The sequence below is a fragment of the Gymnodraco acuticeps genome, unplaced genomic scaffold, assembly GCF_902827175.1.
Source record: "Gymnodraco acuticeps unplaced genomic scaffold, fGymAcu1.1, whole genome shotgun sequence".
In the NCBI taxonomy this organism is placed as follows: Eukaryota; Metazoa; Chordata; class Actinopteri; order Perciformes; family Bathydraconidae; genus Gymnodraco; species Gymnodraco acuticeps.
Window position 1 is genome coordinate 533,411 of NW_022991436.1, and position 60,948 is coordinate 594,358.

Below are 60,948 nucleotides of genomic sequence, written 5' to 3' on the forward strand. Positions count from 1 at the left end.
TTGTTGTTTGCGCTCCTCTGGCAGGTGGAGGGCAGTGATCCCTTCCCTTCTTCCCTCAATCTTTGAGACTAATGTAAGTAGAAGACATGGCACTGTAAATGTTCGAACATTTAAAAATATTATACCACTTAAAAATAAGAAATATTACTTTTGTTACTAAGAGTTCATACTTATTATACCTGTGTCACCTTTCACACTATCGCTGTGATCATGAGCTATGGGCTTTGTAGATACAGGTCCCGGGGTGAATCGTGGTGCAGGGGCCCTTCTCTTTTTGACCACAGGGCGATGCACGAAGATATAGGGTATAGCCTCTGCTCTCAGCCTAGTCTTGCCCTTTTTTGTCTTGACAAACTGGTCTGCATCAAAATGTGCCTGCGGAGTGACTTGAGGTTACACAGAACAACTCAGTTTTGTCTGCCCACATACATATTCCATAGTGGTTGAATACACAGTATTAGGAAACACTTTATACTTACTGGACATGTTATACTCATTACATACTGTATATACAATATGACCAAGAATGTGAGACAACTTTATAGAAATTCATATCACATATGTTACTGATGCCATTTGTTATACTTTGTTAAACTCACAAATAATAAAGTTCCATAACTTCAGTTGGGAACAAAGACCACACCTTATCTCCCCAAGGCAATTTCCCATCCAATAGGTGTGCTATATAGGTGTGTATAACCCTTTCTCCTGTCTGTTTATCCCTCTTTCAGCACAAGAACCAGAGGGGGATTTAATGGAGCCTGAATACCTGCACTGAGACCCTCACCCTGCACCCTGAGTCTCAACTCTCAGTGTTTTTCAAGCCTTTCCCTGTTTTTTGTATTAAACAAAACATTCCCGGTGTAAAATTCTCCGTTATCCAATAGGAATGGACGCTCACATTGCCTTTAACTGCCGCCGACATGGACCGATGCGGTGCTTCCCTGAGCGTCAAATACCGCCGCCGATGGGAATACATTGCAATCAGTTGAAAGCTCTTTGCGACCGCTTATGAAGCTGAAGGAGACTCGGTGCGTCACAACTGCATGCCAAAGGACCCTGACCAAGCGTCGCTATTGGACTATGTTGCCTTCAACATGGCACGCTGAAATGGGGACCGAGGATTCGAGGAGGGGAACATTAGAGAAATAAGAAAGGCCCATTGTGACATCCATCACTATGGGCCTTTCTCATTTCTCTAATTCCCCTCCTCGACTCCCCTCCTCGACTCCTAGTCCCGCCCACAGGAGATGCGAGTGGAGGAATCGAGGAGGGGAAGCAGCAGGCGGTTAGAGAAATGAGATATCCTCTCATCTGAGCGGTCATTTTAACGAGACGTCCATTAATGATGACAGGATGCACAGCAGCCCTCTGTCTGATGGACAGAACTGTGTTCATGATGACTTATTTACTTTTAATTCATTGTTAGTATTAAAAGTAAGCATGGGACACCAAACCAACTGAGACCTGTCTGTCTGCCGCATCTACTCTCTCACACACACACACACACACACACACACACACACACACACACACACACACACACACCTACAGCTCCTAAAGCATATCATATATGATATATCGACTCTTTATTTGTAGATATCTAGGCTATTAAACTAAAGCATACAAATAAAGAGAGTAATGTAGGTCTGTTATACTGAGTGATATACACAGCTGTGCTTTCTGCACAGACCTCACAGCTGTTCTCACTGTAAACATCGGGTGGCGATTCAAGCAGTTAATAAAATAATATCCAGGGGATGCATGCAGAGCTGTCATTGGCTGAGATAAGTCCAGCCTTGCGGCACGACTCTTTAAACATCACTGTTGAATCTGAGGAGGACCCATCAGTGTATCCTCGATTATAGCTCCTCCAGAGAGCCTCCTCGATGTCCTCGAAGTGCATTTAGAGAAATGAGACGTCCTTCAACATGGCGCGCTGAAATCCATTTCCGGGTCACTACTGGAGGACCGAGGATTCGAGGAGTCGAGGAGGGGAATCTGGGCTGCGTCTCAGGTCGACTATTTTCATTTCCTCGGTCGTCCGTCCTTGGTATCACCGGAAGTTGATTTGTCTGCGCCATCTTGAGTAGCGTCCCATGGCTCTTATCTCTGCCGGAGGATCGAGGAGCGATACTGGAGGAGCGATAACCGAGCGAGGAACCACCAGACCACAAGTGAGGGACGCAAGGATTCCATTTAATCGACCGGGGGCCCTTCTCACTTCGGTTAAATGGATTCCTTGCGTCCCTCACTTGCGTCGTTTCCCTGCGTTTAGTCCCTCCCACCAGGGAAGCATGGAGAGACGCAAGGAAACCACGAGAAGCAGGGAAATGAGTTTTAAGAGCAATGGGACGTCCTTTCCTCCGGAGCGTCACGTGAAGCGACGTCCGTTTGTGATGACGCTGCACAGCTGATCGTCTGACAGCAGGGTTGCGTTCCGATAATCCAAAAATCAGCTCCTAAATTCTAACCCTATCTCCTATTCTTTGACCTCTGAGTGAAACGTCACGGGCTTAAGGGATAGTGGATAGGAGAATTAAAAAGGACTTAGGAGAAGAGACTGCGGTACTTTAGAGAATCCAAATGCACTTTCACTATCCGACATGTTTATGATGCGCCAGAGGACGTCATGAATGTGCGTCTGCTGCTGTGGGGGAACTATGGAAACTACAGTTTTCTATACAGCGGACTACAACATGGATGTATAATAAGAACGAGGGACTACTGTCTGAGGATTTCATCGAAGGATGGTCTGGTGGTTCCTCAGTTATAGCTCCTCCATTATCGCTCCTCGCTCCTCCAGCAAAAATAAGGCCATCGGGACGCTACTCAAGATGGCGCAGACAAATCAACTTCCGGTGAGACCGAGGAGCGAGGAAATGAAAAATAAGAGAAGTGAAAAGGGCCCCTGAGATGGGCCCTGAGAGAAATAAGAAAGGTCCAATGTGTGTGATAGGCTAAGGGGCGGGACATCTCTAAGCGGTTGACCAATCACCAAAGAGCCTGCCAATTAACCAATCAGAGCGGACAGGACTCTGGTTTCAGAAAGAGGGTGAAAAGAGATCCTGCAGCACAGGCAGTATGAGAAAATATAGCACGTTTTGAACCTTAAAGCATGTAAATATACACAGTGGAGGCACACAATACAATACCTTTTAACATGGTAGCATTTTAATTATGAGAATAAGCATGTAATTCAAAACGCTGCTGTTGTAAGTACAGCCGCGCAGGGCTGCTAGCATGCGTTTATATTTTTTTAAAACCATTCCCCGGCCTAGCCACATACAGTATGTACCTGAAGACCCCTGTTCTCCTGTGCATTTGATGTATTGGTTTATCTAATTCTGGTCTTTTTTATTCAATGTTATGTAGGCTTTGGATAAAAGCGTCAGCTAAATGCAATGTAATGTTATAATTATTTCAATCTTGTCATATGTCATTCAGTTTTATTTATTTTTTTACTGTTTTCTGTTGCTTATTCTCTTAATGCTGTTATTTTCTTCACCGATCCCTATGTTTCTTCCATGACTTGCTTTGCTTATATAGTACTGAATTTGTGTGTTAGAACCAGAGAGAAGGTGCAACCAAACTAAAAACCATGTTCTCCTCTCTGTTCAGATAATGTCACAACATTGTTTTGATTTGTATCTGTTGCAGAATTTAAAACTGACAGAGAAATCATGAATGTTGCTAATATTCGATCTTATCAACAAGATAGGATTACAGAATTTGAGTTTATTATTTCACAAGTTATACATTAATATAATTATCAACTGTCAAATTGATAAAATTAGCACAATGAATACCCATCAAAACATTTCAGTAAGGCATTTTTTCTCAACATGTAAACAAGCTATATATCATCAAAGTCTGGGTGTCTCAAATACATTCAGCCTGAATCTAAATGGCTACTGTCCCCTGAATTCCTCTCTTGTGGGTATTCCTGGGAGTAACATGACCCCAAGTTATGAGTTCACACAAACAATCCTTTAATAACTACAGTAGGAAAGAGCATGTGTGATACATATAGAGAAAAACAAATACATTTTTGAAAGCCCACTTCATCTGTTTGTCCCAAGCTCCAACAGGACTTTGTGTCTTACTTTTAAGAGAAGGAAACAAACACAAATGTCAAGGTTGTCTCCAAACAACCACCTAGAGCTCCTGATTAATTCCATTGCGTCAGTGGTAAAACCTGTATGTTATTTTTTCTTGAATTAATTGCACTGATTATGGTTCAGTTTGTCCTCTGCTGCAGCTTCGTTGGTCTTGGTGTTGAGAAGTCCCTGTCCAGGCCTCCCGGGGCAGTACCAGCTGGGCCCCAGGCGATACCAGCACTGGTACAGTCCCCTCCAGCTCAGACACCCCAGAGCGCCCCCTAGCAGCTGCGTGGGGAACTGAGGGAAGTAAGCTAAGAGACAGAGCAGCAGAAAGATCCAGAGCCAGAGCAGGAGAACACAGAACAGGAAGAGGATCCTCAGAGGGCCACCTGAGAAGCCACCCAGTTTCAGGTAAGGGCCAAACACGGCGATTTCCTCTGCCAACAGCAGGCAGCAGAGACAGAGGAGGAAGACATCTTCTGAAACTTCATAACCCCTCCACAGCATCCCAGCTCTGAGGCACTCTGACTTACTCGCCCCCTCTCGCAGCACCAACAGAGGCTGCCCATTGGTGACCTCCGGGCTGTTGAGTAAACGTTCGTAGCAGCTTCCGGTGGTGTTCTCCAGAAGGTCCAGGAGTTTGCAGAAACCGACCCACAATCCGCCTGCCACCCCGAGCCGAGAGAGGTGACGGATGGACAGAGAGATGGAGCGACGGATGGAGAAGGAGAGGAGGAAGACGAAGGAGCCAACAAAGATGCAGGTCCAGCCCCAACCAGAGCGCAAGAATATCCTGGAAGAAGAAGAGGGGAGATTTGATGAGGGTTGGAAGGTTAGTGAGAGACTATGGAAGTAGAAGCAGGGGCGGATCTATGGGGGGGGGGGCAAGGGGGGCAGCTGCCCCCCCACTGTAGAGCCTTGCCCCCCCAGCTGCCCCCCTAACTTTTGTTTCCCTAAAACTGTACTAAAACAAACCTACACTATTTCCACAAGCTTCTCAAGCAACAAAACAAGCATTACATTAGTTAAAAGTGAATCATTTAAAATATAATTTTAGGCCCGTTAAAAATGCAGCTACGGCCCTGCATTAAACTGCGGAGCGGCGTTCACACAGGGAGCGAGCTCTCACAGCACCTATGGATCAGCTTCCCCTGGGAACATTTCCCTTTCCACTAGTTTTGTTTTTACTAAGGACGAGAGCTTGAAACTAAATATTAATAAAATGCTGCCGTTTGAATCGATAGCGTTTAACAGATGGGCGCTGTTTGGGGCGTTACGTTACAAAATACTACGCAGACAGCGTTAGCTGGGAGATCGATCACTTTGCTAAACTACGCGGTAGCCTACTATTACATCCACGTAAACTACACATCACAGCCATGAGGCCAGATCAATGAAACCAGGATACATCCTTTACTGTAAAAACTGGATCCAAACACAGCTGCCTGTGTGCGCTTGATCAATACTTTCTGATGTTATATGATATGCTACATATTAGCTAGGCGACATGGCTACGTGTAAAGTTATACAAGCATTTGTACCAGTGCTTTTCACAAGTAGACTCTTGCAGGCCAGAGTATAGGAGTGATTCAACAACAACACAAAGACATATGAGAAGTGATCAGGACGAACAGAAAGAGGAAAAGGAAAAGAGAGTTCACTGAAGAGACCAGGAGGGTCAGAGCAGGAGGAAGAGGAGGAGATGAAGAGACCAGGAGGGTCAGAGCAGAAGGAGGAGATGAAGACATTAGTGAAGAAGAAGAAATGTATGTGAGGAATAAAGATTAAGTGTCAGAAAGAGGGACAGAGGCAGGGATCAGGAGGCAGATGAAACTCCAGCTGTACCACATGGTATGTTCTTATTCTCCTTACATATTCCATCACAGCAGCTCAATCTAGCAGCTCTTAGTATTGAAAAATATTGATTGAAATGTGTTGCTGCACAGGCCACCTTCAGCTCTCTGAAGAGATGGGTGATGTCATTTGTGTACTTAATTATAAGTTGAAATGTTGAGTTTGTCAATCTTAATCTGAAAATACAAAAACTGAAATATAGGTAAGAGAAGAAACTGACACTTTTGTGATGTAATTCCCTCAATGCAGATCACACATGGACTGATCCATTATTTTAATAGGAGGGTAAATGGTATGGCGTGACGGGGTTGAAACAAACTGAGGGACAATATTGCAATTTCATAGATAATTCAAGTATTTATTCAGAATTTATTTTTGATCAGTTAAAGTTGACAAGCATATGATTATATTAGCAGCAACATTTTGGGATAATTGGCCATTTTGATTTGTTTGATATTAAATTAATATGTAATAATGCTTAGTGAGGACATGCAAATATGTCTGTCTAATACTAAGAAAACCAATTTTTTAAAAACTAAATATATATTTAGTTTGACATTGTAATGCAAAAAAACCTGTTCCATTAATTCATTGCTTTAAAATACATTTTGTAGTTTCCTTTCATTTAAAATTGTTGAAGTAAGCTTGGGGGACTCAAAGGGCACCCGATTGTTTGTCTGAATACCTTGTTTCTCTTGTGCATTAAGAACACTTGTGTTAGGGCATGAATTAACAATAAATAGGTTATATACAGTATAAAATACCACGTACGGTCCGCTCTCCCATGCCACCCTGGCATGACCTCTTGCCCCCCCCATCTAAAATGTTCTAGAACCGCCACTGAGTAGAAGTAATGGGAGGAAATTAGATTTTGTCATTTTAAAAATTAAGTATTTATTACACTAAACATCAGGGCATTTATTCCACATTTAGAGTTATATGAACGCAGCCACTGGTAGTCATATCCGTTAATGGTTCCTATTCAGCAAAAGTTCACACATTGCAAGGTTAAGCAGTTGATCTAATGGTACATGGTACACAGAAGTGCTATCTATCAATTTACCTATTTTCTTTTCATTCTGATTGTCCGTTCTTTATTTTTATGTCGCTCTTTCTGATGTCTCTTCCTTTTTTAGACGATTCAACATATCAGAAATAATCTGTTGTCCCTTTATCTACAGTGGTTAATTTGAAATATAATCAAAAATCACTGTTAGTTACTTTTGTTGGTCATTGTATACATTTTTCCTCATCATTACTTTTTTATGTTATCAAAAAGCCAACAGGGTTTAATCTGAAAGGGGTCTTCAGACTCTTCGTCATCATTTAGATATATATTGTACATCAGCTTTAAAATAATCAAAACAGTAAAACGTCTTAAAAATAGCAAAAGGCTTTTCTTTATACAATAACGCTCAGAAAATATTGGCATTGCAGGTACCTCATTTGTCACAACAAACGGAATGGTTCAAAGAAGACAAGTGTACAGGAAGTAAACAGGAAGCAGCCTCACCTGTAGAGGAAGTGGGTTTTCTTGGCAAAGACGCTGTGCTGGGAGACCCAGAAGCTTAGTGCAGGGCCGAACATCACCAGTACCGACAGCACCAGATGGAAGTGCTTCCGGAAAATAGCGCTACCCAGGAACCGGGCCGCCAGGTCCGTCAGGACCACGAGCACCGTGTTGAAGAACATCTGGACCCAGAACTGACTAGATGTAAAGCTAACTCAATATTTCTATATGAGAATGACACTTCTGATGGCTTTTAATGCAGCAGCCTGTTGGTGTAGATTATACACTTTGGACTAAATAGCATGCACTGTGTAATGTGATAATCCTCTCTAGAATGCACTTAACACACAGGTTGATGCTGTGGATCACTTCTGGTGCATAACACAACAATCCAGTTTACCAAGTAGTCTAAATGTACTACACAAACTGCATTTTTTCAGTTTGACAGTGGATCCATCAGTCTATTGATCGAACACTAATCCAGTTTGAGAAATCCAAAGATGCTGCTGTGTAGTAAAAATAGTCGAAGTCCATTTGTGTTAGCTGCTAGTGTTCGGAATCCATGCGTAGAGCTTACTGCATACAAGGAATGAAGGGACAGCTGGACCCTAGCATTCCACCAACTGAAAATATGTGCTCACTGTAAAACCCAACCCCGAAATTCTTTAATCCAGTAGGAGCTCCTTCTCCAGACTCAGTGCTGTTTAATATATCTGCAAGTTTCAGCGCAGAGTAAGCTACAGCTGAACAATGCAACCAAACCACATTACAGTTGCTTTGCAGGTTTTTCCTGGGAAGAGTTTCAGTCTTATCTGATCTTTAAAACAGGGTTCCCTGGTTTGTCATTCCTTTTCTTCTCTTCTCCCATTAGATTACTTCTGCAGAAATGCAATGTCCTCCGCCGTGTTTCACTCAGCAATGGCCACCACTGTGTTACCGTAAGGCTTCCATTGGTTTGATTTGAGAATACTTTCCCTGTACGAACTATCTCAGTGACTGTGGTGTCTCTGCTCTTCTCCGTCACTCACACCCACCTTGTTCTCGCCCCGTACATATGTCTGCAGGGCCTTGAAGGTGTCACATTGCTCCTGCTGGGTTGCCTGAAGGGGACAGAGAGGTTGAGCCAATGACATGGGTTCCTTAGGTTGTAGTATCGATTGCCAGCTGAATCTGAGTCTCATGGCACTGCTTAGTTTGAGCAGTATCATGCGAGCCATTGTAACGGAAAAGTCCGGAGTTGACTAAAATGATGTGAAACTAGATGTAATGAGTCAAATTGTGAGTGTATTTTTATGTTTGTGAGTGTGTGTGTGTGTGTGTGTGTGTGTGTATTAATAGCAATAACCTTTGTACTGTATCTGCACTGAGACTCAGCTGTTGCAGCAGTCTGTCTCTGTCAATCAGAAAATGGTAACACACACACACACAGTCCACATTTGTAATCCTTATTCTCCTTTCTCTCAGGTATTACCCACTTTAATCAAATGTCTTGATATTACCCAATTTTTATCAACAACCACATAGTAATATTTTATCCACCGAGCTCCTTCAGAAAACAAGTTGACTTATAGGCCCATCCTGGTTCCACCAAAATCAGCAAGTATATGCTAGTTTTTCAAAGACGGGAAAATGGTGTTCAACGTCGTGGACACACAGGGTTAGTAAAAAGAAGAAAGCACTTTACTTTCTTTTATGTAACTATTTATGTCTTTCTATCAAACTCCTACAAACAATAAAATACTAACTAATACATATAAATGAGTTTCATTATGTTTTATGTCATGTATAATTTGAAATCAGGTTGGTTTTGTGAATGTTAAGCATTTAAATACATTTGAATTGTCCAAATCCCTGCAGAAATTAATAGCATTATACAGCGGGTGAAAATTAGCATTTCCAATGGGTGTTATATTTCCATCTCTGCCAATCGCAGCTGGAGCCGATGAACACCATGAACTGCAGAGTAATTTGTCCTGGGAATTTTAACATTTCACAAAGCCAGATGTTAGGTGGTGTTATTGGATGTTTTACGTTTAAAAACAGTGTTATAGCAAATGCATTTTCTTGCCTGCCTAAAGTATCTGGAGGGGTGCATTGTGTCATGTCCCATCTTGGTGGAACACTTGTCATTGGTTGATATTTCCACTGAAAAAAATTAAAATGTTACGACCGCTTAAGTGTCATATAAAATAAGGTAAGTTCCTCTAATTTGAAGCACTACCCCTTAATATCTTTCTTCTCTCCCCTGCTGTACTTTGTATTTCTGAATTGTCTGAGCTGAACCGTCCTGTCAATCTGTTCTCTTCAACACCTCTCTGTCATCAGTCCAGAAATACAGGTTGACCTGATAAGTGTTAAATGTCTCCCATGTCTTTTTCCAACTGCGTGCCATGTTTAAACCTTCTAATTCAGTTACAGACAGCATTTGTTACATCACATCTGAGTAATAAATACCAGGAATTCACAGTAACAATTGTTTTTATTTCTATTCAAGCTCAATGTAAAAATAAAAAGGCAATGTTTTTACATACTTGAGGGCACCTAAATTAAATATTTTTCTGGGCCAATCCAAACAAGTCAGTGATTATGATTAACAAATTACCGGGAACCACACTTCTTATTTGTGTTGGAATGTCTTGTACTGCTCAGATGTCTGTCCATGTTATTTTTCTCAAATGACTCAATTAGTGAGTTCACTTCAAAAAAAGAAGCTATTCATAACAGTGTCTAGACAAATAGAAACACTTCTGCAAGGCAATGTAACCTTATCACTAGCTCTGCAACAGATCCTACTTATGTGAAGCTATTCATGTTTGCAGGCTGTGCAATTTTTGCCATGATGACACACACACTGACTCACAGGCTGAAAACAAACCAGCTTTGCTATCACGGCTGATAACAATGCAACTGCATTATTTTAATATCACTTTTTTCCGCCTGTTGTTTTGCTATACTTTGCGTAGCTAACATGCGTTAGTTACTTGCTGCATTACATTACGTTAATTTGTAAGTTACAGTTTTATAAAAATGAAGATTCTATTGTTCAATTTGGTGTTACTGGTGAAAGTCAGTAATCATGATACAATAGGCTGCCGTAGCCTACTATATTTATTTATAAGTGTGATAAAACATTACACTGCACAAGACTAAAAATATTATATTTTAACTGTAATAGGCTATGTACTATTTTATTGACCTCTACTTTAATCAGTTTTATGATTGTTTAGATTTTACTGTACAAAATATGTTTCTGTTACTAATAAATATATAGCTCCACAGCACCTCGAAGAGTTATATTAAAGTAATAAACTGTGGCTCCACCTAACATTATTATATTTGTGTTGCTGCTCTACAGAAAGATTAAATATGTTGGCTACAAAGCATAAAGATGTGAACAGGTTAAACGCATATATCATATACTATATCCATTTGCTGTTTATGAGAATGAGCATATTACAATGTTTCTTCCTCCTGAATCCTTTATCCTGAAAACATACCGCCACCATGTGGAACAATGGTGAGGACACAATTTATACCAACAAGGACAATTGCTCAAAGCCTGAACAGTTTCATTTGAGTAAAAATCCTGTGTACAGATTGTGAATTCTGCCTTGAATTTCTTGTAAAGCATTTAAAAAAACGACATAGTCTACAAATATCTGATCAAACGTCATAGTTTAGTATGTCAAAAACATCAGAAAAAATGACATAGATGAGAGTAACACCTACTTCCGGGCGAAAATTACGACCCCGCCCACTTTTGGGCGAAAACAACGCTGTCATTTGAATGGCGGTCAATACAAATTCTGAAGTTTTGAGAGGGGTCTGCCTCATGGATGTATAATAAGAACTGGATACAGCGTGGGAGGCGGGGCCTCATTCATTCCTATGAGAGTTGCTCATTAGCGCATGATGACAAAATGGCCCAACTTTTGAGAGAGCGAAACGTCACAGATTACCAGGCATGCCTGAGAAGTACCCGTATGTGCACTCATAGCGCATGCGCAACTTTAACGACACCTGTCACTACCCGATCTGCAGCTCTGCCCGATCTGCAGTGCGCATGTGCGAGATGCGGTCCGCCATATTGGACAACTCTGGACGGCAACTCAAGTAGGACAATATTGACACAGTGGCTTTTGGCAAAGCTCAAAAAGAAAACTCGAGAGAGATGAGTTATTGTTATTACAACGTGACTTCACTATTATTTAACAACTCTTTTTATTGGGTTCTTTTATTTGGGGTTAAGTACATTGTCAGAATAAGTGAGAAATGAATGTAACTTCTGTTAGACATATGCCATACATTTTTGCACACATTCACAGTAAATATGTATTCAATATGATAGATGTCTAACAGAAGTTAAATCCATTTCTCACTTATTCTGACAATGTACTTAACCCCAAATAAAAGAACCCAATAAAAAGAGTTGTTAAATAATAGTGAAGTCACGTTGTAATAACAATAACTCATTTCTCTCGAGTTTTATTTTTGAGCTTTGCTAAAAGCCACTGTGTCAAGTGTCCATCTTGGGTGCCGTCCGGAGTTGTCCAATATGGCGGACCATCTCGCACATGCGCACTGCAGATCGGGCAGAGCTGCAGATCGGGTAGTGACAGTGACAACGCCGCCCAAAAGGCTCGTTCACATTAAGCACGTGAATTTGCGTACACGTAACAGCACCGCGCGTTCATGACAGCATGGTACTGGATTTATATTAACGAGGCGGCAGTTAGCAGCTAGCTAGTAAATGATGCTAACTTACACATCAATCGTTATGTACTTTTATATTACGCTGACATCAGGATCTAGTGATATCCAAGCAACAGAGCTTCATTTAGCATGATACTTGTGTGGGTTGTACATGAAACCACTTGGTAATATACAAATGTATATGTTGAAGCCTGTTATGATCAATTGTGAGTTAAAACTTGATCTAAAAAGTAAAGCTGATGATGGATTACTGTGGTGGAGTTAAAATAACAATATCCTATTTATTTTTTAAATGTGATGGAGTAAAAGGATAGTAACTGATTATTCATGTTAAGTAGCCCACAAATAACTAAAACGTATAATACTTGAAGGAAAGGTGTAAAATGTTCCCATAAATACCAATATCACAGTACAACACCCCTTGTTGTTAAATACCAACCATGTGTATTTATATATATATATAAATATGCCGCTAAAACTGTGTAATATACCAGGCTGCTAAATCCTCCAAACTGTTGTTACAGGATGTGTATTTTGTGAAATGTGTATTTTTTTTAAATGATAATTTCTTGTTTTGAATCTTTAATACTTTTATGCATACTTTAAGTAACATTAGGGTGTCTTTGGCTCTTTTCTGCTGTAACGATGTAAATGTATTCTGATCTAATTGATGTTTTTGTCAGTTTGTTTCCCTATATTGCGACACTTATTTGGTTTAAGATTATTTCTCCTTTTTTTACAGACATCCCCAATCATAGTGGAATGCTGTTGTAAAGGATTGCATTGATCCGTGCATCAATACCTTCACCCAGCTTTGAGGCCTCCAATGAATGAACATCATCTTGTGCCTGGAAAAATGTGAACAAATACATCTCACAAAGAGTGACTTTCTGGTGTAATCATTATAATATCAAAGACAAGCACTTTAAGTAACAATATATAAAATCATTCAGCAGCAGAGGATGGGGTGGAAACAGCATTTCTAACTAAGATGATTACAATATTACAAGTTAAACATCAAGATGAACATACTATTATTCATTTAAAAAGTACATGGGAGACTTAAATATCCTGCAATATACCATTAGCAGAATTGGAACAAATGTGCCAACACATTTCTAAAATAAACATAAACATAAACTGAGGGCTTTCTTCCTGAGCCGCTGGGAGTAAAGGTCCTCCATGGATGGCAGCTCCGCCCTGGTGATGTTCTGTGCAGTTTTCACCACCCTTTGGAAAGCCTTACGAATGAGGGCGGTGCAGCTGCCGCACCAGGCCGTGATGCAGCTGTGTCCGTGATGGACACTGAGGAACCTGAAGCTGCTAACTCTCTCTACCGTAGTCCCATTGATGGCGATGGGGGGCGTGTCCCTCTCTTTGCTGCTTCCTGCAATCCACAATCAGCTCCTTGGTTTTGCTGACGTTGAGATGGAGGTTGTTATCCTGGAACCAAGATGTCAGGTTTTCGACCTCTCTGTACGCCGTCTCGTCGTCTGGGTGAGGCTGGGGAAGATGAGTGAGGGAAAGAGAGAAACAAAACAGGGGGACTAAGATGAGTGAGGGAAAGAGAGGAAAAGACAAGGGGACTAAGATGAGTGAGGGAAAGAGAGAAAAAGACAAGGGGACTAAAGTTTAAGAGAGAGGAAGAACACAGAATGTGAGTGAACAATTTAATTAAATTACACATTTAAAAAAAATAGTGTGAGTAAGTGAAGACATCCTTACAAGGAGGACTGCCCTGTCAAATTTAAAAGTTATTCTTGTTAAATATACATATCCTGTTGAGGCTAGAATCCAAAATGCAGAACCACTTTAGATTGTAGCCTCAAGGGACTGTTTAAGGTTACTTAAAAACATATCATTTCCCAAATTGGTGAAATGAACTCCATCTCTTAGAAATATGCCAGGGCAATATGCCTTAATGCAAGGATGCCTTACACTCTACCCAAACCACTAACACATTTACCCATCTCTCTGTTCACCCACATTCTGGCCTTGTTCAGCTTTCCCGGATTGGCTTTCCTCCAGTGACATCTCTCATTGATAGAAGATAGAATTTTCTTCATCTCTGAGAAGTTGTCACTGAGGGAAAGCAGGTCCTGCTTCATCGCTGTGACAAGCTCCACACCTTTGATGTTGCCAAGGTCGTTGCCGCCACAGTGGATGAGCAGGACATCCGGGACTGTTCTTCCTCTCAAGGACTGATAGAAAAAGGGAAGAAGGTTCATCCACCTCAGACCACCCTTGCCAAACCACCACACACGGCAATTGAGACCCAGGTTGCTTCCCATGGTGTGTCTGGCTCTTTCTTCCCCACGTCTAACGTAGCTGCTCCCTATTATCCACACATTGGGACCTAGATAGAATAAAATATATTGAAAAAGGAAAAAGTGGTTACTGGTGATCATCTTTTAGAAAAAGGTGGTACATGTAGCCTGAGTTGTCATATCATTTTCATCATATTTTTAAGACTACACAAGTTTAATTTGTATATTATATTACATATAACTCTATACTTGTATATAGAATCATGATGAAACTTTATAAGGATTAAGATTATATATTAATATTACATTAAATAATGCATGACGATTTCATGCATTATTACGAAGCAGGATGTATCAAGTCACTGACTTTTTGTGATAAGGTCACAATCAACTGATTTCACTTATCAGATGTAAAAATAAGGTACAATATATTTGTTTTTGCCATATGAAAGTAAAGGGTATGCAATCAAAAAATTACTGAAACAAAATGAATACAAATTGGCGGGAGGCCCACTTTCCTTCAGGATTTCCTCTCTGGATGTCGATCCGGCTATTTCTGCCATCTATAAATAAAGTACAAATGATTAGCTCTTCACGCCTCTTTAAAATAATATGTGTTCTTGAATATTCTGTATGCATCGTCGTTTACAATGGTAGGGACATTGCATTGGAAACTAGTTGTGAAAAATACATGTCATTTTTAGTTTTTTCATCTCACATTTATAGATTTTAAATAGAAATATATATATATAAAACGAATTATAAATGCAAAGTCTGGTTTCTAGAAAGTTAGCTAATGCATACAGAGTTAACATTGCAGAACTGCTGGCATGCATACATTTCTAGCATTTTGGTTAACTATGAAAAGTATGGAAAATTACTGTGCAAACACCCAACATTAGCTTAGCCACAGTAGCGGTTGCTGCTGAGTGGTTTGGCTTATTTTACTCTTTTATATGAGAACATGTTACATTACATACAGACATTAAGGAGGCAGGTTAGAAAATAAATATGTTTTCGTATCTTACCTTTTGGAGCAAACTGTTGTCGGTTGTTAGCATAGACTGTATATATAAAGCGTTGTCTCTTTGAGAGGGGTCTGCCTGCAGACCTCCACTCTCAGGACAGTTCCGGTGCAGACCTCCACTCTCAGGACACCTCCACTGTCAGGACAGGAAGTGCACGCTAAGAATTCCAAAATAAAATCACCACTATCAGTACAGTGCCACTTTCCAAACAGGAAATGCACGCAAATACCAAATAAAATCGGATCGTGACGGATCGTGACACTTATTATATACATATGTTACGTATATATCTATATATATACGGACACCTTGTATTGTTGTTACTATCAGTACAGCCGCAGCGCAACTTTCCGAAGAGGAAATGCACGCAAATACAAAATAAAATCGTACTGACACTTATTATCTATATATATATATAGATATATTTATTTATATATAAATACGACATCTTGTATTTTAGTTACACCCGCTACAACAGTGGAAAGTTCGAGAAACAACCGTGTTTGCCGGGTGCACCGCGGCGGAGGTGGGGAGGTTCCAGCTGGGAACCTCCACCACGCTGCGGGGCCCGTGGTGGGACCCCTGGACGGTGCGTCTTGGTCATGCTTCATATCGGCCGGCCCGGGAAGGAAGAGACACGCAGAGTGGGCGGACTCATCACCTCCGTGATGAGTCTCCATTGTGATTTGAAAACTTCCATCAAACGAGTCCTTCAGTGGGCGGGGAAAAAAAAGCGTCAGAATCGTCACTTCCTGTACTGACAGTGGAGGTGTCCTGAGACTGGAGGTCTGCACCGGAACTGTCCTGAGAGTGGAGGTCTGCACGCAGGCTCCCATGGAAGTTTTTGCCAATCCGATCAGAAATGTGAGAAAACCGTGGATTTTTGGATCTTCAAAGAGCCCGATTACAATGGCCAGACAGGCAAACAATTACATTAAATCATTGGAAATCGACGAGCGGGCTCGATATATGGTTAAATTAAAATCAGTAGACGAGGCCATAATTTCGCCAGCTGTTACGGCCTACACAGCGTGCGTTGAAGCTTGCCGGCGGGCATGTCTGACGCTCGACCAACAACCAATCACATGAATCTCCCGCCCCGGACACACAAGCAGCGGTTTGATTGGCTAGAGCTTGTACTGGCATATGATTCGATTGGCTGACGCTTCCGTCGAAGCTTTGCTCTACTTTTGAAGCTTCGACGGAAGCGTCAGCGTCATGCCAAAAAGCTGCTGTGTCGTTTATTGCACCTCAAACATTAAACAAATCCAGAGTTACGTTGTTCTGTACTTCCTCTAAGAAAAAAGGACAGTAAAGGAAGAGCTCTGTGTCTTCAGGCTTGATCGCCATTCAAATGACAGCGTTGGAAGAATCACGGAAGAATACATAGTAGTATGGCGAAAATATGAGGGAAAACAACATAGAATGGAATGTCGAAAATATTACAAAAACGCAGTGGCGAACTGTGTCTATCACAACTGGACCTTCTGTAGACACACACACCCCCCCGCCGCCACATTACAATAAAATATAAAAAATAATTGATTAATTAATTATAATAAAAATTCAAGTTAGTAGCTAATAAAGGCATAAAAAGACAGAAATGTATAATTCTTTCTATAGAAATGTTTCTTCTGCCCGTAAAGTTTCCAAACCGGGCTTTTCTGGATAAGCGCATTTTTAAAACATAGTCATTGTCCATGCCGGTTTCAGTTGGATTATTTGTCACAGTTGCTCCGATCAGATCGGTCTCCTCTATTTTGTAGGCTTACTTTGAGCATGTGTTTTAAACAGTTTAATCCCTTTGTGAATTGTTTCCATTTGCGCCGTCCTTTAATTTCTTCATACAGCGGGCATCCAAATTCATTAATCCTGAGTCCAATAACCATCAAAGTCACTCCAATAGTGCTCCTTAATTACGCTTTCATCCTCCTTTAACAAAATACTTCACATTCATCCGGTTTGTGACAGTAGTTGTAGCATTTTTGAGACTTTTAAACTTTAATTACCGCTGTTGCGCCCCCCCCCCCCCCTTGTGTGTGTGGGGGGGCTCTTGGGAAAAAAGGTTGGGAACCCCTGATCTAGATCCTCTGTCTCGAGCCAGTTAACTAGCGGGCCTTCTGGAACCGAGGGAAACTCTGAAAGAATACGCCCATTGGCTACAAATCAATATATGATTGATTGATCAAACTGTCAGTCCAAACGTACGCTCTCATTCAGTGCAACGGCCAGGGCATTCTATCAAGGATGTAGAATACCTTGGTTGAAGGATATGTGACCCGCTCCAGCGCCCCGCTCTATGGAAAGCAGTCGGAAGTCGCAACGGCTCATGTAAAAATAAATGTGGATTTACGTAAAAAAATATTTTTCGGGGTTCGGGTGTTTTGTTTGATTTTAAACAAACAAAGTCTTGGCTTTCAGAATATGAAACTTTTATTTCCAAAATCACACGATAAATAGATTTTTGAAGCTTGTAAAGGGACGAAGACAGGCACCTCTCACTCGCAATCTGCTCTTCCACAGTGCCGCCCCCCCTCCCTCCGGCTGAAATTATGAATGTAAGAGTATAGTATTCATAGATAACACGGCAGGGTCCGTTACAGTTTGTTTTCATCTCATCCTACGGTGGCCCTGAAGTGCAAGACACCACAGCATTTCACAAAACACAACAGCATTTCACAAAACACCACAGCATTTCAGAAAACACTACAGCATTTCAGAAAACACAACAGCATTTCAGAAAACACCACAGCATTTCACAAAACACAACAGCATTTCAGAAAACACCACAGCATTTCAGAAAACACCACAGCATTTCAGAAAACACCACAGCATTTCACATTGGACGGAAAGGGTATTCCTTTAGGAGAACACTTCTTGTTTATGATTGGACAGAGCCAGCCAGAGAAGCACTGCTGTGATTGGTTGTTTTTGCTGCCAGTGAATAAATGACGCTGATAGAGGTGTTATTGTGCTTTGCCTGTTTTATCTTGTTATGCAGCATATTGATTATTCTCTCAGAACCAGCTAAATACATGGGTCTGGGGTAGGGATCTTCAGAATTGGTTTGGCAAACGCTGTGTCAACTCGTGGCACAGCGCATGTCTTGTGAATTCTCCGGCCGAAGCTCCAAATAAACCGTCAGTGTTTGCAATCAAAGTTCCAGCTCTCCTCGTCTCTCTCTGAGTCCTGTCTCCATTGCTTCAGAAGTTTCCACCACAGTATGTGTAAAGGAATATTTTAGTCTTGTTAAAGTATATAGAGTTTAGTGACTTGTCCTCGGGAATCTGTTTAATGGTTGAAGTGTATTCCTGCCTGTAATGTGATCCATAGCTTCTCAGGAAGACACAGGTCAAGAGGTCATCTGATATCTTGTGGGGGGAGAAGCTTGGCTCATGTGGGTTTGCAATGCAACGAGTCTTTGTCTCGACATCTGGCATGCATTAAAGGAAAACCTGCGTGTTTTAGGGCCCTCCTCTTCTTACATATAGATGGGTTCTTGGCGCTTTTGTCTTCAGAGTTGGCTGGTATCTTACATGAGAACTGTAGTATACTGTGATCTCTCCGGCTGTATGAATTCTCAATAAATATCAGTGTATTGACAGGCGAATCCAGTTTCCCTCATTTCATGATTGGCTCAACATTGCTGCAAAGAAGTTTTTACTTCACAGTATGGAATGTCGAAAAAAAGAAAAGAAAAACAACATAGTATGTTGTATGTCGAAGATATCAGGAAAAACAACATAGTAGGTCGAAAAATACACGAACAAATATGTAGTAGGCCTATAGTAGCCTATAGCCTATGTCTAAAATATTACAAAAACTACATAGTATAGTACTACGTGAAAAATATCTGGAAAAAAAACATAGTATAATGTCTTAAATCTGAGGAAAAACGACATAGTATATTAAGTTGAACATATCAGAATAAACAACATAATATACCACCATTGGCACGTGGCACCGTAACCAGTGGCACACTAGAAATAAGTGGAATAAGTGTGCAAAATATTTACATTTTATTTTCGGATCCTGAACGAGACCGCCGCCAGGGCGCGTCTCCCCGATACCTGCAGAAGGAAGCCATGCACGCAACGCAGCCCCGCTCTCTTTAAAGGGGACCTATCATGCAAAATGCACTTTTGTATGTCTTTTATGTAACATGAATATGTGTCCCCGGTGTGTCAGGGAACTCACCAAGTGTCAGAAAACACAACCCTCTCTCTTTTCCTCCATACCCAAATCTATAAAAAAGGGGCTGCAACTGATCTGATACAGACTGATACAGATTTGAAATAGTTCTGGTCAGAAACGGGGAGCTCCGCCCATATGGGCAACTCTCCACCTATCAGGGGAATGAGAGGTTGTCGTGGCATGGTAACAGCATGGTAACAGCATGGTAACATGATGCTCGTGCCTCGCCCCCCTCCTTTGCAGGGGGGCGTGGTCAGCTGCAGCTCAATTGCCACAGAATCAGCCCTTGCAAAAACAGGGCTGGAATAGAGCAAATAGAGCGAAATGAGGCATGGCTAAAATAGATGATCTGTTTGGTATTTTGAATACATGTTTTATATAGGTATGGCCCTACAATATATTATTCAAATATAGCATGATAGCTCCACTTTAACTTAACTCCAGGTGACTTTCTGCCGCTTTCCTCCGTGGTGCAGTGCTGATCGTTTCACCACGGAGGAAAGCACTTTTTGCACAACTGCAGTACCCATAAGGAGCTGTACAAATGCCGCAGTTTTTGCGTGGCTGTCTTTAGTTGAAAGCCCATTGGCGATCTGCTCATCTCTCATCTAAATAATATGCTACAAAGGGGCGGACTGGCCATCTGTGTGTTGAACTTTCCTGTCGGCTCCCAGACCATAGTCAAGGAAATGGGGGATGACTCTCTGTCGTCTCCCAGGACAGAAGCAACAAGCTTCAGGTTCAATAACCCACTTTAGCTTAAATGACTGGAGAGAGGCGAGCTCTTATTGGGAGGTCGTTGCATTTATTTAATTGTTCTTCTGTTTCACAAAATACATCACAGACCTCTGTTTTTCTGCTGCCTCGTTTCCAGTGGCGTTTCTATATGTACAAAAATGGTGGGGCACAAAAAACTTAGATGTCTATATATAAGCTTCTGCAGTGAGGTTCATGGCTGGTGAGGTACTGGCACTGATTCTTCAGGTTTACAAATATTATATTTTGACCTAAATCAAAATATAATATTATTTCCAAAAGCTTTTTTTGTCTGATGCTTCGATTAATTTTAAACAGACAGTTCAACAAAAGGATACCCAAAAAATGAATTTTAAATATTGAATTGTTCTCTCTTAGTAAGATCCCATTTTCAATAAAATTGTGGTCTTACCTTGACTTGAAGATGAAGTCCATTTGCCTATCATTCGGGACAAAAATCTCTTACTTTTTTGTAAAAGTCCTCCTTATCTTCTTGTAATTTCAAAAGTCTATCATAAATCTAATCTAATCGATAGATTTATGATTAGAAAATTATAAAAGTAGGGTAGACATGTGGATATTATCCGGCTGAACAAAACGTACATTTATCTAACAGCTACGTTTCCCACAGATCTTATTTTGAGCTATTTTCTAAAATCCTAGGGAGAAATATCATTGCTTTTTTGTGGAGGGAAGCCATGCGCAGCTTACTTCCGGGTTTTAGGACGTGTCTCTCTCCTCCTCTTCACACACCACACTTTTCGTGGCACACGTACTTACAGCCAATCAGCTCTGAATGATGTGAGATGATGTATGGTGGGGATGGCTGCTCAGTGCCCCTATGGTCATTCTTTTTTGCCACACACATTAAATAGGAAAATACTCTGAGCATGCGCAGTGTAGTTTTTACAGTCACCGTTCACTTAGACAGTGAGAGGGAGGGGCAGGATACTGTAGACACTAATTAGAAGAACACAAACTAAAACATTTTTTTTAATTTATTTTGTTGTAATCATTATTTTAATACTTTCTGCTGACACTAGGTGGCGCTGTGCCCCACCTGCCCCTAATGACCAGTCGCCACTGCTCGTTTCACTTCCAGAAACATACACACACTCGCTCACACTCACTCTCGCTCTACCATCCATCCACACACACACACACACACACACACACACACACACACACACACACACACACACACACACACACACACACACACCACACACACACCACACACACACACACACACACACACACACACACACACACACACACACACACACACCCACACACACACACACACACACACACACACACACACACACACACACACACACACACACACACGCGCCACACCCCCCTCTCTAAAGGGACAGCGATCTCATCTCACTCTGCATGACCCTAATATCATAACATGTGTGTTCTGGAGAATCACAGAACGGACGATCGTCCTTATTATTATGCCATTTAAACCAATTATTTAAATTTGTTTGTTAAAGGTGACATGTCATGCTTTTCCGGTTAGTACCCGTCCCCTTGTGTGTTATGAAGGTTTTTATGCATGTAAACGGTGTGCAGAGTCAAAACCCTCAAAGTACACCATGTAGGGAGTAAAACTCTAAAACAGAAAATACCTCCCCAAAATGCCTCGTTGGAGATACGTCACTGTCCATTTGATTCTTCCGGGGACATCATGATGTCATGTCGTCCCCGGAACGAAATGGACCAATCCGTGGAGCCGTTACGTTACGTCCGCGGAGCCGTTACATTAAGCCCCCGCTGATTGGTCCAAATTGACCAATCCACGAGCCGTTTAGTGGAGAGAGTGAATACACATAGTTTACAGAGATGCTGTATGCGAAACCAATGTGAGTTTGGAAAATTGCACAGTATAAATCTATTCTAGTAGACCTCAACAATGGAATTATGATCAGTAGAATTGGCCATGACATGTGACCTATTCGGCATCATGTAAATTGCGCTGACAGGTCCACAACACTGCTTCCCCGCAGCGTGGCTCCCCCTGCCCTCCTGTTGACAGTTCACGATCGTCGGCACGCTGATAAAATGTTTTTTTTGCATATCAAAAAGGTTGCCGACCCCTGGTATAATGATGTCGAAAATATCAGAAAATGTGGGCTCTCTGTTCATAGAGTGGGTCAAATCAATTTATAAAAATCCTAAAGCAGCGGTTATCACAAACTGCAGTTCCTCAGATTTGTTTCCACTAACAAGGGGGACAAGACAGGGATGTCCACTGTTCTATTGTTATAAGCAGGGCCGGCTCTAGACAATTTGCAGCCCTAGGCGAGATTTGAGCTGTTTTTCCTTTTAGTTTTAAAGGATATTTTTGGTTTACTGTCCTATAGTATACATTGCAATTATTTCAAACCTGTTTATCCAAATAATTATAAAGGAGTGCTTTGAAAATATGTGTTTACATAAATTGTGACCAAACCGTTTGAGACCCACTGAGATAACTTAGACTAAAGTTAACTATCTAAACACTCAGAGTCCTTTACCTCACTGAGTTGTAGTTATCAGCCTCTCAGTCTGACTGGAGAGGACTCTCCCTCCACATTATTGTAGAAACATCTTCTTCTTATATCCGTTAGAGAGCAGCTAGAACCAGATTCTAATAACAACAGGGCCGATACCGGTGCACTCTCCCTCGCTCACTCGCACTTTGGCTGTGAGCTGCGGGCGCCAGATAAGCCAACATTCCCCATTTTCATCACTTACAGCGTCCATCGTACAGGGCAAATGAAACGTGTAACCGGGGTGAAAAGGGTGTTACATTTACTTAATTATGAATATTGTAACATCAAGGCCGAAAATTAGGATGAGCACCAACGGTCAAAAATGTTTTCCCTCCCAGAACTGCCAGCGCAGCAACTCCCCAGATCTGGCGCCTATAGGCAAACATCTATAACGCCAGTGCTACGGGCCGGCCCTGGTTATAAGTGTTCACTATAACTTATATAGAGGCTCTTGAATAGGAACGGATTGGACCAACGTGTAGGTTGACTTGCTCTCGTTTATTAATCACCGATGTACAACACGTTACATCATAAAGGTTCCTACCCTATTATGCCTGATACTACATCCACTGTCACCTTTGCTTTTTGCTATTGTAATTGAACCACTGGCGTCATGTGTGCGAGACAACACGGAAGTATTAAAGGAGTGAAGATTAACGGTGAACACAAAATGTCTCTGTATGCTGACAATATCATTCTTTACTTAACAGACCCAGAAAATGCAGTACCACATCTGCACGACACGATAGAGCAATTTGGAAGATACTCAGGATATACAATTAATTTTAATAGCAAATCTGGAAAAGTCTTGTTCTTTTAATTTGTCACCAGGTGGCTTTAAATACTTAGGAGCAAATATAAAACCACCTGGTTAATCTGTTTAAAGAGAATTACAATCCGCTCATTGACAAACAGGATTTATCTAAATGGTCCACATTACCAATATCACTGCGAATCAATGTCATAAAAATGAATATTCTACCGAGATGTAATTTTCTTTTTCAAATGTTACCATGCTATTTATCCGCTGATTATTTTAAATCTCTCAATAGCAGAGATGGGGTCGTTACTAAAAAAATGTAATATATTACATATTACTTTAAAAAAAGTAATATATTACACTACTTCGTTACTCTCTACATAAAGTAACTCGTTACTTTACTCGTTACTTTACTCGCCGAGCACGTACGAACTGCTCATGCGTGAGTGGCAATAACTCTCCTTACCAGCAGGCGGCGGTAGTGTGTATTCGTCATTCAAAACAGGCAACAACCGGAAGACAGAGAAGAAGAACAGACTAAACATGATATAAACAAACAACAAATAGCGTGTGCGTTAGCCTCACTTTAGCATGTGTTCTCTGCAGGTGTTTGTTGAGGTTTGACGTGGTGTTTACAGCTGTGGATAACAGCTTCTGGCCTGGACACAGTTTGCACCTCACCGTCACATTCCTGTCTGTTCTTCGGACGAACTCAAAATAATGGGCATACCTCCAGCCCTCGAAAGTTATCGCTGACTCAGCCATGTTTATGCAGCACTGCACGTGGAGATGTGGACGCGCAGATTACGTACATATAAACCTGCGGCGGAAACCCCTCTTGTCAGTCAGTGTGATTATGACTGATTTTTAGTAAGTAACGAAGTAACTCGTGTCGGGGCAATGTTAGTAACTGTAGTGTGATTACTGAATTATAAAAGTAGCGCGTTACACTACTCCGTTACCGACAAAAGTAATATTATTACAGTAACGCGTTACACCCAACTCTGCTCAATAGACATATCTCAAAATGTATCTGGTGTAATAAAAAAAACAAGAATCAAGTTAATTACTCTTATGAAACCAGAAACCATGGGGGGTCTTGGTCTTCCCAATTTTCAACACTACTTCTGGTCAGCTCAATTAAGAAATGTATATCTTGGTCTCTGGGAAGAAAGGATTCACTATGGGTTCAGATAGAAGCCAATATCTTTGACCCGTTGCCAGTGGAAACTCTTATATTTGTTAAAGATTTCAATAAGGTGAAAAATATGGACAAATGTTTTACAGTGGTCAATACACTTTTAGCCTGGAGGGACTGTACAAAAAAAGTTCATGTTAACTCTTGTATTTCCATATTTTCTCCTATTTTGAACAATCCTGATTTTAGCAAATATTTGTTGTCAATCAATATAAACAAATGGACGAAATCAGGTATAAAGCAATTGAAACATTTGTTTCATAAAGATATAACATTGAAATCATTTAATGATTTAAGAGCAGAATATGACATTTCAAATAAGGATTTTTTCAGAAGCCTGCAAATTAGGAATGTGATCCAATCAGTTATCAAAAGCAATGAATTGAGATCGGGATTGTTAGAAGAGGAGGAGACATTGATGTCATCGAGCACGATCAAAGGTAACATTTGTGAACTTAATGCAGTTTTTTCTAAAAGAGCTCAGTCATCCTTTCTAACTTTAAAAAGATCTGGGAAAAGGACTTACAGTAGGGATGCAGATAGATGAAACTACTTGGCTGAATATTTGTGAAAGAACACACTTTCCATTCACAAGCAATAAAATCAAAGAAGCAAACTTTAAATGTATCAACAAATGTTACCTCATACCCATACAGATGCATAACATTTCCAAAGAAAACTCTCCAAAATGTCCGAGATGTAAAATAAAAGAAGGAACATTTATGCATCTGTTTTGGGATTACGATCTCTTGAAACATTTCTGGGATTCGATTCATGCTCTCACAAAAGCCGTTTTAGACATCGAAATTAGCCTTAATCCATGTTTTTTCCTGTTAAATGACATGCCAAACTTTAAACTGAATCCCAAACATTACAGAATAGTAATACTAATCACGATAACATATTTTGCCAAGAAATGTATACTTTTATTCTGGAAGAATGAACGTCCCCCAACATTTAAACTTTACATTTTTTGGTTTTTCCTGTGTGGGCATGTACGGGTGGAGGGGGGAGTGTACTGTGATATTACAATGTAAATGTAATGGCATCGATTATTGTACACTATAATGAAATAAAAAGACTTATTATTAAAAATATATATATATATATCAGAAAAAACTACATAGTATGTCGATAAAAACACGAAAAAATACGTAGTATACTATGTCGAAATGTCAGAATAAAAGACATAGTATGGAATTTCGAAAATGTTACAAAACGACATCGTATGTCTAAATTATGAGGAAAAACGACATATGAGGAAAAACGACATAGTATGTTGAAAATATCAGAAAAAAAGACAGTGTAGTATGTCGAAAATATAACAAAAACGACAGAATACAAGAAAATACATAGTATAATATGTCTTGAATCTGAGGGGAAATTACATAGTATAGTGTGACAAAAACATCATAATAAACGACATAGTATATTAAGTTGAAATATCAGAATAAACGACATAGTATGGAATTTCGTATACTATGTCTAAATTATGAGGAAAAACAACGTAGTATAGTGCATCTAACATATGAGGTAAAACGACATATGAGGAAAAACGACATAGTATGTCGAAAATATCAGAAAAAGCGATATATTATAGCATGTCGAAGAAAATACGAAAAACGACATAGTTTCGTATGCCGAAAATATTACAAAAAAAACCACATAGTATAGTACGTGGAAGATATTTGAATAAAAAACACAGTATAGTATGTCAAAAAAAGAGGAATAATTGACATATGACGAACATATCAGAAAACACGACCTATTATAGTATGTCCAAAATATCAGAAACATTTATAGATGTTTTAATGTTGGAGAAGGAGGAGATGTTTCTTTAAGACTATTTAATTGCGAACAAAAAACCCATTTTATTAATATTAGATAGCAATACATTTCATTAATGTCAAAAATATCAGGAAAAACAACATGGTATAGCATGTCGAAAAAGTCTGAGGATAATTTGTCACACCATTGTATTTTTTCAAAAAAGTCATAAAAAAGCAATACTGATATTAATCAGAAATATCCCAAATTGTCTAGTCAAATCAATAGTATATAGAACATAGTATGTCTTAAAAAAGTCAAAAAACTAGTAAAGTATGCCCTTTAAAACCATCATAGCAATATTTCATAAAATACCTATAGAAGAGTATGTAAAAAAAGCCAGTTTCTTGTTATAAAAAAGGCTAAATATATTGGCAGTCAAAACTTTGACATGAACAACATTTGCACATTCATAGATTTTGCAATAAGGAACAGGGAGCAGATTTTATTTAAGATGTTTTAATATGAAACAAAAACACATTTTCATACTATTAAAGGAACATTACATATATATCTATATATATTCGTGTTAAAGTCTGTTCACTGTAGGGTTCCTTCCCTGCAAGCAACTTTTGTAGACAGCTGTTTAAATTGGATCCTTCAACTATTGTTTCTTTTTTGGCACTCTTAGTTGTTTGTTTGGTATTAGTTAAGTCAAGGATGATATTATACCACATACTCCCAGTATGTGGTACAACTCCTCCCAGTGCCGATCCATGAATGGGCCTGGTGTCTGTGTGGCGTCCAGGACTCCAGGGGGTCTGTAAGCTGTAGGATCACACCTCTGATCCTCCACTGACTGAGAATACAAACAGCTGCCTGTTGTTCTGCTCTCCCCCGCCCTGCTGCTGAACATTTTCCAAAACGGGGCGCCAAAACGGAAGGCCATAGATGGAGGCTCTGTGTTCATTCCTACATAAAAGACAAATGTCGGAAGTTTTTTTTATTGACAAATTCATTAATCACAGAGTACAGTGAGGGATGTATGTACAGTATGGGAACAATCACATCCATCACAGCTTTACATATTGCAATATCAATGACATTTACTCCAAGGATGATTTAAACCTGTAGATAAAAGCTATAGTTTACACATTTTCAGTATCACAACAAAATTGGTTGTGTCTGAGAGAATAAACTGAAACAACACTTCGGTTTAAGGTCTTTGTCTCACCAGAGTGGTTATTTATTCCTCATGACTGTGTCTTCTGTGCATGGTTAAACTCAACGCTAGCAAAAGTGAAGCCTTATCTCCCCTGCTGCTATCAGGCTGAAAATACCCCTGATGGTGTGGCTGGTAAACTGGCTCCAACTCTGTTTGTGTGGTCAGTCATGCAGAGAAGAGAATGGGGTCAGGCATCTATAAAACAAAAGCATTTTCTTATATCCATCCCACTCACAGTTATTTATAAACCGCACACAGTCTAATACCATAATCATAAGAGAACAATGGAGAGACAAGAGTTATATGGAAAGATAACTCACTGTCTAGAAGTGGAATGGGACCTTTTATTTGAACTGAACTTTACAATAAATGCAGCAATGTTCACTTAAAAAATAGTAGCGTTAAATATCATCTACTGGCTACTCTATTTTAGTTTAATCTGCTTTTTCCAGGAAGCACAGAAGTTACCACACATGATTCACATTAATGTATTGTAAATTCTTAGGACAAAGACAGGGGGAAGGTGATGGAGAAAGAAGGGAAAGTCAGAAACATCTGGTGGATGGATGTAAAATGGTAATAAAAAGTTTCAGGAAAGGGGAATGTGGCCACGTTGAAAAGAGACGGACTGGGATTCTCCATTATTGTTTTACTGTAAAACACATTGCACATTGTTTGACACATTTTTGTTTTCATCCCTAAAGTGAGTATTGTTTTCTTTGAAGCATGTCCATCTGTGTAAGCTTTATTTCATTGGCTCAAAGCATTCAAGATATCATGGCAGAGCTGTCTCTTGAGTGTCTGTAGTGGCTGCTGACAGGATGCCGACCACAGCTTGACCGGCCTTGACTCTAAACAATAGACCTATAACCTGGCAGTGATAAGCATCTTATAATACGAGGTGATGATTACCACAGCTAATATTAATGGAGGAGTAATAGCCAATTAGCCCCTGGTGACAGAGTGGACACTTGGTGTGGTGTAGCTTGCAAAGTATTACATTATTGACATTGCAAACAATAGTAAGAATTACCAACGACAGATACTCAAGAGTTCTCAAACAGACCATGACTTAACGGGTGAATTTCATTTTGCAATCCCATCTTTTTGGGTTAGTGCTTCCCACAGCACAGGCTGGTTAAAGCCAAGCCATACATGCCTGACTCCTCCACTGGATAGTTTTTTCCACTAGCAGGTTTTAAGATTTAACTCTGGGTTTAGTGATATACAGGTCAAGACTGTTCAGTTAGGGCATCCGTCAGACCCTCACTTTTTGTTTTACTTTAACAAGTCACTTCAGAAGTTGAGAAAGATAACACAGAGAGGTTGCTCTGTATACAATTGTGGATGCAAAGATCTGAATAAACAGCAAGGCAATCCAAGCAATCTTGCTTTTGAATGACATAGCCACACATTTAAAAATGATTTTGAATATATCCTTCTTCTTGGTAACTTGTTCTTTTTTGGATGGCCTTGATAATTTCTCTGTTTATCATTTGATGTGTCGGACAAATAATTTGCTCCGACCCTTACCGAAGTGTTCACGGCACTTTAACCACATGTTGCTTTAAGTGTGCGGAAATAGATAAGCTTATACATTGAACATGACATTTGAATTTGATATCAATGACAGAGATTTTTGTTTTTTGTTTTTACAGGCAATAAATAGAACCTGGTATCTATTCATGACCAGTCCTTACTTGTAAAAAGAATGTAGGACAAGAGATGGCTGAAGGAAAGTGTGGTGGAATTATAGTGAGGTAATGCTTGGGTGAGCCCCAGACCAGTTATGCAGGATAAAGTCCCTGGCACTACTCCCGAAAAATCAAATTTTTTGGATGTGAGTAGAAAGGGCAACCAGACATCAAGAGAGCCATTAGGGAGCACTGTCGTAAGTGATGAAAGTGATTGCGATTACCACAATGTGTGAGTGAGTGGGTAAAGGGGAGTGTTTGGAAGCTAACCTGTTGAGATACGTGTTTTTTTTTGGTAGTGAATAGGTCAGGGTGATGCCCTTGGCCTTGTTAGGCAGGATTATCTGGGGTTATATATTTCATCCCTGCCTTCCGCACAGGTCTAGAAGAGGCTTCCTCAGCATCTGGCTTTGGTAAGTCTGCATCACAGGATTGATTATGTAGTCATGCTGTATTATTCTGAAGTTTAAACAACGTGTAAATGTAAATGTTTTAGATATGGTCTCATTTCTCAAAAACGAGGTGATGAGAAACCACTTTTTGCTTTTTACATGCTTTTATACTTTTTATCTTTTGAACTAACTATGTTATTCTAATGATGCAAAATACTTGTAAGTAAAAAAAGAGACCTGTTACTTTTACAAATACTGATGCTAAACTACTGTAATTCCTTTTCTTTTACAATATCTTTAAAATGTATCATTTATTTGTTTCTCTGTCTATTTCAGATTTACCCATACCAGTCTTGAGTTTATCTGTCATCTGAGTTGAAATCACAGGTACAATTCTCTTTACTAATGCTTACTTGGCAATGCATGATAATGAGTATTAAAGGCTGAAATATGTGATACAGACGTGTACAACCTTGTATCCTCTCTACATGTTTGTAAAGCAGAGCCATGGGGGATGCTCAGATGGCTGTGTTTGGGCTGGCTGCCTCGTACCTAAGGAAGTCGGACAAGGAGCGTATGGAGGCTTCCACGCGTCCCTTCGACATAAAGAGGGAATGCTTCGTCCCGGATGCAGTGGAAGAGTTTGTGAAGGCAACCATCACCAGCAGAGAAGGAAGCAAGGTCACTGTAGAGACGGCGAATGGGAAGGTCAGTGTTTACATAACAATTCAGACATTTAGTTTTAAAATGATTACCAACACATTTTTTCTTATCATAGTTGCAATGATGAAATAACGATTAACCTATAAGTCTAACCTTTATATGTCAAAATGTGTAACAATAGTGTGAGGAATGACTCTAACCCAGTATTTGTTATATTTCATTATTATGAATTGACCAGAAGGCAGCATGTGGACAACACTTGTATATCAGTGGCGATAAAAAATATGTATGATTTGTGTCTCGGGTGAAGTGTGTGATGAGACGGAGTATTGCTGCCATCTGTCACTAACAATGCGTGGCATGCTTTGTAATGTTTCACATGCAATGTTGACAATGATAAGGCAACACATGGAGGTTAACAAAATGAGCAGGCAGCATAAACAAAACAATTTCTTTTCTCAGACTGTAGTTATCAAAGATGTCGACGTCATGCAACAAAATCCTCCAAAGTTTGACAAGATCGAGGACATGGCCATGCTGACCTTCCTCCACGAACCAGCTGTGTTGTTTAATCTCAAAGAGCGTTATGCAGCATGGATGATCTACGTGAGTAGCCGACAATGCAATGAATACGATTTGTCAAAAATCATTTTGCACCTACTCTAAAAAGTAGTATTGAGAACATTTTGATGTAGACAAATAAAATAATAAAAAATATATCTAATGAGCTTTTGAAACGTTACAGAACACAAGTATGGATTTTCCTTATAGACAACTTATGGAGGTGAATTCCTTTTTAATTTTGAGGGGTTCCAAAGGAATTTTCTGTTTACCTCAATTTAAAATGTTGTTTCATTAAATGCTGTTGCTAAGAAGGCAGATGTGATCTCTGTTATCTTGGTGGTGGCCTGTTAGTGGGAAAAAAAACAAATTAATAATTCAACAGTATTGGCCAGGCTTTACTCCTGTTCCAATCCAAAATGCTCAGTGAAAAAAGGAGGAAGACCACGGTGAATATTGCTTTTGCTCTTTGGACTCAGCTGAAGTAGTTTTATAGGCTGACAATTATATCAGAGGCAGTCACTCTTCTTCTTATCTGGTCAGCTAAATAAAGCTTTCTTTGAAACCTGAATGGTAATCTTCGCTGTCCATTACATATGCTGATTTTGAATCAAAATAGCAACCAAATGCTTTGATAGTGAACAAAATGTAAGGGTGAGGTGGAGTGTGCCATCTAGTGGCTGAATGTTATCCAGGTTATCAAAACAACTTTTACATAGAAATGTATGAATTAGTTCTCTATTAAGATTTCAATACAAAATATTTGTAGTATATGAATCCAAGGTTACAGTATGTCCAAAACTTGGAATCTTCAATATATCATAAACATAAAAAAGTACAATTCACAAGTAGTATTTGGTAAAACAATAACAATGTTTCTGTATCTCACAGACCTACTCTGGGCTCTTCTGCGTGACTGTCAACCCCTACAAGGGGCTGCCAGTCTACAACCAAGAGGTGGTTGTTGCCTACAGAGGAAAGAAGAGGGCTGAAGCTCCTCCTCATATCTTCTCCATCTCTGATAATGGCTACCAGTATATGCTGTCAGGTAAAAATGACCAATAATGCTTCGGTAATTTTTGGTAGATGTTATTATGCTGAATCTTGATATTTACAATATTGCACTTTCTGCACACTTGTGTTTTTAGACCGGGAAAACCAGTCTATTTTGATCACGTATGTATTGTGTTTTACTTGATTATCAAAAATGACACTATATGCTGTGCAATAACATCTTATTATCATAGATGATGCCATTAGGTATTGATTTTTGAGTTTGCAATTACAGTGGAGAATCTGGTGCAGGAAAGACTGTCAACACAAAGAGAGTCATCCAGTATTTTGCAAGTATTGCATCTGGAGGCATGAAGAAAGACCCCAATGCCAAAGACAAGGTAAATAATAATACATAATGATAATAATATCTCTGTCAAATGTGTGAGTTGCCAGAGAGGTTCTGATTCAAACTACAGATTAAATCATTATACAAAAAGACAAGTTTAACTCCCATAACTTAGCTGTCTGAACTGACATTGAATAGATTTAGCTACCTTGCTTGATTAAATTACCTGTTTATAGTATCTTACAAATTCACAAACAATCCTGTCATGATTTCCACTTTCGACAGCTACTCTGCTATATAAATTGTAAACTTAAAATGTCTTCAAACTTTTTAATAACTGCAGCCAGAGGTTGCTAAAGTCTCTTTGTGTAGCTTTAAACAAAAATGAGCCCACACAATGTTCCTCTTTACAGGGTTCTCTGGAGGATCAAATCATCCAGGCTAACCCTGCTCTGGAGGCCTTTGGTAATGCCAAGACCATCAGGAATGACAATTCTTCCAGATTTGTAAGTATCTAATCCCCGTGTGAATACATTCTGATTACTTTGTATTCAGTTCACTTGAAAACGCAATCATGTAGTTAAAAAGGACAAATGTTTTTCTTTCAGGGTAAATTCATTCGAATTCATTTTGATACCAGGGGAAAGTTAGCCTCTGCTGATATTGAAACATGTAAGGACAAACACCCATATATGTTAAACAGTGATGCAGAAAACATTATTTAATAAATCATTTATAATAATAATAAAGTTGATTTTACACATGGCCATATATTCTCTCCTGTATGTGTCCCTTATCAGACCTTCTGGAGAAATCTCGTGTGGTCTTCCAGCTCAAGGCTGAGAGAGATTACCACATCTTCTACCAGATTCTGTCCAACAAGAAGCCTGAACTCCTGGGTTAGTGCAAGGCTGGGGTTCCTTTGTGTCTCAGTGGTGGTTGACTACCAAACCAAGACCAAATGAAGGCACTTTGTATGATTGCATCTGTCTGACCTTGTCTCACCCTTTCTCTTTGTCCTCCAGAGATGCTGTTGATTACAAATAATCCCTATGACTACCCGTTCATCTCTCAGGGGGAAACCACAGTGGCCTCTATTGTTGATGCAGATGAACTGGAGGCAACAGATGTGAGGCTGATAATCATTCCTCGGTTTTACAATTTGACATCAAACTCTAACCATAATGATACCGTTGATGCAATTAATTACAATCTAGGGAATCCAGTTGGATTAACAGATCAATGTGTTTAAAGACTTCTCAGACATCAAAACACTGCATAATTTAAAATACTCAGACAGGACTTTACAACTTTAGAAAGTTATCAAAACAGCATTTATTGTTCTTTTAGAAGGTATCATTTTAATCAAAGCTAAAGAAGATATTATGTACTACTCCACAGAGTGCCTTTGATGTGTTGGGCTTTACTCAAGAGGAAAAGAACTCTGTGTACAAGCTGACTGGTGCCATCATGCATCATGGAAATATGAAGTTCAAGACCAAGCAGCGAGAGGAGCAGGCAGAGGCTGATGGCACTGAAGGTGAGAGAAGCTCTGTTAATCATGTTTGCTCTTAACCAACCAAGACTAACACTGTCCTTTGTACCAGACCTCAGTTTTATAACCTTCACTTTCTTTCTTCAGATGCTGACAAAATTGCATATCTGATGGGCCTGAACACTTCCGACCTCATCAAAAGTCTCTGTCACCCGAGAGTCAAAGTCGGAAATGAGTGGGTCACAAAGGGACAAAGTGTTGCTCAAGTAAGAACAAAAAAACTGTTCTAAAACTATTAAAGGAGCACATTATGTTTTCCATATGGCTACTTCTGCAAGGGATAAAGGTTGCATGCTAAATTTCAAATGTATGTTGCCTATTCCAAAGGTGACCTACTCTGTTGGAGCTCTATCAAAGGCTGTTTATGAAAAGATGTTCCTGTGGATGGTGATAAGAATCAACCAGTCACTGGAGACCAGACAGCCTCGCCAGTACTTTATTGGTGTACTGGACATTGCTGGATTTGAGATCTTTGATGTGAGTTATCTGATTAGACCAGCTCGCTCCCAACATAAAATGGATAGAAAATCTGACCTGTTTTTTCTTTACAGTTGAACACCTTTGAGCAGCTGTGCATCAACTTCACCAATGAAAAACTGCAACAGTTTTTCAACCACCACATGTTTGTGCTGGAGCAAGAAGAGTACAAGAAAGAGGGCATTGAATGGACTTTCATCGATTTTGGCATGGATTTGCAGGCCTGTATTGACCTGATTGAAAAGGTAAGAGAGTGGATTATTACATTTTCTTGAATCAACAAAAAGCAAGTGTTTTGAAACAATTTACATTTTTTTCCTTTCAGCCCATGGGTATCATGTCCATCCTTGAAGAGGAGTGCATGTTCCCCAAAGCCTCTGATATTACCTTTAAATCCAAGCTCTATGACAACCATCTTGGGAAGTCTGGTAACTTCCAGAAGCCCAGAGGTATCAAAGGAAAACCAGAGGCCCACTTTGCCCTGATGCACTACGCTGGAACTGTTGACTATAATATCATCAACTGGCTGGTGAAAAACAAGGATCCTCTGAATGAGACTGTTGTTGGATTCTACCAGAAATCCAATCTCAAGCTGTTATCCATCCTGTTTATTAATTATGCTGGAGCTGATGCAGGTACCCTGGCATGAATATCTTGTTTGGAAATTACACCCTTTCTTGTCTAGCTAAAAGGTTACATTTTAACAGTTATTTTTCTTAACAGTTGCAGGTGAGGATCACGAAGGCAAAAAAGAGAAGAGAAAGAAGAAGGGTGCATCGTTTCAGACTGTGTCCGCACTTCACAGGGTATTTTCTTTTGACTGTTTTTATCCTAGGATATTATATTTTGTATGGTTCTGAATATCTTAACAGCCAGCTATAAATATGTGATTCATCACATTAATAGGAAAACCTGAACAAGCTGATGACCAATTTGAGGTCCACTCACCCTCACTTTGTACGCTGCATCATCCCCAATGAGACCAAGACTCCTGGGGCCATGGAGAACCCTCTGGTGATGCACCAGCTGCGCTGTAACGGTGTGCTGGAAGGCATCAGGATCTGCAGGAAGGGCTTTCCCAACAGGATTCTGTATGGAGATTTCAAACAGAGGTATTATCAGGCTCAAGCCCGGCCCTTTAAAATTAGAAGCAGAAGTCCAGAATATTATTATCAGATTTTACAAATATTTTATTTTTCAGATATCGCATTCTGAATGCCGCTGCCATTCCTGATGGCCAGTTCATCGACAGCAGGAAGGGAGCTGAGAAACTTCTTGGGTCTCTGGATATTGACCACAATCAGTACAAGTTTGGACACACAAAGGTATCATCTGAAGTTTTCTGATATGAACGAGAATAAACAATCTGTAGGAGATGAAGAAGGTAGCACAAAAGTAAAATACCCATTGTTGTTATTAGGTGTTCTTCAAGGCTGGTTTGCTGGGTCTGCTTGAGGAGATGAGAGACGAGCGTCTCTCCAAAATCATCACTGCTATTCAAGCCAGATCCCGTGGCCTCTTGTCTCGTATTGAGTATCAGAAGATTGTGGAACGCAGGTATCTTATGTTTACAGCTGATGACATCGGTATAAATTCAAAGGTTATTGTTGGTTGATTAATAGCCTTTCGTTTTATTCAACACATATTTTAGAGAAGCATTATTGGTGATCCAATGGAATGTCCGTTCATTCATGGGGTCAAGAATTGGCCCTGGATGAAGCTGTTCTTCAAGATCAAACCCCTATTGAGATCGGCTGAATCAGAAAAGGAAATGGCCAACATGAAGGAAGAATTCCTGAAGCTGAAGGAGGCCTTTGCAAAATCTGAAGCTCGCAGAAAGGAACTGGAGGAGAAAATGGTTTCTCTGCTTCAAGAGCAGAACGACCTGCAGCTCCATGTTCAAACAGTGAGGATGCTATCTCAAATGCAATGTATTTTTTGAAAATGTCCTGTCATTAATGTATGTGCTAATGAAGTGAGATGTTTCGTAGGAGCAAGATAATCTCTGTGATGCAGAAGAAAGATGTGAGGGGCTGATCAAGAGCAAGATCCAGCTGGAGGCAAAAGCCAAAGAGCTCACGGAAAGGCTGGAGGATGAGGAGGAGATGAATGCTGAAATGACTGCAAAGAAGAGGAAGTTGGAGGATGAGTGCTCTGAGCTGAAGAAAGACATTGATGACTTAGAGTTAACTCTGGCTAAGGTGGAGAAAGAAAAGCATGCCACAGAGAACAAGGTCTGAAACTTATCTTAAACATTTTTTTTTTTTGGATCAGTACTTGATCAGGCCTCTAGTAACTTATGTTTTCATGAATTAATAGGTAAAGAACCTGGTGGAAGAGATGGCTGGTCAGGATGAAATCATTGCTAAGTTGACCAAAGAAAAGAAAGCCCTACAGGAATCTCATCAGCAAACACTGGATGATCTTCAGAGTGAAGAAGACAAAGTCAACACTCTAACCAAGGCCAAGACTAAGCTGGAGCAGCAAGTGGATGATGTAAGCATTATTATCAAAAGTATATATGATGTAAGTATTACAAAATGATGAATTCACGACTGTTGTAAACAAACCTATTTGTATTAAGCTTGAGGGATCTCTTGAGCAAGAGAAGAAGGTTCGAATGGACCTTGAGAGAGCTAAGAGAAAGCTGGAGGGAGACTTAAAGTTGACCCTGGAGACTTTAATGGATTTAGAAAATGACAAGATACAACTGGAGGAGCACCTGAAAAAGTACACATTCAGCATGACATTGTTCATTCACTACGGTCACTTAATACTGTGTAACCAGTTGTAAATGTTCCAATAATCTTGTAACAAATAAACAAAATGTTGCAGGAAAGACTTTGAGATCAGCCAGCTGAACGGGAAAATTGAAGATGATCAAGCAATCATCATTCAACTACAGAAAAAGCTGAAGGAGCTGCAGGTACAACATTGTACTAAAGGAACTTAATTAAAAGTTATGAAATTCCCATTATAACTCACAATCAAATATGTTGTTCTGACACTAGGCTCGCGTAGAGGAGCTTGAAGAAGAGCTTGAAGCAGAGCGAGCTGCTCGGGCTAAGGTGGAAAAGCAGAGAGCCGAATTGGCCAGAGAGCTGGAGGAGATCAGTGAGAGGCTGGAGGAAGCTGGTGGAGCAACATCCGCCCAGATTGAGATGAACAAGAAGAGAGAGGCTGAGCTACAGAAACTCCGCAGAGACCTTGAAGAGGCTACTCTGCAGCATGAATCCACTGCTGCCACACTCAGGAAGAAACAAGCTGACAGTGTGGCTGATCTGGGAGAGCAGATAGACAACCTGCAGAGAGTCAAGCAGAAACTGGAGAAGGAGAAGAGTGAGCTCAGACTGGAGCTGGATGATGTGGTGTCCAATATGGAACACATAGCCAAGTCAAAGGTATGTGCGCATGAAGATTTTTAAGGTACATTTCCACACTGATGGAACTGACTGATAACTGGTAAGGAATGATGACAATTCAATAGCCTCAACATCAGTTAACAGTGCACATAGTATCTCAAATGATATTGAGTTGTTCTTCTAATTATTATTCCCTCTAAGTTGGGAATGCAATATAGTGAATACATGTCTAGAGATGTTTCATTTTGAAAAGTAATCAACATTGCTTGTGAACTATTTCTTTTGAAGATCACCTTGGAAAAGACCTGCAGAACTTTGGAAGATCAAATGAATGAATACAGGAGCAAGTGTGATGAATACCAGAGATCTATTAATGACTTCACCACTCAGAGAGCCAAGCTTCTAGCTGAGAATGGTCAGTTTAACACGTTTCAATTAAAAAATAATAAATTGTTTGATGTAAAACAATTTAATTCAAAAACCTAACTTTGGCCTCTTTAGGTGAGTTTTCAAGACAGCTGGAGGAGAAAGAATCTCTTGTTTCTCAGTTGACCAGAGGAAAAAATTGTTACACTCAACAACTTGAAGACATAAAAGACAACTAGAGGAGGAAGTAAAAGTATGAAAACGGCAAAACGTATTAATTTACAGTATCTGTATATTTCAAATATTTTTCCATGTGGAAGAGGAATACCAACATTATCATTATTTATTCAGGCAAAGACTGCTTTAGCCCATGCAGTGCAGTCTGCTCGTCATGACTGTGATCTGCTCAGGGAGCAGTATGAGGAGGAACAGGAGGCCAAGTCTGAATTGCAGCGTGGCATGTCCAAGGCCAACTCCGAGGTGGCTCAGTGGAGAGCTAAGTACGAAACTGATGCCATCCAAAAGACTGAGGAACTGGAGGAGGCCAAGTGAGTAACAACAAACACTTGTGTCACTAAAAGTAATGTCAACAAATTCCCACAACTTGATTACAATTGCAGCTAGTAACTACAGTTTGATGAGAAATGTAATTCATTCATTCAAAAATCTTTGGAAAGCTACAGGAGGCAGAGTCAGCTTGCCCTAATATTGTGTATGTTGTTTTATATATTTGAATTGCAATGTCTCCAGTTTGAATAAAGCCGGGCGCCTGTGTGGCATGTGGTTTCACATCACTACTGCCTTTATTTAATGTGCTTTAACAAAGCCATAACATGTCTCTCAAATAAAGAGACACTTAAGCAATCATTGGATAAGACTTGTCATCTTTTTCAGGAAAAAGTTGGCTCAGCGTCTGCAGGATGCCGAGGAGGCTGTTGAAGCAGTGAATGCTAAGTGTTCCTCTCTGGAGAAGACCAAACACAGGCTGCAGAATGAGATTGAAGATCTCATGGTGGATGTGGAGAGGTCTAATGCTGCTGCTGCTGCTCTGGACAAGAAGCAAAGAAACTTTGACAAAGTACATCAGCATTGTTTATCATTAAAAACCTGGTTTTCAAAGTGAAAATGGTCTACTCAACCAATGCACATTTTGCTGTTAAAAGTTTGAAGTGGTGATTTAAACGTGAAATGATACAACTTGTATCTCAATGTCTAGGTCCTGTCTGAGTGGAAACAGAAGTATGAAGAGTCTCAGTGTGAGCTGGAGAGCTCTCAGAAGGAAGCCAGGTCTTTGAGCACAGAGCTCTTCAAACTGAAGAATTCATATGAGGAGTCACTGGATCATCTGGATACCATGAAGAGAGAGAACAAGAATCTTCAGGGTAATATATATTAAGGTGTCTAAAATGACATATAATACATATTTCAGGTGGCAACAAAGTGAATTACACACCATGACTCTCATACACAGAGGAGATGTCTGACCTCACTGAGCAAATTGGAGAGGGAGCAAAAAGCATTCATGAGTTGGAGAAAGCCCGCAAGCAGCTGGAGCAAGAAAAGAGTGAGATTCAGTCTGCACTCGAGGAAGCAGAGGTAACACTTACATGTCAAAGCTTTTTCTGATACATTTACAATTTGAGTTTCAAAGTTGTAGTAGACATTTTCTTTTTAAATACATTCCTGATTTCCATCTTAGGGGTCTCTTGAGCACGAGGAGGGAAAGATTCTAAGAGCCCAGCTTGAGTTCAACCAGATTAAGGCAGACATGGAGCGCAAACTAGCTGAGAAAGACGAGGAGATGGAGCAGTCCAAGAGGAACCTGCAGAGGATGATTGACACCCTGCAGAGCTCTCTTGATGCGGAGACTCGCAGCAGGAATGAGGCTCTCCGTTTGAAGAAGAAGATGGAGGGAGACCTGAATGAGATGGAGATCCAGCTGAGCCAGGCAAACAGGCAGGCGGCTGAGGCTCAGAAACAGCTTAAATCTGTCATTGCACATCTGAAGGTAAAAGGGGGAAATACCTTTATTGTAATTTGCATCATTACTTTGGTATCTGTGTAACCGGAGAATCTGATCATTCTACAGGACGCCCAGCTCCAGCTTGATGACTCTCTTCGATCCAATGAAGAGCTTAAGGAGAACAATGCCATTGTTGAGAGACGCAACAACCTGCTTCAGGCCGAAGTAGAGGAGCTCAGGTCTGCTCTGGAGCAAACTGAAAGAGGCCGCAAACTAGCTGAGCAAGAGCTGCTGGATGTTAATGAACGGGTGCAGCTACTGCACTCACAGGTATGGCAGAAATCTGACAATGAATTTGTTTCATTATAATAAATGTTGCTCTATGGTGCATTGTTTAATGAAATTGCTTTGGTTGCATACAAATAGAACACTAGCCTGATAAATCACAAGAAGAAGCTGGAGGCTGATACATCCCAGCTTCAGACTGAAGTGGAGGAAGCAGTGCAGGAGTGCAGAAATGCTGAGGAAAAGGCTAAGAAAGCCATCACTGATGCGGCCATGATGGCAGAGGAGCTGAAGAAAGAGCAGGACACCAGCTCTCACCTGGAGCGCATGAAGAAGAACATGGAGCAAACCATCAAAGACCTGCAGCACCGTCTGGATGAAGCTGAACAGATCGCCATGAAGGGAGGCAAGAAGCAGATCCAGAAGCTTGAGGCCAGGGTTAGTATTTCTTTTGATTAGTCAGTAGTGTTATATAGTGATGTTGAAGAGGTTATGAGAACATTTATTGAAAAAACACTGTCCTTGAGCAGGTGAAGGAGCTGGAAAATGAGGTGGAACTGGAGCAAAAGAAAAGCACCGAAGCTGTGAAAGGCATCCATAAATACGAACGCCGTATGAAGGAACTTACCTATCAGGTTTGTGACATAACTAGCTTTAATATTCTTTCTGTGTGGTTGAAATGTATTGGAAGGAAATGTACTTGTATTTCCACAGAGTGAGGAAGATCGCAAGAATATTGCCCGACTCCAAGACCTGGTAGATAAGCTGCAGTTGAAGGTTAAATCTTACAAGAGAACTACTGAGGAGGCTGTAAGTCTGCCAATGTGTGAAGTGTGGTTTTCATTTGGCTTTTCCCCCTCTCAATAGGTAACTATTTCTATTTTTACCAATCCTCAACAGGAGGAACAGGCTAATGTTCACCTCGGTAAGTTCCGGAAGCAGCAGCACGAGCTGGATGAGGCTGAAGAGAGAGCTGACATTGCAGAGACTCAGGTCAACAAGCTGCGTGCCAAGACCCGTGATGTGGGCCCCAAGGTTTGAACCATGCACTCTGCAGCAGGTGCTCAGCATCTGACCCTGACACCTGCTGCCCTCTGCTGGCTAATTTAACATGCTGCTCTGCTTTTTGAGTATTAGTACAAGTGTGCTTTAGTGTACATTTGTCTGTTAATGAATACATTGCTTTATGGCATTAAAGCATTGCTTATCTGCAGTCTTAACAGCTTTCTCTTTTTCTTTTTTCCAAATTCCTGGGCTGCAACAGAAAGTGTTTGAGGAAGAGTGAAGCTTTGGAGCCTGGCAGAAATCCCTTAGCCCGCTGTGTGCTGTAGAACAGAGTATAAGGCCAACATGGGAGAAAATTGTAGGATTTCGAGAATAAAGTTGTAATATTTAGAGAAAAAAGGGCATTGTATTGCAACTACAAACATGTTTTCTAATTAGAATAAAGTCATTATATTTCAAGTTGTATTATGACACAAATGTAGTTGTAATTTCATGTGGAAGTTCAACAAAACAGTTGGAAAACACATTGACACATACATCTTCACCACCTGATAAAGTGCAGCTATACACACACTTCACTTAGGAAGTACAGGGAAGGTAACCAGTCAGAATAACTGAGGGCTTCAGTGGCCTGTGGACTGTTCAAAAAGATAATCTAAGTATGCACATGAAATTGAATAGGAACTATACGCATAATATCATTCAAAGCAACCTATCATATTGAGACTTTATTTTCAAAATATTATGACTTAATATTGGAAATCTCAGATTGGGATTTTTTCCCAATAGAGGCCTTAATACTCCATTGTATTGATTCCCTTTGCCATCACTATTCACAACCTGTAATGCTTAATAAAATCTCATCAAAAATGTTAACGCCGTTGTGTTCTTCCATTATTAAGAAAGTGTTTGTTCATGACACAATGTATGAGGAATACTGTGTTTAATGAAACTTAAATCGATCATAAATAATAATAATAATCCTTATATTTATTATAGCGCTCTTTCAATGACTCTCAAGCGCTCCTTACAAATCCACATTACACATTATACATGTAATGGTCATGTAGTGTGGACAATACCCACAGGAGCAAACTCAGGTGAAGTGTCTTGCCCAAGGACACAACGGCCTGACGCGGTGGCCCCAATGCCCCCCTTGATCTGATGATCAAACGCACAGCCCACTGCACCACCCCACCCCTAGACTGGTCACTCGCAAAAAAAAAGAAAGAGTGCCTATATTTTGAATAACACATTTTACAATTTGGGATGAAATACAATATAAATAATATAATAATGTCTATTACATTTACAAAGAAACTGATAGGCGTCAGTAAAGGAATCAGGAATCATGAAGAACAGAATTAGGCCAAAGCAGGAAAACTCTTGGGACGAAATGAAGTGTAGTGGCAGATGTCCTAAAAAGAGGGACGTTGAGTTGTAGTGATTGCTAGAAAAGAGAGAGAGAGATAAATCAAATCCTTTTCTTAAAATAGAGTAAAAGAAATCCCAGGAGTCTGGTCCTCAAGGTCAACAATGAACCAATGCTCATACTCAGAACTTTCCATAATACCATTAATAATTACTGGCAGCTGCTCGGCAAATACCTCCAAAGGGCTAGAGAGGATTTTAAAGAACCAACAATAACATATGTAGATCATATAATGAAACAGACAACAGCAAATCACAACCAACTATAATGATGTTTTCCCTGTGCTAAGAGTGCTATGGTTACCTGTCTGTTTAGAGCTTTGCCTCGGTGCTGCTGCAGGTCTCAGTCATTGCTGCTGATGCTGGACGCTAAATAATCCTTTGGGCAGAAGGAGGGAGGAGAGGCAGGTCTCAGACACCCGTCGTGTGAAATTCAGGGAGTCCTCAACTCCCTGAGTGAACAAGCAGGTATCCATCAGCTAATGGAAGCTTATTCACACCTACTGTATGTTGAAGAGGCTCACCACATGCAGCACAGTGTGTTGAGGATTATCGGCATGATTAACAGGACACCTGAGACCATGCTCACAAGAGTGAGGGGACTGGCCAAAGATGGAAAAAGTGTACTGCCTCTATAATTAGACCATCTCCAACATGCTTAATGATGTTAATGGTCCTATCTGAGATGTGGAAAGCATGTGTTTGCAACTACCACTGAGCCTTCTAACCCAAAAGTGATTTAGTTTAAAGCCAGTTTATCAATTATATTACACACCGGTCGGACTCAGGTCCCTCCGGGGGAAATCCCTCTGTTTTATAGAGAGTCGTTTGCTTTTCCAGCAGAAGCAACAGCATCAGCAGCTGTTTATAAAAGCAAAATTGGTCATTTACAGAAAGCTCAAACAACAGAAAACGGAAGAAGTATTATGTGATCAAATATGCAAATATAAATAATAACTAAGTGCTATTTTAATTGGGATCCAAAAACAAAATCAAAACAAGATAGTGACTAAAACAATAATGATAGTTACACATTTTATTTCTAAAAGACTTTTACAGTTGCTTTAAAAAGAGATCAAATACCTAAAGAACTATAAAATAGCAATGAAGTCACGGGTAAAATAGGAAGAAAGCTTTCTAGTTAAATCAGGCTTTTAAAATATTTTCCTTCGGGAGCACAGAACAAAGAGACATGTGGCTTGAGGCTCTCTTTACGTCCTTCCCTTGTTTGTATTTAATGGAAACATGTGGTGACAATGTTAATTTGTAGTGATAAACAAAGCATTTGAAACTTGTTCCCGTTCATTAATAAAAGTTTGACCTGTGAGGTCAGTGTTATCTTCACTTGGTCTTTAGCAGGGGCATGGAATCTCTCACTTCCATTTGGCCCCCTGACGCCAGCTGTCGAAACAGCTATCAGAATGGAAATAATCTCAGCACTTGTCACCAGCTGTTGACCCTCCTTTTATCTCTTAACCTCTGAAGCGGCTGTGATTACTGGTGCTAGTGATGGGCTGTGCAATGTGGTTGTTATATTTAATTACAATGAATGTTGTGGTTTGTTTTGGATAAGGGGAATCAAATGTAAATTAAAATGTGTTTAGGAGTCACTGGGCTTGTTGAACAGCAGCTAAGGGTGGGCAGTAGGAAGGTTTATATCTACTTTTGGAGAAGCATATTGTTAACGGAGTATATATTAGAATACTACCTTAAAGTTAGTCTGCTGATGTAAAACTGAAGCTTAGGCTCAGGAGGGGCATTTAAAAGGAACATTAAAAGTTATGGGCTGTGGAATAGACCTGTCACTCCCATTATATTTGTGAGACAATACCCAGCGTGGGGCTATCATCTGCTCCAACTGAAGGCTGTTTTCCTCGATTAGGGCTACAGAGGAATTTCACGCAGCTATCTTTGGTCCAAAGACACAATGCCATGTCAACAGGTCTGTAACTGAGGGGCCCGCTTTCATTAGCTGCTGTCTGATAAGGGGAGAAGGCTTCCACAGTGACCTTGGTGTCTCATCGAGCATGTAATGCTGACATGCGGCTCTCTATTGTGTGTCATCATTTCTGCCCTTTCAGTAATTCTCAAGAATGTCACCTGTGGCAGTCCCTTGTTTGTGTCGCCCAGCACTTGCCGCCTGAATAATCCCACAGTCACAGACCCATGTTCTTTATTTAGACCCAACCATTTGGTATCTGATTTATCTTACAGTAAAGTCCATTCTATGATGAATAAACACAATATGCTACCAATGCCTCACTGCGACTCCACTTAAGCCTTCTGGGTAATTGAGACCCATACATAACATACTTCTCTCGAATATCTCCCCAGAGATTTTCTGCTTCTTCCTTTGTGTTTACACAACAAGACCAGGAGTCTACATTGAAGGAATACTCTGGATTATTGTATATCATGCAAAGAATATAAACAATCTTTTAGTTTTCTTATTGTTGTTCCCAGATGCAGTATGCATAAAGTCTACTTAATTATTTCCCAATTTATAAATCATTCATCATTTAACACTTTACCTTTTCTAATGCAAGCCTTTATAGAATAACAATTTCTATATTCTTATCACAAATATGGAAAACAAAATAGACATATAATATACACCATAAGCTTTTTTAACTCTCTCATTTTTACAGTTTTTAATGATTTATTTAATTGTGTCCTTAACCTGCATGTTTTTCATTTAATCCTTTTTTTATGTGTTTGCTAGAATTTGTGTAACTGTAATATTGTTGTCTGATAGTTGCTTGTCCACATTGTAACATTTTTTATACAAAAAAAGACAGTGGCAATACATACTGAAAGTAACATTTGAATGTACATTATTTGACATCCTTAAGTTGAACACCTCACCATCGATATGAACACATCTATTTAATCATAAACCTTTACACGCATTTCAAATGTTCAGTCCTGCCGGTCTGAGGTGAGGATGCTTCTGCTCAGTACAACATGTATTGTTCCTGTAACAGAAGCAAACTTAAGAATGACGAGAAAATAATTCCTCCCTGTGTCTATTTAAAGATTGAGTTGCCGTCCCTGGCATGCTTGAAGGCACCTATGATATAATCCACTGGAGTGCATGAAGCTCCTAATATGGCTACGTCAGCAGACCCCATCACTGATAGACTAGGACCTGCTGATTTCTAAATTGCACTCGGGAACTCATTAACCCCTCCCTCTATGAACCCCCAACCCTATGCAGACACAATAACATTCCTGCACCCTGAACGCTCCTCCATATATGGCAGAGAGGCTTTGTTTATAAAGAGCCCATGCTGAAACGCCCAATAGGTCACCATTCTATCTCAAGGTAAGGTGCAGAGACAAGCGTTCTGAAATCACTGACTACACTTTGACTCTAAAGCATTACCTTTGTTAGTGTGGACTGCAGAGACTTTTCTCATCCGTGTTCCATTGTTCATTTCCTCAGGACCATTACAACCTCCGTGGCATCAATAGGGATTGTAAGGTAGAGCATCTGAACGTTTCAAATGTGTTTGATTTGAAAAAAAAGGATTTAATGAAGGAAAGTATAACACCAATGTAGGATTATTAACTAATTCAAATTGGACTGTTTATAAAGCATATGCTTTCTTTTTTTCTATAGACAAGGGTGAACAATGGGTGACTCTGTCATGAGAGACTTTGGGGGCAGCAGCCCCGTACCTGAGGAGTCAGACCGGGAGCGCCTGGAGGCCCAGACCCGTGCCTTTGACATGAAGAAGGAGTGCTTTGTTACAGATCCTGATGAGGAATATGTGAAGGCTTCCATCATCAGCCGTGATGGAGACAAAGTCACTGCTGAGACTGCAAAAGGGAAGGTTCAGTAAGCTGGCAGTTACAGCTGCCATTGCTGCAACTGGTTTTCCTAACTAAGACAAATATTAAATCAGGACTAATTTTCCTTTAGTCATACATGGCAGAGAAACAGTGGAAATCAGAGGCTCTGATGGCTTGTTGTTTTCCTTCCTATACACACACAAAAAGCTCTTGTTTGAGTTATAACAATGTATTAAATACTGACTATCTCCATTTCAGACTGTCCACAGTGAAGGAGTGCGATGTACAACACCCTCAGAACCCGCCAAAGTTTGATAAAATTGAAGACATGGCGATGTTCACCTTCCTCCATGAGCCCGCTGTGCTGTTTAACCGTCAAAGATCGTTATGCAGCATGGATGATTTACGTAAGACAAATGCCTAAACTGTAACTTTCCTTCGTTATTAAGACTCTCAGCATCTGAAAATAACTAATTTTGTCATTCCCCTTATACGACAGACCTACTCTGGGCTCTTCTGTGTGGACTGTCAACCCCTACAAGGCGCTGCCAGTCTACAACCAGAGGTGGTTGTTGCATACAGAGGAAAGAAGAGGGCTGAAGCTCCTCCTCTACTATCTTCTCCATCTCTGACAATGCCTACCAGTACATGCTCACTGGTAATTCACTTTCAGTTATCATATGTTAATGAGGAGCAAATCATAAAAAACGCTTAGGAATCCTAGTAGTCTTTAAGTGATGCTTTCTTCGCTTTTTTCCAGACAGGGAAAATCCAGTCAATTCTCATCACGTGAGTTATCTTTCATTAGCTTTGTTATGCTGCAATTGAGAATTATATAATGCTGTTAGAATTAGAGCAGGTGGCATTAATCGGCCCTCCGAGGAATGTTTATTTGTTGGCTTGTGAGTTTCAGCATTTATGCTCCATGTAGACCCAGTACTAGTATATTTTAAGTGGTAAAGAAAATTGTGCATGTTAAATGCAGTGTAGTAAGAAATACATGAATATACAATGAATAAACACTAAATAATAGATTTAATGGCAATTATTGATTGTTTTTAACAGTGTAAATATGTGATTCAGTTAGAAGCAAACATGAATGCTGGGCCACTACTCTAGTCTATTGCCACTGTTTTGTTAGAGTACTGAAAGAAAAACAATGATACATTTGAAAAAGGATTTACGTATTTACTGTTTGTAACTAATGTTTGTTCATAAATTAAAAAACCTGTCTAGTTGCATACTGTGTGTTTCACATTTGTCAATTTATAAAACAATATAATTTGTAACTTCAGTGGAGAATCCGGTGCTGGGAAAACTGTCAATACCAAGAGAGTCATCCAGTACTTTGCCAGCATTGCAGCTGCAGGCGGGAAGAAGGATGCAGGCAGTGACAAAAAGGTGAAAATGCTGAGAGATCTTTTAACTGCCATATTGCATACTTTTCTCTTTGTGTTGCTAATACAATTTGCGTACCTGTATTCCTCTAGTGTTCTCTGGAGGATCAAATCATTCAGGCTAACCCTGCTTTAGAGGCCTTTGGTAATGCAAAGACCATCAGGAATGACAACTCCTCCAGATTTGTAAGTATCTGTCTGTAAAGAAATACTACTTTTAGTCTATAACATTGTAACATTTTCATTTTGTCATACACTTTAGGGTAAATTCATCAGAATTCACTTTGCAGCCAGTGGAAAGCTGGCCTCAGCTGACATTGAGACATGTAAGCAGTGTTTTCTCCAGACTTTCATCTTGTCCGTTTCTATGTTCCCAATGATCACCTCCCCACTTCTTATGTCTTCACAGATCTGCTGGAAAAGTCCCGGGTCACCTATCAGCTTAAGGCTGAGAGGGATTACCACATCTTCTATCAGATTCTGTCTCAGAAAAAGCCTGAGCTGCTTGGTAAATTAAAAAAAGGATCTTTGGGCCACTATCAACAAGAAGTTCCAAGGTTGTTGTATCCCTAACATACAACAACGAACATCTCTCTTTTGCTTTTTAGAAATGCTGCTTATCACCAACAACCCCTATGACTACGGCTTCATCTCCCAAGGAGAGACGACAGTAGCATCCATCAATGATGGTGACGAACTGATGGCAACTGATGTAAGAAGAGATTGATCTAAATGTATTTATGGAAAAGCCACTAGCATGAAAAAGTTCAGTTCCATTGAATTCATTTTGCTATTCAAGACTTCAAAGAGTTTACTGAAATATAAACTTTCATTATTGGTATTGGCATAATTTTAAGGGGGTTTAAAAAAGGCAGAAAATCTAGATGTTAGTAATGAGATTGTGAAATGTTATGTAACCCAGTGTTAATGTTTCCCTAGATGAGAGCAAAAACTATTTGTATAGATTGGGCTAAATGTCTGAGGTCAGATGTCAAACTATATTCTTTTAAAGCTACTCAAATATTTGTGTTATCTCTTCACATAACTAGAAATCCCGATAGAATTGTAAAGGTAAATGACATAACAAATATAATACTCATCTCCCCATTCAGGAAGCCTTTGATGTGCTGGGATTTAATCAAGAAGAGAAGAACGGCATTTACAAGCTGACTGGTGCCATCATGCATCATGGAAATATGAAATTTAAGAACAAGCAGCGTGAAGAACAGGCAGAGGCTGATGGCACCGAAGGTGAGAGAATCTCGCTGAAGCCAGGAAACAGGATATGTCACATGTCAGCATTTTATGTGTTTATAAGAGATTAGGTGATGCTCATTGAGAGATCCTACATTGCATTTTTTCAGATGCTGACAAAATTGCATATCTGATGGGCCTGAACACCTCCGACCTCATCAAAGGTCTCTGTCACCCGAGAGTCAAAGTCGGAAATGAGTGGGTCACCAAGGGACAAAGTGACCAGCAGGTAAGAATGACAGTTCAGAGTTCAATGTACTAGGGAAACTATCAATGTGTGGACAATAAGTCCAATTTTTGGTTATTTACTGTCATTTTTAAATGTTGGACTTCCTTTAGGTGAGCTCTTCTATTGGTGCATTGGCTAAATCAGTGTATGAGAAGATGTTTTTGTGGATGGTGGTGAGGATAAACCAATCCCTGGACACAAAGCAGCCCCGCCAGTACTTCATTGGAGTACTGGACATTGCTGGATTTGAGATCTTTGATGTAAGTTTGTAACAGAATCCGATGCACGTTATTACCATGTGTGCTTAAAATGTTCATGAGTTAATTTCTGCTTAATTTCAATGTTATTACAGTTCAACACCTTTGAGCAGCTGTGCATCAACTTCACCAATGAAAAACTGCAACAGTTTTTCAACCACCACATGTTTGTGCTGGAGCAAGAAGAGTACAAGAAAGAGGGTATTGAATGGACTTTCATCGATTTTGGCATGGATTTGCAGGCCTGTATTGACCTGATTGAAAAGGTAAGATTTTGTACTTGTACACATTTGTGAATTTGTTGTTGTTGTAATGGTCTATTAAAGCAATTCTAATTTCTAATTTTCAGCCCATGGGTATCATGTCCATCCTTGAAGAGGAATGCATGTTCCCCAAAGCCTCTGATGCTACCTTTAAATCCAAGCTCTATGACAACCATCTCGGAAAGTCTGGTAACTTCCAGAAGCCCAGAATTGTCAAAGGGAGACCAGAGGCCCACTTTGCCCTGATGCACTACGCTGGAACTGTTGACTATAATATCAACAACTGGCTGGTGAAAAACAAGGATCCTCTGAATGAGACTGTTGTTGGACTCTACCAGAAGTCCAATCTTAAACTGCTATCTTTGCTCTTTGTAAATTATGCTGGATCAGAGTCAGGTAGGAATAAACTAAATGATCTACCTTGAATGGGAATGTAAAGGCTTTCTAACATTTGTCCTATTGGGAACTTCAAGATTGAACAATTTATGCCAGTGTCTTTTAATTCAATCTAATGAGTTGTACATTGGTTTATTAGCTGACGGTGGAAAGGGTGGCAAAGGCAGCAAGAAGAAGGGTTCATCTTTCCAAACTGTGTCTGCCTTGCACAGGGTTAGTAAAAACACATCTATGTATGAATGGCTACATTAAATACTTACTGATGACTGAGACTTACTTTTATATAAATAACTGAAAACTATGCGTCACAATATCACCAAACTGGTTGTTCTCCACAGGAGAACCTGCATAAGCTGATGACCAACTTGAAGTCCACTCACCCTCACTTTGTACGCTGCATCATCCCCAATGAGACCAAGACTCCTGGGGCCATGGAGAACCCTCTGGTGATGCACCAGCTGCGCTGTAACGGTGTGCTGGAAGGCATCAGGATCTGCAGGAAGGGCTTTCCCAATAGGGTCCTCTATGGAGATTTCAAACAAAGGTATAATCATTTATGGTTAATGTTTAGTCACACCCTTAAAAGAAAATGTAAATATCATTCTCTAAAATATTATTTATTTTCCAGATATCGCATCCTGAATCCTGCTGCCATCCCTGACGGCCAGTTCATTGACAGCAAGAAGGGAGCAGAGAAACTTCTTGGGTCTCTGGATATTGACCACAGTCAGTACAAGTTTGGACACACAAAGGTAGCTAATTAAATAGAAAGCATATTTGGTAACAACTGTTTATGAATGGAAATAGAGTCAGTAGAACATGAAGAGTAGAAATTGTAACACAAATTATTATCAAGTCAGTAAACTTAATGACACCAATTCAGCAATCGTATCTATTTGTTACCAAAGGCTACTCATTACAACAGATCAAATAGGCCTGTAGCAGCTACATTTCTGAGCACTTTTCATTAAGCAAGAATTAATTTAAAGGGGACCTATTATGCAAAATGCACTTGTTGATGTCTTTTATACATAAATATGTGTCCCCGGTATGAACTCACTAAGTGTCAGAAAATAAAACCCTCTCTCTTTTCCCCTGTGCCCACATTGCAAAAAAAAAGAAGAAAAAGGGGGGTGCTAACCATGGATGTATAATAAGAACTGGATACAGCGTGGGAGGAGGGGTCTCGTTCTTTCCTATGAGAGCTGCTCATTGGCACAGGAAGACAAAATGGCCCAACTTTTGAGAGAGCGAAACGTCAGATTACCCATCATGCCTGGCTGTCAGAGCAGAAGAACCCGTATGTGTAGTCACAGAGCATGCGCCCCTTAAGCCCCGCCCCCCGAGCTCCCACTCTCGGCTCAGTAGAATGAATGGAGAGAGAAAATAAATCTAGATTCAGCTTTTAGTGCATTTTACAACTTTAAGGACCTAATGATTCTAATAAGGGCTATACAATAATTCATACTGGGTAGTTTATTTAGTTAAAACAAAATTATTCACCGCTTTACAGACGTCTCTTTCCCCATGTTAGTCAATCACCGCGTTCACACCGCAGTACTTTTCCCACTTTAGTTCCGATATAGTTCCGAAATGTCGCGTTCACACCAAAAAGAGCCGGAACTAAAATGAGTTAATCAGAACCTTTTTTACCCCCTTTTTACGTCCCTGCTAGAGATCAGGGACTTTCGTGGGAGAAAAAGGTTCCTATGTCTGATTGGCTGGGCGGAATGAAAACCACGCCCCGTAAAACTCCCAAAAGGTTTTGTGAAGCCGCCATTTTATTATCTTCGCATTAGCATTATTAGCATTAGCCCAGCGCACAAACGCAGAGAGACTAACTTATGGCAACACAAAATAAAACATGGGAGCGGTGGAGATGAGGAGGTGTCTGCGTTCTGGCAATTTACTCGGACTGGCTTCAGTAGAAGCTGCTGGGAGTCCCAGCAGCTTCTACTGAAGCCAGTCCCCCAACTCCGGGGACTAATCATATAATCCGTTCTTATTGTGCATCCATGGGTAAAGGTAAAACTCATGTAGTACTACGGAGAAAGGTTTGAGCTCCATACTGTTTCAGAAAAGAAGCTTGAAGTGGTTAGGAGCATAACATGGCATTTAATCACCGCAGCGTTTAGCTGAGATCTCCCTGTAGAAATCTCTCTCTAGAAGGGGAAAGCTGCGTGACGCTACAAAGGGGCGTGGCTAGCAGCAGACGTTCAATTTAAAGCAGAATCAGCCTGTTTGCAACAGGGCTGCAACAGAGGGGTATGAGCAGTATGAGGCATGGCTATAATGGGTGATCTGTTTGGTATTTTAAGCAAAAAAACTTCACAGACTTGTTTTGTATAGGTATGGCCCTACAATATATTTTTCCAATATAGCATAATAGGTCCACTTTAAGTTCAGCTTTTGATTTCTAAGAGTAACAAAGTTATTCAGTTATTCAGCTTTAAAGCTACAATTTCCTAAGGCATGAACTCTTATGTGTAATACAATACATGTTCCTCAAGGTGTTCTTTAAGGCTGGTCTTCTTGGTCAACTGGAAGAGATGAGGGATGACCGTTTGTCCCTCATCATCACTGGGATCCAGGCAAGAGCAAGAGGCATGCTGGCAAGAGTGGAATTCCAGAGAATTGTTGAAAGGAGGTCAGAGGAATAAAGAATATAAAACACAAACCAAATAAATGATAACAATTATACAACATGATGTTATACGTATCAGTGGATGAAATAACGTTGTTTTATCTTTGACAGAGATGCACTTTTGGTGATCCAGTGGAACATCCGTGCCTTCATGGGGGTCAAGAATTGGCCCTGGATGAAGCTGTTCTTCAAAATTAAACCTCTGTTGAGATCGGCTGAATCAGAAAAGGAAATGGCCAACATGAAGGACGAATTCCTGAAGCTGAAGGAGGCCTTTGCAAAATCTGAAGCTCGTAGAAAGGAACTGGAGGAGAAAATGGTTTCTCTTCTTCAAGAGAAGAATGACCTGCAGCTCCATGTCCAATCTGTAAGTTTAACAAGAGCTTTCTTAATATTTTAATGCAAAAAGTGTAATATAATCATTTATATCCTAAAAATCATGTATATGGAAACCAAACCTATGATATTTTGACATACATTTCTACAATTTAGGAGCAAGATAATCTTGCGGATGCAGAAGAAAGATGCGAGGGGCTGATCAAAAACAAAATTCAGATGGAGGCAAAAGCCAAAGAGCTCACGGAAAGGCTGGAGGATGAGGAGGAGATGAATGCTGAAATGACTGCTAAGAAGAGGAAGCTGGAGGATGAGTGCTCTGAGCTGAAGAAAGACATTGATGACTTAGAGTTAACTCTGGCTAAGGTGGAGAAAGAAAAGCATGCCACAGAGAACAAGGTATGGCAATGGCCCAGCTATTTCTTAAAACTAAATGCACAGACAAGAAGCACCTGTACCCTTTTATCAATACTTATCATTCATTTTTCAGGTAAAGAACCTGGTGGAAGAGATGGCTGGTCAGGATGACATCATTGCTAAATTGACAAAAGAAAAGAAAGCCCTACAGGAAGCCCATCAGCAAACACTGGATGATCTTCAGAGTGAAGAAGACAAAGTCAACACTCTGACCAAGGCCAAGTCTAAGCTGGAGCAGCAAGTGGATGATGTAAGAATTCTGCTTTGTGTTAATGCAAACTTGTATTCAACGTGTTCATGAGATCATTGCATCTTGCATATTGGGAATAACTGCTTGACTTTCTATAATGATATTGTCCAGCTTGAAGGTTCTCTGGAACAAGAGAAGAAGATTCGGATGGATCTTGAAAGAGCGAAGAGGAAACTAGAGGGAGATTTGAAATTAACCCAGGAGAGCCTAATGGATCTGGAAAATGACAAGCAGCAACTTGAAGAGCATATGAAAAAGTAAACACAGTATTCTAAAGTATTACAGTTTGTCTGCAGAAAGGATGACCAGCTTTTCTAATTCATACTTCTGCATTTCACCACAGGAAAGATTTTGAGATCAGTCAGCTCAGCAGTAAAATAGAAGATGAGCAGGCTGTGACAATTCAGCTTCAAAAGAAACTGAAGGAGCTCCAGGTAATGGATGACTACGTTTTTTTATTTATTTTGGTAGAAATGAACCAGCAACTTAATTAACTTCTGCCTTTACAGGCTCGCATTGAAGAACTAGAGGAAGAGCTTGAAGCAGAGCGAGCTGCTCGGGCTAAGGTGGAAAAGCAGAGAGCCGAATTGGCCAGAGAGCTGGAGGAGATCAGTGAGAGGCTGGAGGAAGCTGGTGGAGCAACATCCGCCCAGATTGAGATGAACAAGAAGAGAGAGGCCGAGTTCCAGAAACTCCGCAGAGACCTTGAAGAGGCTACTCTGCAGCACGAATCCACTGCTGCCACACTCAGGAAGAAACAAGCTGACAGTGTGGCTGATCTGGGAGAGCAGATAGACAACCTGCAGAGAGTCAAGCAGAAACTGGAGAAGGAGAAGAGTGAGCTCAGACTGGAGCTGGATGATGTGGTCTCCAATATGGAACACATTGTGAAGACAAAGGTTGGCTAAACTAATACACAACTTATAAATACTGTTGACATGCAGATATGAGGACATTTGGGGTATAATGGTTCATTTCAAATGTTTATTTTAAATGTAGACAAATCTGGAGAAGACATGCAGGACAGTGGAAGATCAGATGAATGAATACAAGACCAAATATGAAGAGGCTCATCGCTGCATTAATGATTTCAACATGCAGAAAGCTAAACTTCAAACAGAAAATGGTATATTGTTTTGCTTCATAACTAACTGCTGTATTTGATAAATAATAAGACAATTTTCCCGTTAAAAAAAAAATGTGTCTACTAAGAAAACCAGATAGGATGTGTTGCAATATCAACATCTATACTATACATGGTTTGTTTGGACAATAACAAACATGCATTTGCCAATTCAAGGTGAGATCACGAGGCAGCTAGAAGAGAAGGACTCTCTGGTGTCACAACTGACAAGAGGCAAAATGTCCTACACCCAGCAGATTGATGACCTCAAGCGACAACTAGAAGAGGAGACCAAGGTGAAAATAAGTTTCAGGCCTTGGTTACAGTAAGTTTCAACAAAAGCGCATTACAGTGTTGCTCATTCATCTTGGTTTTTTTCCACAGGCAAAGAATGCTTTAGCCCATGCAGTGCAGTCTTCTCGACATGACTGTGATCTGCTCAGGGAGCAGTATGAGGAGGAGCAGGAGGCCAAGTGTGAATTACAACGCGGCATGTCCAAGGCCAACTCTGAGGTAGCTCAGTGGAGAACTAAGTACGAAACTGATGCCATCCAGAGAACCGAGGAACTGGAGGAAGCAAAGTAAGACATTTTCAGATCCTAATTCATTATTTGATATGTGGTAACTAAAGAGACAATTTATTTCGTCTAGCAGATCAGCTTTTTGTTTGTGTTATGTTCCTACTAAAATGTAAGACGAACAAAAAGTTTGTCTGTTAGATGACCGAGCAGCCAGTCATTAGTTGTACTACTTATTATATATCCAAAAGAAACACTTCCAGGATTGTTAAATTATTTGAATGATCAATTTCTAAAGGAAAAAGCTGGCTCAGCGTCTGCAGGATGCTGAGGAGGCTGTTGAAGCAGTGAATGCTAAGTGTTCCTCTCTGGAGAAGACCAAACACAGGCTGCAGAATGAGATTGAAGATCTCATGGTGGATGTGGAGAGGTCTAATGCTGCTGCTGCTGCTCTGGACAAGAAGCAAAGAAACTTTGACAAGGTATAAACTACCAAGTATTTGTGAGCACCCAAAGTATCAATTGGCGGTGTAGCCTTTATACCCTCAAAAATATCATTAATTATATTTAAATTGATCTTTAAACCTGCTTTTTAAAGTATTAAAGTTACAGTTACATCTTAATAAAAATAGATCACACTACAGAGCAAACTTAACAAATCAGCGGGGGGTTAGACTATTACTCAGTTGAAGATACGATTAGAAAAAGTCTCTTGGCATTTTAAGTAGCAGGTTAAATTCCTCCATTTCCATATCCACTTTAGCCATCTGTAAAGTGTGTCATTTGGTCATTAATGGTGGAAAAGGTCTCTTCAGTCTAAAAATATGTCTATTAAACAGCCCTTAAGTACATTTTGTCAAGGGTAGTGTGAGATATATATATTGTCCACCTTGGATTGCCATTTTCAATATTAAGAGAATTTGTTTGATTCAATACAAACTCCCAAAACATTTCCTTTCTCCAATCATCTGGCACATATACATGTATCTGTAGGTCCTGTCTGAATGGAAGCAAAAGTATGAAGAGTCTCAGTGTGAGCTGGAGAGCTCTCAGAAAGAGGCCAGGTCTTTGAGCACAGAGCTCTTCAAACTGAAGAACTCTTATGAGGAGTCTGTGGATCATCTGGAGACCATGAAGAGAGAGAATAAGAACTTACAGGGTAAGATCGACTACCAAGACTTTTGTCGAAGTTAACGTGGACGTAACATTTCATAAACTTTTTTTGGAAAGCCATTTTAATCGCACTGCTTGACATTCCACAGAGGAAATTTCTGACCTCACTGAGCAACTTGGCGAGAGCGGAAAGAACATGCATGAACTGGAGAAATTAAGGAAACAACTGGAACAGGAGAAAATGGAGATCCAGTCTGCTCTCGAGGAAGCTGAGGTACAGGCCCTCATAATGAAACATTTAAAGTAAAACCCTCTGCTGTAATGTATCTATAACTCTGTAATCTTCTGTCTGTAAGGCCTCCCTGGAGCATGAGGAGGGGAAGATTCTAAGAGCCCAGCTCGAGTTCAATCAAATTAAAGCTGAAATTGAACGCAAACTAGCTGAGAAAGATGAGGAGATGGAGCAGTCCAAGAGGAACCTGCAGAGGACCATTGACACCCTGCAGAGCTCTCTTGAAGCTGAGTGTCGCAGCAGGAATGAGGCTCTCCGTTTGAAGAAGAAGATGGAGGGAGACCTGAATGAGATGGAGATCCAGCTGAGCCAGGCAAACAGGCAGTCGGCTGAGGCTCAGAAACAGCTTAAATCTGTCCATGCACATCTGAAGGTAAACTAGGAAAGGCTCACTTTCTTCAGATGTTTTCCATTCATTTAACTATTTACTGAACATTGATCTGGTTGATATCATCCCGTTAAGGACGCCCAAATCCAGCTTGATGACTCTCTTCGATCCAATGAAGATCTTAAGGAGAACAATGCCATTATTGAGAGACGCAACAACCTGCTTCAGGCTGAACTTGAGGAGCTCAGGTCTGCTCTGGAGCAAACTGAAAGAGGCCGCAAACTAGCTGAGCAAGAGCTGCTGGATGTTAGTGAACGGGTGCAGCTACTGCACTCACAGGTGAGTCCTAATTATTTATTGCAGCATCCTCGGTTAGTTGACTTTTTTGTTGTAGAAAAAAAACATAAAAGCTTTACTTTTATTAAGTACAGTTACAAATATGTTGTAACATCTCACATCCTCAAAAAACTATAGAACACTGGCCTGATAAACCAGAAGAAAAAACTTGAGGCTGATACATCCCAGCTTCAGACTGAAGTGGAGGAAGCAGTGCAGGAGTGCAGAAATGCTGAGGAAAAGGCTAAGAAAGCCATCACTGATGCGGCCATGATGGCAGAGGAGCTGAAGAAAGAGCAGGACACCAGCTCTCACCTGGAGCGCATGAAGAAGAACATGGAGCAAACCATCAAAGACCTGCAGCACCGTCTGGATGAAGCTGAACAGATCGCCATGAAGGGAGGCAAGAAGCAGCTGCAGAAGCTCGAGGCCAGGGTACGAGACATTTGCCAGTATACAAATATTTTCTCAAATAACTTTGTAGGACAAACATGATATGCATATTTGTAAACCTACAGTATAATGTTTTAAACAACAATTATCAAATTCCTCCATCAGGTACTTGCTAACCTCTAATGCTAATCTTCTGTTTGATTTTGGGAAGACTGTTTACAGTGGGTTTATCAGGGCTTTATGATGTTACGATGCCATGGAATTAAAACTGAGATTCAATGTTGAACAAAATGGATTAGTGTGGCTTTGCTGCTTGTGCAGCCAATGGAATTCCAAATAAATAAATTCCTGATGTTTTCAGGTGAGGGAGCTGGAGGGTGAGGTGGAGTCAGAGCAGAAGAAGAGCACTGAAGCAGTGAAGGGGGTCCGTAAATATGAGAGACGCATCAAAGAGCTCACATACCAGGTGATTTATGTGCATATTACCATGACCTATACAAAAAACAAGTGTGTGTGTACTTTCATTGCTTCAAAATGAATATAAAATATTCTTAACATTCTCCATGGTCCATGCTCCACTAATAATCACCTTCTTTTTCATAATGTTGTTGTAAAAAACAAGATGCTTTAGAAAGAGAATAGTAATCAACTTTTCTTTCTTATTCCATTGTTTCACATAGACTGAGGAAGACCGCAAGAATATGGCGCGTCTGCAGGATCTGGTTGACAAACTGCAACTGAAAGTCAAAGCCTACAAGAGAGCTTCAGAGGAGGCTGTAAGTGTGGGAAAAGCTTTCTCTAATCTGTGCTATGTGATCACGATCTACACTACGTGTCATTAATGATTCAAATTGACTTACCTTGGCAAAATGTGAATTGGGGATTCAAACAAACTTTTGAAGGCATCATAGAAGATAGAGAGAGTTCATTGAACATGTTTATGTTAAGGTCATGAAATATATCAGTCTTAATTGTGACTTGACTTGGACCAATATGGAAACTACAAACCAATGTTGAATTAACTACACAAATAGACTGGTTATGGCCTTAAGTTACATTTCCCCAGGTTGAATGCCTCTGGTAGTAATATTGGGCCCTGTGTTTCGTTGAATCGTGTAGGAAGAGATGGCTAATACTCATCTGGGCAAGTTCCGTAAACTGCAGCACGAGATGGATGAGGCTGAGGAGAGAGCTGACATTGCTGAGTCTCAGGTCAACAAGCTGCGTGTCAAGAGCCGCGATGTAGGCTCCAAGGTAAGAAGCTTCTCTTCACTTCATTCAAATATACACAGTATTTTTCACCCTGGTAACCATTTCTATGTAATCCATTCAAGCCTTGTTTTATTTTAAACAAAATCAGTATTTCATTTTATATATATATGTAAATAATTTCCAATGGTAGTGAACAAATCAGACCAGACTTTTAAATATCAATTTTATTTTTATGTTTTTGGTATATTTTATTAGTTTAAATTAGTGCAATTTATTGGGTTAGTGTTCATGTCAATGTTGTTACACAAAAGGCACCATGACATTAATGCTAACTACAACTACAAAAGAATCGAAACGGTTACTCTTTTAAAAAAGATATATTTTCTGCAAATGTTACGTTTGTTTTGGTGATTTGACCATACCATATATAAAGTGATAGTTTGATAGTGTAAAAGGCCCTTACGCTGTGTGGAACATGCTAATGGTTTGGCGGTGTTAGTATACTTACCGACTTTGTTGTCGATCTATTTTGAAGGCAAATTTTCTTAAAATGCTAAATAATGTTGAAATGTCATCACTGTCAGTACCACTTACTTGTCACCACTATCTTTAGCCAAGTTACCTTCAGTAAGACTAGATGTTGAGTCTTGTTTGTCCTCTGTCACTAATCCGTCTCTCTTTGTCTACTCTCTTATCATTCTTCATCACAGAAAGGGCTAGAGGAGGAGTGAAACTCGCAGACGGCCTCCTAAGATCTTTGGGTTCTCCTCTGATGTAGGCCCCTTTGTCTATAAAGTAACTGTAGAATAAAAAAAAAAGTGCAATCAAATGAACGAACAGAGTCCTCATTTATTTCAATCAGGTGAACTTTGTACATTAAAGGTGGGGTAGGTAAGTTTGAGAAACCGGCTCGAGATACACTTGTTGTTATATTCCATGGAATGCTCTCAACATCCCGATAGCAATGAATATCTTAAGTGCTTTAAATCCATAAAAACATTTCATCTGTGGAAGCCGTAGTACTGTAAAAAGCACGACCAATCATTTTAGCCGGCCCGGCTAAAGTAACTGGATGGCCTACCTGCCTGTCAGCCTTCCATCTGTGCACAAACTTATCTCGTGCCCTCATTTGGTCATGTGCGCGTTCGTGTGTGTTGGAGGAGGGGCTCTGTGAGGAAGTGGCAGATTTTTTCCGGTTGTGTATTTTCAAATTCTAGCGCACTCGAGCCGGTTTCTCCAAAATGACCTACCCCACCTTTAACTTAAAGGTCTGGAGCAGTAAGGAGACCTACCATGCAGTGTAATATGTTAAACTGACTGGCTATCACCACATCACAATGGACACTATCACATTACTGGTAAATGGATTTCAGATGAAGAT

General features: G+C 40.2%; 2 protein-coding genes, 1 long non-coding RNA gene and 1 pseudogene across 3 annotated transcripts; 3 read left to right on the forward strand and 1 right to left on the reverse strand.

Annotated features, from left to right (window-relative positions):
- Positions 1–3,152: 3,152 nt before the first annotated feature.
- fitm1 (fat storage-inducing transmembrane protein 1) lies at positions 3,153–8,305 on the reverse strand. Its single transcript, XM_034196254.1, has 2 exons — positions 7,471–8,305; positions 3,153–4,896 (listed from the first exon to the last, which is right to left on the reverse strand). Exons 1-2 carry the CDS (start codon positions 7,647–7,649, stop codon positions 4,221–4,223), a joined length of 855 nt encoding a protein of 284 aa, XP_034052145.1. The 5' UTR covers positions 7,650–8,305; the 3' UTR covers positions 3,153–4,220.
- A 37-nt stretch (positions 8,306–8,342) lies between these two features.
- On the forward strand, positions 8,343–9,937 carry LOC117532773. The gene is made up of 2 exons (XR_004566920.1): positions 8,343–8,405; positions 8,532–9,937. It is a non-coding gene; the product is annotated as an uncharacterized LOC117532773 (long non-coding RNA).
- A 20,574-nt stretch (positions 9,938–30,511) lies between these two features.
- On the forward strand, positions 30,512–42,435 carry LOC117532753 (myosin-7-like). Its single transcript, XM_034196232.1, is given in 39 exon segments — positions 30,512–30,712; positions 31,130–31,273; positions 32,120–32,276; positions 32,377–32,404; positions 32,517–32,622; positions 32,984–33,076; positions 33,179–33,242; positions 33,371–33,469; positions 33,596–33,699; positions 33,972–34,110; positions 34,213–34,331; positions 34,453–34,602; positions 34,677–34,847; positions 34,928–35,237; positions 35,332–35,408; positions 35,509–35,714; positions 35,804–35,927; positions 36,023–36,159; positions 36,254–36,297; positions 36,300–36,508; positions 36,594–36,836; positions 36,922–37,098; positions 37,187–37,332; positions 37,438–37,528; positions 37,614–38,003; positions 38,253–38,379; positions 38,466–38,552; positions 38,555–38,583; positions 38,682–38,878; positions 39,225–39,408; positions 39,547–39,712; positions 39,802–39,926; positions 40,030–40,338; positions 40,420–40,623; positions 40,720–41,016; positions 41,109–41,213; positions 41,293–41,388; positions 41,479–41,613; positions 41,843–42,435. Coding segments are annotated over 39 exon segments (5,811 nt in total). The 3' UTR covers positions 41,864–42,435.
- A 4,214-nt stretch (positions 42,436–46,649) lies between these two features.
- LOC117532767 lies at positions 46,650–60,389 on the forward strand (annotated as a pseudogene).
- Positions 60,390–60,948: the final 559 nt, after the last annotated feature.

What these genes read in the sequence shown, in the direction of transcription:
- fitm1 (XM_034196254.1), bottom strand. Translation starts at nt 7,649, where the DNA reads ATGTTCTTCAACACGGTGCTCGTGGTCCTGACGGACCTGGCGGCCCGG. An exon ending in AAAACCCACTTCCTCTACAG is followed by an intron (nt 4,897 to 7,470) that starts GTGAGGCTGCTT and finishes TTCTTCTTCCAG; the next exon opens with GATATTCTTGCGCTCTGGTT.